General features: G+C 37.0%; 1 protein-coding gene and 1 long non-coding RNA gene across 4 annotated transcripts; one reads left to right on the forward strand and one right to left on the reverse strand.

Moving 5' to 3' along the window:
- Nucleotides 1-21,629: 21,629 nt before the first annotated feature.
- LPL (lipoprotein lipase) lies at nt 21,630-45,504 on the reverse strand. 3 transcript variants are annotated; one of them, XM_036106002.2, is made up of 10 exons: nt 45,189-45,504; nt 38,583-38,752; nt 34,009-34,188; nt 32,559-32,670; nt 31,200-31,433; nt 29,555-29,797; nt 27,322-27,442; nt 26,408-26,590; nt 25,271-25,375; nt 21,630-23,186 (listed from the first exon to the last, which is right to left on the reverse strand). In XM_036106002.2, coding segments are annotated over exons 1-10 (1,437 nt in total). In that variant the 5' UTR covers nt 45,277-45,504; the 3' UTR covers nt 21,630-23,185. The 3 variants fall into 3 exon arrangements, with proteins under 3 accessions (XP_035961895.2, XP_035961894.2, XP_077925661.1); XM_036106001.2 differs by lacking the exon at nt 21,630-23,186 and having other exon boundaries at nt 25,266-25,375; XM_078069535.1 differs by lacking the exons at nt 21,630-23,186; nt 38,583-38,752 and having other exon boundaries at nt 25,266-25,375.
- LOC144381407 (uncharacterized) lies at nt 44,108-50,411 on the forward strand. The gene is made up of 2 exons (XR_013446606.1): nt 44,108-45,081; nt 47,360-50,411. It is a non-coding gene; the product is annotated as an uncharacterized LOC144381407 (long non-coding RNA).
- The last annotated feature ends 21,678 nt before the right edge of the window (nt 50,412-72,089 follow it).

Below are 72,089 nucleotides of genomic sequence, written 5' to 3' on the forward strand. Positions count from 1 at the left end.
ATAAGGTCAATTCACAGTTAATTTTCAAGATTCATAAAAGCATAATTTATTAATTCTTTCTAATGGTATTTGATAGGCAGAGATTTTTAGCAAAATTTTTCTTGAAACAGAGACCAAAGGGAGACCAAGTCTGTTTTTTGTTAACTTGTTGTCCAATAATGGCCTATGTGCCAAGGAATATAAAATGTAAATCTAGAAAGTCAGTGTTCTCTGCAGACTTGGAAAAATAGAGTGGAGTCAGTGTCATCAGACACAAAGTCAAGTAAAAAGTTATTGATCTGCATTTTGTCTACCTTCATGATTATTTCCATTCCTGGCTTGGGTCCTAACTCTATCCCAGCTGTGCACTGATATCCCATAAGTTCTTCACCCCTAGCCAGGACTCGTCTGCCCTCATATCTTACTAAATATGGAGGAAACAGCCAGGCAGGCTGCACTTGCTCAAGAGGTTCAGAAATGGTCTTCTGTTGATCTATGTCAACAAGCCAAATTACCAAGAAGGTCAAGGACTTCCAGTGCCTTGGCCCCTGATTCTCTCAGTTACTCTCCTCTGCAAGGCCAACTAGCCTCTCTATCCTCTTTTAGCTGAGGTTCTCTGGAATGATTATAACTTTTTTCCTAAAGAGTCTATAGTCTAGGCAGCTGACAGGATCACCCTCATTTACTGGAGAGCCTAAAGCTATAACCTAAATCTGTAACCATGACATCAGGTAAAACTGGAGTTTCCATAAAATGAGAGCCACTGCTAACATTAATCTGGATGCTGAAATAATTTCTGAAAACTTCTACTTTCAGAATAGACCCAATGGTTAGGAACACACACCAGTAATCCAGATGGGTGCAGTCTACATTTTGGGAGTCCTGTCTAATGTGGATTGCTACCCTGCTCAGTGCTACCCAAATCATTTCTGCTCTTAATATACCATGTGGCCAATACCATCTAGTATATCCTAACCTGGTTAGGAGCCAACACTGATCTTGTGATTTAAATAAGTATCAACCTTGCATCTTTGTCACGAACAGCTGCATTATCATCATGTAGGTAGCAAGTTTCTTGAAGTAAGGCACTGCCATGGACTGAATGCTTGTGTCCTACCAAAATTCATATTTTGAAACTTAATCTCCAATGTGGTATTTGAAGATGGGATTTGGGAGATGATTAGGTTATGAAGGTGGAGCTCTCATGAATGGGATTAGTGCCTTATAAAAGAGACCCTAGAGAGTGCTCGTGCCTCTTTTGCCACGTGAGGATACAGTGTGAAGACTATTTATTGTCTGTGAACCAAGAAGCAGGCCCTCAACAGACACTGAATCTGCTGGCACCTTGATCTTAGACTTCCCTACCCCAGAAATATGAGAAATAAATGTTTGTCATTTAAGCCACCCAGCCTATGATAATTTGTTATAGCAGCCCAAATTAAGATAGAAACCATGGCTTAAGTTCTATGGTATGTCCCCCACAATTTAGCCCAGGAATGAATACACATGGTAGACCTTTAGAAAGTATCAAGGAGCTGCTTTGTGTTAGCAAAGAGGTCTTTTCAACTATGTGCAGGAATAAAGGCTTAACAGTACAGAGGCTCTATTGGGTTTGTTTTCCATAGCAGCCCTTCCCTGCAGAGTCCCTGGGCCTATCACCTGGATTCAGCCAAGCAACTGAGCCAATCCAGATCATGACAGGAAGAATATCAGTGACACATCCCACCGGCCTGGGAAACTTAGAATTCTAATTAGTGGTGTTGCCATGCAGACACTGTGGACATTAGACCCAGCAAGTCACTGCCTTCCCTGCTTCCCCATCATGTTGGCTAAGCTTCCAGGACAGGCCATCTACTTCAGTGTCCCTACTGAACTCACTTGTCTAGCACATCCTAGTCATCCTGCATAGATTTTTATAGTTTCTCCCTGATATAGATACATGATGGACTCCCTCTATTTAAGATGAATCCCCTGAAGCACAGCACCACTGCCCACCCCACCTGAATTGCAGGCCCATATGCCTTTTTCCACTAGACTGGCTCTTGTCTGCTGCTAACACCTGCCAGAATCTAACCTTAGCTTGTCATGCCCTTGGGACATTGAAAGGGTCAACCCTGTAAAACAGGCCTTGAGGCCAAGGTGTCCATGTCAGGACAGTCCTAGAACACAACTGTTCATCCTTATTACCACAATAATCACTACTTACTCTCATAAACAATCACCAAAACTTCCAGCACAAAGAATCATTCCCCATGACACTACAGTCTTTTAAGCCATTCATTTCAAAATAAAAATTTCTCTGTTGTTTGAAGATATGTGTGTGTGTGCATGTGTGCACGCATGCGCATGTGTATGTGTGATCTGAGATAATTCTGAAAGACACTTAATCCTCCCTTAGTCCCCAGCTTAGGTTCTGATTCTCAATAAATTCTGATTTTGTCATCCCTACTCTAAGACACTGCCAATGCTTTGCCAGGTTGCATTCTTCCTTACTGAAGTAAGCAAAAAATTCAATTTTGTTTTACTAGCAGATTGTGTTGTTTTGGGGGTTACCATCTTTTAAATCTCAAAGGGGGGCACTTAAAGCCAAACTGACCTTGCTGTACCTGCTTCCTGAGATTACTCTGATCCACGTCCCACACCTTTTAACTTTACTACCATCCTACTGAGGCTTCCTTTTTTTTAACTTTCCTTTCCTTCTTGAGAATGGAATAGATTTTAAAAATTGTTTTCTTACAGAAGAGGGCAACAACTAAGATATTGGTTTACCAGATTAGTTCAGCAAACAAATATTTAGTAGGTACTAAGTGTTATGAAATGTAGGGGCCAAGGGCAGGCCAACCCAAGATAGGCCACCTTGACATAAACATTGTTTTAGGTTAAAAGCAATCAAAACCCGCCAGATTCAGAAAAAACTCTTTACCTCCCCATCAACTGCCTACATATACCAGGAAGTGAGGTATTAACAGAGGTTCCTCTTTACATTCCTGTAATGCTCCTAAATATATTTTTTATGTATGTATGTATGTATGTATGTATGTATGTATTTATTTATTTGAGAGAGAGAGAGAGAGAGAGATGCATGCGTGGGGTTGGGGGTTGCATAGAGGCAGAGGAAGAATCTTAAGCAGACTCCAAGTTTGACGGGGCTTGAACTCACAAGCCTGAGATCATGACCAAGACAGCTGTTTAACCAACTGAGCCACCCAGGTGTCTCCTTAATTTATTTTGTAATCAGAGTACCTTTCATTACAATTCTACTGCTATACAGGGTAATACTGGCTTTAAATAGAAATGCCTGATTCTAACAAAAATTATACTAATATTGATACTGGTGATCAAATGTTTTGAAAGATAGAATTACAACCACCACAAGATGTAATATCTATGGATACTAATTGGCCAGGAAAATCATTACAAACAACAGAAAAATTAATTACCAGTTTATACCAATCAGCTCAAACATATCACAAAACACAAATAACTGTAGATAAAGGAGGTAAACAGATATTCAAATTCATTCAAGATTATAAATTCCTATAATGAATTCTTTGGATTCTTCTCTTGTCTTTTTAATTCCATACCTATTCCCCATTTGTTGCTTTGAATATTATTATTTGGATTTGTATTACTATTTTTGTATTTATGCTATAAATGTTACAAAAGTACAGAGCAAAAACTCACCTCAAAACACATGTATAACGTTTGCACAACAATTCAATTTTATTGAAAAAAATATATATGTTGTAATATTTTTAATAAAGCCTTCATTATTGGTTCCACACATAGACTCCTAGGGAATCTAAATAAGGATCAAGAGACATGATGGACCCAGGATAGTTAAGCAATCACCCTGGCATAAAAGTACAAAATAATGTCATCAATGCTTTCTGTTGAAAGATCTTTGACCAGAGAAAGAAACTTAATATGAAAAGAAAATAGAATTTTATTAGAGCTCAAATTAGGACAGTTGCCCATGAAACACAGTCTTCACAGAGAAGAAAGTGCTTCAGAAAATGAACAAGTTTTACAGGATTATATACATTTTTACATCTTGTAAAAGCTCAAAAGATTAAAGTTAAGAAGTAGTTAAGTAGGTAGCAAAACAGAACATGGAGCTAAGTTAATAATGTGACTTTACAACTATAGTTCTGCTTATTGCTTTCAAAACAGGTCCAGGAACCAAGCATCTGGCCTCAATATCAGGCCTGTAGAGTTTTTTTCTCATCACTCCCCAGGTCTACAAGGACCTAAGCTGTCAAAGCATCATAAAATGATTTTAAAAAAATTAAAAGATTAATACAAGTTAACACCCCAGTTCCAAATGTAAACCATGAGACACAGACTGGAAGCCAGTCAATATATCCCATCTATTTGTATAAAACAAATAAAATAAAATAAAATAATAAAATAATGTTATAGATAGTTGATAAAACATTATTTCTGGGTGTGTCTGTAAGAGTGTCTCCAGAAAAGATTTAGCATTTGAATCAGTAGACTGAGTAAAGAAGTTAACTTTTCCCATGCTGGTAAGCATCATCCAATCTGTTGAGTGTCTCAATAGAACCAAAAGGCAGACCTATCTGCTTGACCCAAGACATCCATCTTCTGCCCTCAGACATTGGCACCCCTTGTTCTTGGGCTTTCAGATTCAGACTGGGACTTACACCACTGGCCCCCAATTTTCAGGCCTTTGGACTTAGACTGACTTATATCACCTCTTTTCTGGGTTCTCCAGCTTGCAGACAGCAGATTGTGAGACTTCTAAGCCTCCATAACTATGTGAGCCAACTCTTATAAATAAATCTCTTTGTTGCTCTATCTCTATCATCTGTCTTTATAATGTCTCTATATATTCTATTGATTCTATTTCTCTTAGAGAAACCTGACTAATACAATGCTCTTCAAATTGAGATTATACCTTTCTATTCTTAAATTTTTGAGGGTTTTATCATGAATGGATACCAAACTTTGACAAATGCTTTTTCATCCTCAATTTTTTTATGATTGCAAATAATTATGATTGCAAATAATTATGATTGCAAATTAATGGACATATGTGTTGTTCACAAATTTTCTATTAACAAAACTGTGATGAGTGGCACCATACTAATATCTTTAGGCAGATGTGAATCTTCAAGATAAAATTCTTAGGACCAGGGATATTAGAAAAGGATATGCATTTATAATTTTGATAGGTATTACCAATTGCCCTCCATGGTAATTGTACCAATGCACATTCCTACCACCAATGTAAGAGAGTTCTTAGTTCCCTTTAGGGTTGCTAACAAAGTGTATCTTTAAACTTTAGAATTGCTCCAATCTAGGGGCGCGCGCCTGGGTGGCTCAGTCATTAAACGTCTGCCTTTGGCTCAGGTCATGATCCTAAGGTCCTGGGATCGAGCCCGGTATCAAGCCCCGCATCCGGCTCCCTGCTCAGTGGGAAGCCTGCTTCTTCCTCTCCCACTCCCCCTGCTTGTGTTCCCTCTCTCACTGTGTCTCTTTCTGTCAAATAAATAAAATCCTTAAAAAAAAAAAAAGAATTGCTCCAATCTAAATTGGTAAAAAGTGGTATTTTGTTTTTTTGTTCATCTCTTATTATGAGTGACAATGACTATCTTTTCATCTGTTTGAGGGTCTTTTTTACATTTTTTGCCCTTTTCTCCTCTTTGTGTGTGTGTGTGCACATGTGTACAATTTTATTGATTTTTAGAAACTTGTTTTTTTTTAAATATCAATCTTTTGTCAATTTGTTATCTTTTGACTTTGCTTTTGGTGTGTGTGAAAATCATATTTCAGCTTATCTTAAATGAGTCACAACCTTTCCACTATTTTTTCTAAGATTTTCGAAATGTAACTTATGAGAAAATGTGGAAAATATTGTAATTTATCAATTCCTTTGACAAATTATCCTGTGGAAAGATATCCACAAGTGGTTAACCTTATAATAATAGTGGGCTATTCCTGCTAATTTCTTTCACAGAAAATAGTCAATATAATTTCAGTGTTTCTTCTTTCACTGGTATGGATAAAAAGGTATCATCCTCATTCACTCCTTTAAGATTACAAAGGTCAAGGAACAAAGTGATACTATTTGATGCATATAGAGTTAAAATGTGCCCTTGAAGTCATTGTCACCTTGAAATAATAAGTGGCCTGGTTTCAAATAAAATGCTTCATACCTCTGAGAGTAGTATACTTGTTATTGACATCCTAGCCCAAATCACGTATAGAGGAATCCTAGGACCTCATTTTACAACCCAAACTCTCCAACTTGGGGACTTCTGAGATATTAATTTTCTAGCCCTTTCTTACATATCGAAGTGCTGAATTCACAAGGATGAATTCAACCAGCTCTTTATTTAACCTCTACTGTCATTGCTTTTGTGTATGACACCATCTCACATGATGTTGGCACACACGGTAGGAAACAGTTATTTTTTCTTTTAAAATTAACATTAACTATATAGTGTTAAAATATGAATATCTTCCTTCCTTCTTTTTAACTTCTGCTTTCTTTTTTTTTTTTTTTTTTTCAAACCCCAACTCAATTCACCCAATCTTTACTTAGCTTTTTTTAGGTCAGCATCTCAGTTCCTTTTTATATTCTTCTTCTTAGGACATACAGGAAAATCTCTTCCTGGAGCTAATTATGTTCATGTTTGTTGCATTCTCAAGCAATATATTTTAATAAATCAAAGAAGGTATTTTTAGAACATCCTAAGTGTCCTGTTCCCAGAGAGAATGAGTATACTGGTCAATTTCAATTATACCCATTGCTTATAGTAACCTGTAGTGGTAGAGATATGGAGAATGAAGTGAAGTTTCATTCATTTATGCTCTTTGTCAGAGTTTAAAAAGTACTATGCCTTTGCTCATTTGTTGTTTCTTAAATGAGAGACAAACCAAGAAACAGACTCTTAACTATAGAGAACAAACTGATAGCTACCAGAGGAGAGGTGGGTGGGAGATGGGTGTAGTAGGTGATGCGGATTAAGGAGTACACTTGTCATGATGAGCCTTCAGTGATGTACAGAATTGTTGAACCACTATATTGTACACCTGAAACTAATATAACTCTGTATGTTAACTATATTGGAATTAAAATTTTAAAAATAAAGAAAAAAGTACTTATTCATGATTGTCACCATCCATTTATTTTTACATCTAATTAACAAAGAGTTGTTAATATAAATATATTTATTTTTATACTCTTTGAGGTTTTTTTAAGTAGATAGATGATATAATCATTATTATTAAAGGAACCTGGTGTCCATCTGAGAAGGCAAGATAAACAATGATATAAATTTGTTTCTGGGCAAATAGAATGATGGAGGCAACATAGAGCCAAAGCACAATATAACACAGCATTATTTTCTAGCTCCTACTTCATATACAGACACATCCAGCATCTTTAAATCTTTCCTCCCTAATTAATTTTGGTGAAGGACAAGGCAGAGAGTAGAGTCAGTACTAACATGTACAGGGTCTTTGATTGAATTACAAAACAATGCCCACTCTGGTTAGCTGAATTACAAAAAGACATTCACTTATGAGCACATGAAGCATATGAAGATCTATGTCATTCATAGCTTTCCTATTTACTCCATATGCCTGCTCAAACTTACCATAGGTACTGCGACCCTAGCACCTTAAAAATTGTCTGCATGTAGTAGGTGCCTAATAAAATTTGTCAGCCTGAATTGGCTTTACACTTGCCTTCCTCTGTACCTCCAGCCGTTAATAATATCACTTGTCACAGTTCACCACCAATGAATCATTTAAGTGGAAGAGATGTCAAGGTTTTCTGATTGAGTCCCCACTGAAGCCAATGCAGTTTACAAAAAACACCAGAGATTCCTGTGCATTAAAACTTGCTGGGAAAATGTCTGGCCAAAGCTGCTACTAGACCCCACACCATGGATACTAAATCTAGCCATCCACAGATTAGTCCCTTCTCCCTAAAACTCAGACATACCTCCATATGGGCTGGGCTGCAAGACAGTAGGACAGACACATGGAAGAATTCAAAAATTGTATCTCTTTTCCATCCTGACCCTTTGTCTATGAGTTGCTCTTGTGTGTTCTTGTTTTCTTTTCCTTGCCAATAGACTTCTGGTGAACCATCCCCCAAGTGCACTGACATGCTCAAATAGGTTTAAAACTTAGAGGAAAACCAACAACTTAGAAGTCAGACTTGGGTTTGAATTCCAACTTATTCACTTACTAGTTATGAGTCTTTAATTTCTAAGTTACTTAATTTCTCTGCACCTCAATGTATTCATTAATAAGGAGGAGATAAAAATGTCTGTTTTAGGGGGATGTTGTGAGAATAAAACAAATGTAGGGGTGCCTGTGTGGCTCAATTGGTTAAGTGGCCAACTCTTGATTTCAGCTCAGGTCATGATCTCAGGGTCCTGGGATAGAACCCTGGGTTAGCCTCCATGCTCTGTGGGAGTCTGCTTCAGGATTCTCTCTCTGTCTGTCCCTCCCCCCTTCCACTCACTCTTTCTTTCTAAAATAAATAAATAAATCTTTAAAAAAATCAAATGTGAACAAAGTGACTTGCACAGTGTCTAGCACATAGTTGATGCAGAGAAAATGGTATCTGTTATTCTTATTAAAGCAATATCATGATGTGATGAGCACTGGGTGTTATACACAACTAATGAATCATTGAACACTACATCAAAAACTAATGATGTACTATATGTTGGCTAAGTGAACTTAATAATAAAAAAGTAATATCTGAATACATGCTACACTCATGCTGATAGATCCTAGTGGTCATGTAGCAATGGAAGAAAGGAGATTGAGGGAAGGAGTTCAGAACACTGAATACAGTCATTAAAGGTATAGAGAAGATACAGTTGTTATTCTTGGCAGAGAGGGCCATAGGAGCCAAAATGTATAAGTCAGAGTAAGAAATCTTGTTTGGGGAAAGAGTAAGAGGCATGCTGTCTGGGGCAGAGCTTCCATATTAGATTAATGAAGAATTGATTGAATTAGAAAAGTATAGGGAATACAATGATTTATTGTCTATTTATCCACTTCCCTTGACTTGCATTTGGGCCATTGTGTCACCATTAAGGCTTAGAGTACCTCTAATTTTGATTTAGCTCAGCCTAATTCAGGAGATGATCTTGGGATTATATCTCCTGGCAGCCATATGCTGGTAGTGTGAGTTTGGACTTTGCACATAACATTTCCTCAGCTATAATGGGGCAATGATGCCAACCTCATGGATTATTACAAGAATTAGAAAAGAAGATGCATGTGAGGACCTAGAACCATAGCCTCTGGATCTCAGGTGCAGATCATGTGCCAATCTTCAGCATCTCATCCATGACATGATTTCTGCTACCATACTAGCCCCTTATAGGAACACTAAGACTGGAAGGAAAATTTCACCATCCTTGGCTTACGCTCTCAATTTTGTTAATTATTGATCTTATCCCCTTAAGCAATTTCTTCTATTGTGTCCTAAGAATGAGTTTCATTTGGATTGTGAAATCTTTGTGTTTTACCTTTCGCTAAAGAAAAATTGTCTTAACTTAGAAATTAAGAGATATCTACATCCAAAAAAGACTCTAGAGATATTGGAACCATGTCAAAGGAATGGGAGAGGTCGGAGAAATAACTCAGGTCTAGACCTGAGGTACCTCCCTTCATCTCACATCTTAGGCAGGTTTCCATTTTAGGTCCAGAAGCCTGGGTAAACAAACAAACAAGCAAAAAACTTAAACCATGATAAAATAGGAAAATCCCCACACTAGAACTTTTGTGCCGGCTTTCTGAGTTAAATCTGTTCAGAGCCCAAATATGCCAAAAAAAATCAATCATTATGAGTAAATGATCTGTGAGGATCAGAGAACAGAGTTGCCAATGTGATTCAATGGAGAAAGGCCAGTCTTTTCAACAAATACTGCTGAAACAATTTGACTATATTAGATAAAAAAGCAAACGATTACTGCCACTTCCACCATAACAATAAAAACCCCTCTATCTTGCACCATATATAAAAATTAACTAGAAGTGGGCTAAATGTAAAATAAAGTTAACAGTGCACACACATATATACACTCACATATACACATGCATGCACATACCTGCACACACATTTGCTCATGTATGCAAATAATAATTTACAGTTTTGTTGTTAGCAGAGAAATTAAGTTTGGAGTAGAGGAATGGGATTGTTATGTGGCATTCTAGAAAGTTCATGTGTCTGTTATATTATTACAAGACTAATGGGTAGCCAAGGCAATTGCAGAGAGATTAAAGGAAGACTGCTGTAATAATCCAGGTAAGATTTGATAGTGATAGCATTAACAAAGTAAAAAGTGGTCAGATTCAGGGTATATTTTGAAGCAGAGTTGATAGGATTTCTTGACTGATTGACTATCCTTGTGGAAAGAAAACAAAAGGATTTAAGTATAAATTCTAAAGTTTTCTTCCTGAGCAACAGGCAGGCAGAAGGAACTTGCCATTAACTGGGTGGGAAAAAATGGGGAATTAGAAGGTTTATAATCAATAGTTATGTTTTTTACATGTTAGATTTGAGATATATATCAGAAAGCCAAGTGGGGATATTTATTTATTAACTTTATTGAGGAATCATTGAGAAATACAATTGTATATATTTAAAATCTACAATGTAATAACTTGATATACATATACATTATAGAATAATTACAAAGATCAAAATAATTAACATAGCATCACCTCAAATAGTTAACACAGTTAACTCCTGTGTATGTGTGTGTATGATGAGAATGCTTAAGATTTGCTTTCAGCGACTTTCAAGTACACAATACCATATTCTTTTTTTTTTTTAAGAGGGAGCAGGGGAGGGGCAGAGAGAGGGAAGAGGAAGAGGGAGAATCTTAAGCAGTTTCCATGCCCAGCACGGAGCCCCACTGAGATCATGACCTGAGCTGAAATTAAGAGATGGATGCTTAACTGACTGAGCCACCTAGGTGCCCCCACAATACTATATTCTTTTTTTTTTTGGTGCGAAATGGTGGTTTTATTAAAGCACAGGGACAGGACCTGTGGGCAGAAAGAGCTGCTACCCTGGGGTTGTGAGTGGTGGCTGCTTATATACTTGAGGGAGGTATGGAAAAGGGAGGTTTTCCAAAGAACTTTCATATGCTAAAGAGGACCTACAAGATACCAGAGGCCTTGCCACTGTCAAGTTAAAGTTGTTTTTCCCTCTAGCAAAGCATTAACATTAAGACAGTTGGGAGCTTCCTGGAAGAATATCACACATATCCCACCCCCCAGGGGTTTAGCATCATGGTAATCTTAACAAGAGTAAGTTTGGTAGAATAAAAGTGACAGCTTGATTAGACTTTGAAAATGGAGAAGGGGAGTAGAAAAAGTGAGTGGAGAAAAATCAGGCAGTTTGCCTTAAAAGGAAAACATAGTAATAGAATGGTAGTTGGAGTTGGATTGGGATCAAAGAAATGTTTTGTTTTTAAGTAGAAACTGTTACAGCTCACTTAAATGTTGACAGAATGATTTAGTAGGGAAGCAAAAACTGAGGGGCAGAAAAGAACAGGGACAACTTTAGAGCAATGTCTGAGTAGGAGAGAAGAAATTCCTTCTCCTGCACAATTGATATATAAAGGAATTGGCTTTAGATAGGAATAGGGAACATGTCATATCAAGAAGGAAAGCAGAGTATATGGACATAGTAGCAGGGAGATTGGTAGATTGAGGAGCAGAAGACATAGAAGTTCTCCTTATGATTGCATCTGTATCTTCAGTAAAATAAGAAGCTAAGTCATCAGCTGTGAGTGAAGAGAGGTAAGAAGTTATTGCAGGTTTGAGATGAAATAATCACCTGGGAGAGTAAAAGAATATTTGGAAATGTAGTAGAATTACTGAGCAGCTATAAGGGACAATTTGAATGAGGTGGTGACAAAGTTAAAGTGAGATAGTCACCAGAGTTGTGTGTGTGTGCATGTGCTTATGTGTGTATGCGCACATGCACTTATGTGCATGAATTTGTGTGTTTCCAGTCACATTCTGCAGTTCAGATGCAGTCATTGAGAAAGTGATGATTTGGATTTATTCAGGGTTTGCATTTTGCCCTGGGAAATTCAATTCAGGGAGAGAGGGGCAAGAACTTTGAAAGTCTGGGCAGTAGAATAATAATGACCTTGGGCCTTAAAATCTAAGCTGAGTAAGGATCAAAGTGAGGATATGTAAGGAAGCAAGAAATAGATAAATCAATGAATTGGAGGTTCCAAGGCATTTGAAGAATTGTTGCAGTGGGAACATTAGATTGATTAAATAGAAAGACAGAAATTAGTGGCCAAACTTGAAATGGAATTTATGAGTGATGTAATAATGGAATAATGGCATGCTGTGGTATACGACTCAGCAAGTCTGTGTAAAAGTAGATTGGAAGACAAGACCATGGAAGGAGAGGAGATAAAGTAATTGTGAGGCCACAATATTGGAAGCATCATCTGTATACATTCCAGCTATCTATTGTTGCATAGTGAATCTCCCCAAAACGTAGTTAAAGGAAGAATTAATTATTATCTCTCATAGTACTGTAGGTTGACTAGGCTTAGCTGGATAGTTCTTTATGGGGATCTCTCATGTGGTTGCATCCAAGTGCCAGCTGGAATTATAGTTTTCTGAACACTCAATGGCTGGAAATCCAAGATGCCTCACTCACATGGCTGACAGTTAATGCTAGCTGCTGGCTGGACGCGCAGCTAGTTGCTTTTTGCTTTTTGTTTTTTGTTTTTTGTTCTGTTCTGTTTTGTTTGTTTTTACCAGAGTGCCAACATATGGTCTCTCCATGTAGCTTGGACTTCTAATATAACAAGTGCTGGGTCCCAAAGAGAAGTGTCCCAAGAGTGAGCACTCCAAAAGGTAGAAATCAGAAGCTACAAAGCCAGTAAAGGGTTATACACAAACTGGTGCCATGTCATATCTACCATATTCCATTAGTAGAAGCAATCTCAGCGCCCACACAGATTCAAAAGGGTGGGGAGAACAGATACCAACTCTTGATGGGAACATAAAACATTGTAGAAGAACATGTGGAATGGGAAATATTGTTGTGGCCATTTTTGGAAAATAAAATCTGCTACAATGTGGATATCCAATCAATAGGAATAATGACAAGACTAGTATTAGAGAATGTGAGCCAGGTGCTAAAATAATGGTTAGAAAAAATAACTCAGAGGTCTATATATATTTATCTGCAAGGAGAGATAGAAGATAATGAGTTTGTTGACATGAGCTTTAGCAAACTTGGAGTTTGAGGGAAGAGAAAGGGGCAATGGTCTAAAAGTGGAAAGGACAAGCAGGGATATCTACACCCTCAGGCCAAGTGACAAAAGAGGAAAGAAAATATCTACCATTACAGAAGGCTGCAGGAAAGAGGTATTCTCAAGGGACAACCAAGTCTCAGAGAAAGAAGGTAAAGATTATGTTCAGAAGAGAGGTTGAGCATACAATGGATTTTTTTATTACGTTCAATTAGCCAACATATAGTACATCATTAGTTTTTGATGTAGTGTTCAGTGATTCATTAGTTGCATATAACACCCAATGCTCATCACAACATGATGAGGACTCCTCCTTAATACCAATCATCCAGTTACCCCAGCACCCCAGCCCCTCCCTTCTGTAACCCTCAGTTTGTTTCCCAGAGTCCAGAGTCTCTCATGGTTTATCTCCCTCTCTGATTTCTTCCCATTCAGTTTTCCCTCCCTTCCCCTATGATCCTCTGTGCTATTCCTTATATTCCACATATGAGTGAAACCATATGATAATTGTCTTTCTCGGCTTGACTTATTTCACTTAGCATAATACCCTCCAGTTCATCCAAGTCAATGTAAATGGTAGGGATTCATCCTTTCTGATGGCTGAGTAATATTCCATAGTATATATGAACCACATCTTTGTTATCCATTCATCTATTGAAGGACATCTTGGCTCCTTCCACAGTTTGGCTATTGCAGACATTGCTGCTATGAACATTGGGGTGCATGTGCCCCTTCTTTTCACTACATCTGTATCTTTGGGGTAAATACCTAGTAGCATACAATGGATTTTACTGATGACAAATCAAGAATCCCAGAGGAAAATGTGGAAGGATGTGTGGGGTTGGGGGAGGTGGGAGACAGAGTCAAATTAGGGAATATACAGAGTCATAAAGGGAGGAGAGTTAGATGATGAATGACATAGGAATCTTGAGCTTCTTTGGTCAACAATAAGAACAATTTACTGAGCATGATGGAATTAAGACATGATTTTCTCTAAGACAGGTTGTTACATTAAAGCTGTACATATTGGGGAAGGTATTCCCAAGGTTTTGCTGGAGCAGATAGAGCTTTGTGAGACTCCTCTTCAATTATTTGGCCCCAGGAATGGTTTCTGTAAAAGAAAAATTGATTTTTAATATATCCATGGGTAAATATTGTATATGTATTTGTCTATCTTGTTTTGTTTTGATCAGCTTATTGAAGTATAATTCACATACAATAAGCTACATTTCTAGTATACAATTTAATGTGTTGTGACAGTGTAACCATCACCACAGTCAAGATAATGAACATATCCACAACCCCAAATACTTACTCATGTTGCCTTACAACCCTTCTCTTCTGTGTTCCCTCCCTTCAGTCTTCAGGCAATCACTAATCAGCATTCTGTCATTATAGATTAATTTGAAATTAGTAGAATTTTAGATAAATGAAATAATACAGTCTGTACTCTTCTTTTGTCTGGCTTCTTCACACAGCCATAATTATTTTGAGATTAATTCACATTGTTGAGTGTACCAATAGTCCACAATTTGTTCACACATTCACATGTTGATAGTTATGTGGGTTGTTTCCAGTTTATAACTATTACAAACGTATCTGCTATAAACATTCCTATACAAGTCTGTATAGGACTTTCTCTTCTCTTTGGTAAGTTTCTAAGAGTAGATAGTCTGAATTATACAGTAGGTGTTTGTTTAGCTTTTTAAGAATTTGCCAAACTGTTCTCCAAAATGAATATATGTTAATACTCCCACTAGTCATGTATGAGAGTTTTAGTTTCTCATTATTATTCTCTGATGATCTCTTCAGATATATATATATATATGAGATATATAAAATCTCTTTTTCTTTAAGTAGGCTTAAAGAAGGGACTACTTAAGTAGCCCCAACATGGGGCTTAAACTCACAACCCTGAGATCAAGACCTGAGCTGAAATCAAGAGTCAGATGCCTAATCAACTGAGCTACTCAGGTCCCCTAAAATCCCCTTTTATTTGGGAGTATGTATAACATTTATAATTAATGTTATTATTGATATGATTAGAATTAAGGATATTATTTTCTAATTGTTTTCTATTTCTCCATCCTGTTCTTTGTTTCTTTTTCTTTTTCTCTTTTTCTGTATTATTTTGGATTAAATAATTTTATTACATCATTGTATCTCTCTTTCCTTGGTTTATTAGCTCAAACTGTTTTGTTATTTTATTCACACAGCCTGGTGTGTGAATTTATGATGTAAACTTTTAATTTATCACAGTTTTTATTCTAATGCTATTATATAATACAACTTCACTTACAGCATAAGAACCTTACAATAGTATACTTTCATTTATTCCTTCCCAGCCTCTGGTTCATTTTTATCTTTTTCCTTCTACATAAGTTATAAGCCTCACAATTCTTTGTCATTACTTTTGCTTTGAACAGGTGATTGTTTAAACATATTTAAATAATAAGAAAAAATTTATATATAGATTTAATTATAATTTCCTGTGATTTTCATTACGTTTTGTGGATTCATATTTTCACCTGGAACTATTTTCTTTCCACTTTAAGGAACAGTTAACATTTCTTCTAACATTGTCTTCCTCAATTTCTTTCATAAGTATTCTGTAGTTTCTAGAGCACAGATCCTTTACCTATTTGGTTAGGTTCATTCCTAATATCTTATGCTTTTTGGTGCAATTGTAAATGGGATCAATTCCTTAATTTCTCTTTCTTCAGTCACATTGTTCGTGTATAGAAATACCACTGATTTATGTGCATTGATTTTGTATCCTGTCATGTTGCTGAATTGCAATATGAGTTCTAGCAATTTTGGAGTCTAGTCTTTTGGGTCTTCCACATTAAGTATCATGTCATCTGCAAAAAGTGAGAGTTTGACTACTTCTTTGCCAATTTGAATGCCTTTTATTTCTTTTTGTTGTCCGATTGCTGAGGCTAGGACTTCTATTATTATGTTGAACAATAATGGTAAGATTAGGCATCCTTGTCGTGTTCCTGACCTTAAGGGAAAAGCTCTAGGTTTCTCCCCATTGAGAATGATATTTGCCATTGGCTTTTCATGGATGGCTTTTATGATATGGAGGTATGTTCCCTCTATCCCTATATTTGAAGAGTTTTAATCAAGAGAGAATGCTGTATTTTGTCAAATGCTTTTCTGCATCTATTGAGAGGATCATATGGTTCTTGTCTTTTCTTTTATTAATGTGATCTCTCATGTTGATTGATTTGCAAATGTTGAACCACCCTTGCATCCCAGGAATAAATCCCACTTGGTGTTGGTGAATAATGCTTTTAATGTACTTTTGGATCCTATTGGCTAGAATCTTGGTAAGTATTTTGGCATCCTTATTCATCAGGGATGTTGGTCTGTAATTTTTCATTTAGATGGGAGTTTTTGTCTGGTTTGGGGGTAATGCTGGCCTCATAGAATGAGATTGGGAGTTTTCCTTCCATTTCTATTTTTTGAAACAGCTTCAGTAGAATAGGTAATATTTCTTTAAATGTTTGATAGAATTCCCCTGGGAGGCCATCTCGCCCTGGACTCTTGTTTTTTGGGAGGATTTTGATTACGGCTTCAATTCCCTGCTGGTTATGGTTCTGTTCAGGTTGTCTATTTCTTCCTGTCTCAGTTTTGGTAGTTTATAAGTTTCCACGAATGCATCCATTTCTTCCAGATCGCCTAATTTGTTGGCATATAGTTGCTCATAATATGTTCTTGAAATTGTTTGTATTTCCCTGGTGTTGATCGTGATCTCTCCCCTTTCATTCATCATTTTATTAATTTGGGTCCTTTCTCTTTTCTTTTGGATAAGTCTGGCTAGAGGTTTATCGATCTTATTAATTCTTTCAAAGAACCGGTTTCTAGTTTCATTGATCTGTTCTACTGTTTTTCTGGTTTCTATTTCATTGATTTCTACTCTAATCTTTATTGTTTCTCTTCTGCTTGGTTTAGGCTTTATTTGCTGTTCTTTCTCCAGCTCCTTTAGGTGTAAGGTTAGTTTTTATATTTCAGATTTTTCTAATTTTTTGAGAGAGGCTTGTATTGCAATGTACTTCCCTCTAAGGACTGCCTTTGCTATATCCCAAAGGTTTTGAACTGATGTGTTTTCATTTTCATTAGTTTCCATGAATTTGGAAATTCCAGGCTACATGTAAACATGGAACACAGAAGACATTCATTCAACAAGCATGGTCAACAACTCTGAGGCAAATGCTGACTGAGTTTTTTGTCCCTCAGTTGATTAACTTGTAGAAACCTCAAGAAGGACTTGGCATGTCTCATCAGGAAGCTCCCAGCCCCTGAATTGAAGGGTATAGTGACACAACTGTCTATAAACCCATAATAATAAAAGGGAGACAAGCTACTAACTTGTAATAGTGCTAGTGGGTAAAGACTGATGTGGCCAGGGTAAGATAGCTAACTCAAGTATAAAGAATTTCTAAATGACAGAAATCTTATGAGATATTTCTGTGTGAAATTAGTTTTCTGGATGGCAGTGCTATGGGAAGGAGGAATTTAGTTTGAAAGTTATCTGATCATTCTTAACTGCAAATTTCACTAGATATAAGTATGACTCTATACATAATCTTTTTATATAGAAGAAGTATATTATTTTATAAAAACAAAAATGAAACACTAAGAATAGAAACCAAATAGCTGATTATCTATTATCCTTTGCCTTACTAAAGTTAAGAAGGGGAGAAAGAAAGTTCCTTCAAAATGTAACCTTCCCTGGTTCTTTTGAAATATGGTTTTATAAATGTTTAATTTATAAATAAAACAAAACAAACAAAACTATTAAAGTCTTGTCTGTAGGTAAAGTATATTTCTTAGTTATCTATTACTGCATAACAAATTATCTCAAAATTTAGTGGCTTAGATCAATAAACATTATTTCACAGTTTCCATGGGTCAAGGATTTGGAATATATTGCTGAATCTCTCATGAAATTGCATTCACGATATTGGCCAGGGCTGCTGTCTCAGAGGCTTGACTGAGTTTGATGGATCCACTTCCAAGCTCGTCCTTGTGGCTGTTGAGAGATGTTAGTCCTTCACTACCTAGGCCTCTCCATATGGACATTCACAACATGGTTTCCTCCAGAGTGAATAACCCAAGAGGAGAGACAGATGAGAGAACAACCAAAATAGAAGCTGGTACTTTTAAAATCGAATTTTGGAAATGATGTATCATCACCTTTTCCATATCTACTAGTCACAAAAGCCAATGTGGGAGGTGGTTATCCAAGGATGTGAATAACAAGAGGTGAGAATCTTTGGGGCCAACTTAATGGCTGATTGCTACACTATTCCAATTGTTCTACATATATATTTGAGCTGCAGATACATAGTTCTCTGTGTACAATACTATGATAACAAAATGAAGAATTGAGATGTAATAAACCAGTCAGGAGCCATGGGAGGAGTGTACTTAGTGGGAAACTTCATCACTACATGCATGCTGTGTCAATAGTCACAAAGAGTGTGATGGGATTAATGCAAATCCCTTTTCCACTATTAGAAGCCCCAGCATGTATCTTCTAATGGTAAATGCATTGTGCTGTTTGTATATGAAATTAATTTATACTTAAGCACATATTTTTAATATATTTGGGAGGCAGAATGATGTAAATGTGGGAGGATATACTGTTATTAATCAGTAAGAATCAGTCCTAGTTTCATGTGTTACTAACTAGTAGTATATTAGGCAAGTTATTTAACCTCTCTGAGCTTATCATATCAACTAAAAAATGACAGTGCTGTATTAAGTGATTTCTAAAAATCTGCTACTTCTAAAAATGGTTGATATTTTAAATATTTAAAATCCCCAATAAGACTCATTTAGAGGATAATTATCTCTATAATAACATTTTTTTCTTTTTTTTAAATTATTATGTTATGTTAATCACCATACATTACATCATTAGTTTTTGATGTAGTGTTCCATGATTCATTATTTGCATATCAACACCCAGTGCTCCATGCAGAACGTGCCCTCTTTAATACCCATCCCCAGGCTAACCCATCCTCCCACCGCCCCCCCTCTAGAACGATCAGTTTGTTTTTCAGAGTCCATTGTCTCTCATGGTTCATCTCTATAATAACATTTCTACAGTATGATAAGTGCATCAAAAATGGGCCTGCAGTCTAACTGAATCAGGCTAAAATAAGACATTCTTTAAAATTTTTTATTAGTTTCAGAGGTAGAATTTAGTGATTTATCAGCTGCATATATAAAATAAAACATTTTTAATAGAACAAGGTTATGGCAGCATTCACTTATGACAAACTGCCATGTGTTGGGCCCTGGGATAGACAAGGCTGGTGTTAGAGGATAGTAGATAAACACTGCAGATTTCTCCTATGGGGCAAGATGGGAGTGTCTCCAAATTATAGTTTTCATAGGTTATAAATGTAACGTGATTGTGTCTATCCCCACAGGTCTATGCATATACATTTTTAAGACCTTTATTGAGTCATGCCATAAAAGTCACCCATATTATTAAGTGTACAATATAATTTTTTAAGTAAAGTACAGAGTTGTACAATCATCACCACAATCCCCCAAAATATCCCTTATATTCATTTGTAGTTAATTTTTCTTCCAGCTCTCATCCCCTAGCAACAACTAAATCTACTTTTTTCTCTATAAATTTGCCTTTTCTGAAAATTTCATACAAATGGAATCATACAATATGTAGTCTTTTGCATCTGGTCCTTTCATATAACAGGAGTTTGAGGTACATCCATGTTGTAGCAGATACCAGCAGTTCATTCTTTTAATTTTCAATAATATTCCTTTGTATGAACATACCACATTTTCTTTTTTTTTTTTTTTTTTTGGTGTATGTTGAACATTTATTACAACTAATTGGTGATGTTATAAAGACAGTGCTAACATGGCCTGAATATGTATTGGTCATAATCACAACAAAGCTTAATCCAGCCCAGCAGATACAAATGAAAGTGTAAACCATGAAGACATGTTTACATATACAGAACTATGTATAAAAGTGACACTGAAACAACTGTATAGCTTTAAAATTTGGGTTGCTTCCACTTTGGTGCTCTTAGGAATAATGCTGTTATGAACATTTTGTCAAATCTTTGTGGACATATGTTTCAGGCTTCTTGGGTATATACCTAGTAGTGGAATCACGGGGTCAAATGGGTTAAACTCTGTAACTAATTTTTAAAAACACTGCCAAACTGTTTTCCAGAGTGGCCACACCATTTTACATTCCCATTAGCAATATATACAGGTTCACATTTCTCTACAGCTTTGCCAACTCCTGTTATTATTTGTCTTTTTGATTATATCAACAGGCAATGATGGACAGTGAGCAAAGTTTAAATTGGGGAGTCTCTTCCTGTCAGGGGGACCCCAGTCCAGAAGACCCTATACCTAACTAACAATGAAGTGGCCACTGAAACAATTGTTTTCTGTATGAAATTCTTTCTGACTGTACTAAGAAGCAATCTCTACTTAGTTGCATATATGGCTATGTTGTTCTTTTCGCAAAGAGAAGTTCTAAAAAATGCACCTTCCCACACCAAATAGTTAATTTTATTGCACAAACTCACTTCGTAGGTAACAATTAGACCTCAGATAAGGTATTCTAGAAAGTGGTCAGAATTTTTCCTATTAATTTAACATTTTACTAGTGAAAAAGTAGGTGCAGGCAAGGAAAATTCTGTGCATTTTATTTAGGAAAAAAATCTGTATTATTTTCCTTTATAGTTTAAAGGATTTCTAAGGCTTTGTACAAATGTAAATATAAAAATAAAATATAATGAGTATTATAATTTTTAGAAGCTAATTTTTTTTACCAAGTATACTAATTTTACTCAGTAAAAATGTGCTGAATGAATCTGCCCTAAGAATAAATATCTTTTTAGGGAACTAAAACAATGCAAAATAATGACTTAGTGTCGTAATAAAATTTTGTCAATTTTATTAAAAGCAGATTCCATTTCTTAACATAGTTAATTAAGTTTCCTTTTAAAAAAAGTCTACTTTATGGTATTATTTCATCAGAGTAAGTTGGCTCAGTGAGACCGTCACTGACAAAGACATGTACAAAGTTAGCACCACATGTCTATAAATGCAGTTAGCCACAACCCTTTCTGATATACAATTTCCCTTTACTCATATACACATATATTTACAGTTAATAAATAACATTTAAAGCCAAAGCATTGTTTATATATATATAGTGAAATCTGTAGAAGCCAGAGTTCCTAGGGCCATACACTGATTGGATCCATATTTTCTCAAGTTTACGCACCCTTTTTCAAAACCCAAATCCAGAAAATTAATGAATTAGCAATGAAGGGGGATGACAACAACAAATCTCACAATATTTTATTTTTAGAGAAAATTCATTCCAAGTTGGCTGATATCAATCACAGCATTCATCCTACTTTGTATAGGTATAACCATATTTCTCAAATGAAGGGCTTAAGTTCTGGCACCTCTGGAATAATTTCTACTTCAATACATCCTAATACTGTATCTCTTGATTGTTTACTTTCCAAGCTATGCTGAATAATAAATGTACATGAGGGGCTTCGTATGTGAGTCATATGTTCAGATACCCACACATGTTCATAGTTTGGATTCCCAGCAATAGTCTTTGAGACATTTTACTTCTTTATCAATTTATATTAATATATAGAAGATCATTCTGAAAATATGATATCTAGTTTATAAATTACTGTTCACTCACTCTTGACTAGTTGTTAAAAATAACACCTCTCATGGCATTCATGTGGCTATGGCAATTGAGGATTCTTTTAATTGCCCACAGTGGTTTTAAGCACTGTTTATGGATATATAATTTTTCACCTCCTAACTTAGTAACAATGGCCCTTGTCTAAAATTTATAGAAGTTTGCGTGATGTAAAATTTGACCTTGAGTACATATTTTCTTACTAAAACCAGGAAAGAGACATGCTCAAAGTATGATTGAAGCATGACTGAGATAAACCTAAAATTGAACAGTGCCTATCAGATATTAAATGACCTCAAATTGATGAATATAACTTCAGAAATCTGATTAATGAAATTGTGGTATCATTTTCTTTCCCCATAGTTAAAATTATGCGTCAGTTGACAATAACAGGCTCATTTAAAACACCAACCTAGAAAGCACTGTTAAAATATAATCTTGAGACAAACGGCAGGTAGAGATTAAGCGATAAACTGTAAGCCTATTAAGATAGAATTGGTCTAAATTTTATATCTCTTTTAATTTGTAACTTAGCAATGATGCAACCAGCTGCAGGGAGGGTTTAAAGTTTCAGTGATTTATCAATTTCATTTTCTATTCCTCTCTCCAAGTCACTAGTCCCTGGTTAATTCCTGGGCAACACAGAACCCAATGGCAAGAGAAAAACCATTCCAAAAAAGTCAGGTGTTTTGACTAGTAAGTAAATGGGTCCAACTCATGCCACCAAAAAAAAAAAAATCATTTTCTATATTCAGACTTGGAGAAAACATTGAGAAGGTATCAGTCCAGAAAATGCAGACTTCCGATTAAAAAATGAGATTCTACTTAATTTTAGGCTATGGTTTAACTCACTAGATAAAGAAGGTGTATTATGTTACCATGAGCCAAAATGGTTCTTACTTCTTTCTCAAAGGACAAAACAGTGATTTTCAAATCTGCGATCTTTTAATGTTGGAAGATGTGCTATTTGGCCACTATATTCCTCAAATTGAATTAGCCACTTTTTTGGGTATTTAAGACTGTATCCTAAAATAACTAATTAATTATTAATTAGGGATTAATACTCAGGAAATTTCTCTTTGAAACACCCAAAGCACTGGGCATCTTTTGTAAAAGTTATTTCATTCTTCATAGAATTCACGTGCTGTTCTTCCTTCTGTAGATTTGCCCAGGTTCTGAGAAAAAGCAGAGGAAGGGCAATTTATTATTTGCTTAGTGTTTTACAACCCACCGCCTCCCACCTTCATGATGAAAAGGTTATCCAACTGGAAATTCAGAACAAAGGTTGTGAGTATATACCCAGGGGACATGAGGATAATGGATCAGATGTAGATAACGGCAGGCTTGTGGGAATGAAAGACACTCTAAGATCTACTTAGCCATGTCCCAATAAGGACTATCATTTTCAGAGGACTGAATCAAATGATTTCAAAGATGATATGATTTAAGAAGATTTCTTAATTCTAAAACTTGTCAAATGAAATGCCTGATTCTTTCTTTTCTTGTGATAGGAGTCTTCTAAAGAGTTATATCAGAAGATAAGAGACAGAGAACTTTTGATTAATTTAGTGACAGAAGAGAGAAACTGCAGAAGTAGTTATTAGTCTGAATCATAATTCCTAGATAAAGTTCAGATGTATAAAGAAAAACCACCTAAATATCTGTGGTCTCAGTAATCCTGTAATCAGACAAGGAATATATCAATAGACTTTCTCAGATAAATGATTGTGACTTATATAAATAATATGACCAGAAATACTTTTTAAAACAGCTGGAGATATTTCCTAATTTTTCAGGTTTTGTTTCTACATTCACATATAGTCAAAGTTATGGATGATTTGGGGAGAATGTATATGTACAAGTGTTTGTGTGTGTTTGTATGTGACATAAATGCATGTATAAAACTTCACAGAGGAGTTGCTTCTAAAAGTTAAAGCAAATGTGAAATTGTCTCAGATTTGTGATGAGGGAAAACAAAGCAATGAACCTCTAAGTAGAATAGTCCACTTAGATAAAAATTCAGTTATTCTGCCCGGCTCAGTACCATCAACTATTTTCCATTTTAAGTTTCTCTTGAGTACTCTTACATTAATGTTTTTAACCAAGTGGCTTCATCTTATTGTTCAAAGTGTATGTCATAATTCAATTTTTGTAAAAAATGAAAAAATATAAAAATGATATATGCATTGAAAAGGTCTGAAAGAATATAATGTTAATTCGGAGTTATTCCAGGGGGATAGAGTCACAGTGATTTTGTTTTGCCTATTTTTCCTGATTTATCCATAATCCATAATTATCCATGGATAAATTATAACATAAAATAGAAATTTAAAATAATAATAGAAATTCCACATAGGGTCTTTAATATGCTTTTCTGATTAGGCAATTCTTATTCTGTACTTTTGTCTATCAATGTAACTGAGAGAAGACAAACCAGAAGTAATTGTTTTTTCTATTTCTGGATGATGTTGTGACCAACCTTTCCCATGTTTCTTGTTTCCCTGGCTTGTATGACGTGATCTAAGCTTTTCCCTCTTATACTTGTAACCCATTAGTACTTGGTATCTGGCAGGGGAATGAGTAGACAAATGAAAGTGAGATAATGTGAGAATCCAGGAGGGCATGGAGAAGGTCACATGCTTAATCTCCACTTAGTATTGACACTCTGGAAAGATTTAGCTGACAGCTGCCATATGGATTAGACTTAAAGGTCAGTAGGAAAGAGCCAGGGGATTGTTTTCAGATGGAAAAGAAAACCATCTCCTAAATTCTAACTCCATTAGCTCCCCATCGTTGGGGATTTTGAGATGGATGCTTGGTGGCTGCCCCTTTCTGGCTCTCTGTCCTGGAGTCTGCTGCCACTTGGAGCACCAAGAAGTCCTATGTGCTGCAGCTGATGTTTTGCTCCCCTGGAGGGGCTAGGCCCACAGTCACAATGATGACTATTGTGTTGTATGCTCTGCACACAGGCTCTGTAAAGGTAGCAGGGATGCAGTACAGAAAAAAGCAGCAGTAAAGATTTTGTGGTAGTGCAAAAGGAAAATAAAAGAACAGAAAGAGAAAGAAAAAAGAGGAAGTACTGCCAAAAACAAATGGGCCAGGCCAATGCGTACATGGAAGGGCTAAGAAAGACCACCTGAAGATTCTAGCCACAAGAACCAGTGCAAGTCTTTAGTTATGGGACGAAAAGCAATGTATGAAGCAGCGTCCCTGAGTGCAAGCTCAGGATACCCGAGGATCTTTAGCCCATGATGCTCACCAGCCAGACTTTTTATTCAGAGACTTGTCATGGCATTTCACAAATACCACAGATGACTTTCCTTTCTGCAGATGAGACACTTTCTCCCTGGAACAGAAGATTACCCTGTAGAAGAAAATGGATGTGAACATGTCATATGGGAAAAGAGAAACAACCGAAAATATATGGTTTGGTCAGGGCTGTTTAAATCCTACCTGATCATTATGATTAATTATTTTGATATTTCCAATAACTGTTTAAAGTCAGGCCATTCTGGTCAGCAACACATCTGAACCAGAGAGTTATTTGAGGGCCTAACCCACTGTTCAACAATAGAGTTCACCAGTCTAGACAGGATATTGACAGCTTGGAGCAGCCTCAAAATCACAAAGCTTTCACCACGAGGTGATACAAGATCAACTTTACCACTTCCTTGTATCTGCATTAGGGAATTCACAAACCATTCTTCAACTGTCCTGTTAGAGAAACAAATACTCTGCATAGCCTCTCCATCCACAACCTGTTTTTTGTTTGTTTTTTGTTGTTGTTGTTTGTTTGTTTGTTTTGTTTGTTATCAAAGAAAATGACCAGAGAGAAAAAATTTATCAGTCCTAATTTAAAGAGTCATTTTTATTAACAATAATGGCACACTATAGTTTGCAAAATACCTATACATTTAGTAAAAAAGTTTTAAATCCTATGGGGCTCTCTATGCAATTAATTTATAGATATACGTGAGGTGGGGGTGGGGAGACAGGATGAGATTACCTTGGAATCTCATTCTTCTTGAAGAGGTTGATTTTAATCTTTGAGTGTCAAAGTAACATCTCTGAGATTCTTTCCATAACTGTTTTGTGCTTGCAAGAAACAGTGCTAAATGAGAAGCTGAGATCCTCAACTTAAAGTCTCAGCTCTCACTCAATAATTGTGATCAATTCAGGGCTTATATTTTCTTTCCATGAAATTCAGAAATACTATTACTTCCCTGGTACGATAATAAAAGAATACTCCTCCCCAAAATTATAGGTGTAATTATCTAGTTGATATAGTTTTAAAGAAAAAGCTTACTAAAGTTCCACCTGAATGTTGAAGGCTCCACTATCCCTAGGTAAGGACACAGTGAGTCTAACGTAAATGGAGAAAAATACATTTAATTACTTTTTTTGGGTCTCTCCTGCTTTTACTCTGATCTTCTCAAGAGCAAAGCCAGAGCTGCTCCACCAGTCTGACCAGCTGAAGTATGAATCACTCTTCCATTTGAGTTTCAACATTAGCAGCTCCCCAATATCCACCTCCGTGTAAATCAGAAAGGAGTAGGTCTTATTTGCAGAAACTTCAGGCCTGAAGAAAAAAATCAGCGTATTTGGTTAGTTGTGGAAACAAGTTTTTTGTTTTTTGGTCTTTTTTTTTTTCATTCTTCTTCCTCCCAAGACATAAATAGCTTTATTGTTTGGGAGATATTTTTAAAAATGCAAAAAATGTCCAGCAAAATACTCAAGATGAAGATCAATGGCATTTAGGGTATTTTAAAAGATATCTACACCCTTTTAATCTATTTTAACTTTTACACAAACAGTATGAACTATTTAATACAATTCTTAAGAAAAAAATCCATAAATCAATCATTCAGAGGCATTTATATTCATCTTCATATATCCCCTTTCAATCTATATTGCTATGTGAACATGTTTACTTTGTTAAAGTCATAGGATACCTAAAATTCTCTATTCTTTCTTTGTTTACTTCATATTTTACTTTCCATTTTTTGCCATGTTTTACCTGGTTTTCTATAATTATAGTTTTTAGAAACTAGATTGATTTTATTGACTTTAAACCACAATTCATTTAACCATTGCCTCAATGTTGGGTACTTATTTTGTTTCTAATCCATGCTATTATATGTACTAATGTAATGAGTATCTTTTGCCATAAAGCTTTTTTTAAAAAAATATGATGACTATTTCTTTTCCAAGTGTCCTACTCTTCTTCTGCTCTAAGGACCAATGGTTAGAGCAGGTAGCAGTGCCGGTGATAAGCCCACATGCTGGAGGAAATGTCATGTGGCTACTCACAGGGTAAAAGGGATGTTCTCACTCTCGGCCACAGTGCCATACAGAGAGATCTCGAAGGCCTGGTTGGTCTGTGTATCACTCTCAGTCCCAGAAAAATGTATCTTTACTTGGTAATGGAAGACTGTAGAGAGAAAATTGGAACAAATGTTGATCAGTTTTTATGGAAACACCACCGCCCCCAAATAAACAGGTAATTCAGAACCACAGAATTCTGAACCATTAAATAGGAAGTGTTCACACATGACTATCAGTGTGAAGGATTTCTTCATATCTGCACAGTGTTTGTTACTAGAAAATTCAGACCTTGAATTCCACTCCCTTTCAGGAAAGTGTGGTTGTAGTGGATAGGAGGAATCCAGGTGTGTATGAATCGTTAAGCAGTCCTGGAAAGTAGTCATCTTTGATGGGGCACAAGGGAGATCAAATCAAGAAGCCAAAATACCCATGATTCTTTCTCCAAGAACCCTACCCTTTCTTGGCCATCTTGTCCCCGAATATCTATATGGAACATATTTGGCATTTGTTAATGGGACACTGTATGTAACTGTTTCTTCATGTTTTATGGGTACGTCTGACTCCCTACCTATGTGTAAATTCCCTCATGTCAGAAGATCACGTTTATCCTCTTTATCCCCCCACCATCTAGCACAGAGCAGGTATTATAGCAAGCTCACAATCAAACTTATTCATTGAATCATCAGTGAGGCCATAAAGACTGCTAGTTCCTAATGTGTTCTGTATTAGGGAGAACCTCTGGAAGCAGATACTTGAACTTCTACATTTCCTCCCTGCTCTCCCCATCTCTACTAAAAACGCTGAGTAGGTGGGATGGGGGAGGTTAAGGAGATAGGAAAGGCAGCAGGCTTAACACACAGCTACTAGAGGTGAAGAGAAACAGAGTTTGGGGTTGAATGGAGCCCTTGCAGGCATCACCACAGACCAGAGCAGGGGAAGTTGAGACTGCCGAGGTACCCCCAAGAATAGTGATGGAACACTGCATAGCACTGAGCAGGACGCCTGGGGATGAGTCTTCAGAAGATTCCAGTCTCCTCTATACCTCGCACCCACTTTCTCATTCTGAAGAGTCAGGGAAACTAAGGGTTTCCTCATTGCTTAAAAGGTTTCCTTGAATTATTGTTGCTCCAAACCTTTGGGCCACCAAACACACCACTATAGAGGTTCTAACAAACCACCTTACAGATAGTTGCCTCCATCAGATACATTTTACCTTGGAAAACTATACTTCAATATCATCCCTTCCCTCGGACTTCCATCTGGACTCCACATAAGTTAGCTTTTCTGGTCTTAGTTCCTCTTGCCAGATTTCCTTGGTATCTCCTCTCTTGTTTCCCTTCAGTCCTTATAAATTTTGCTCTAAACAAGTTTGAAATTCAACTGGGTACAAATTCATGACAAAATGGAAATATCTTGAGGTTTGGTATATTCTTCCCTCCCAGGAATAGTTGAATTTTATTATTATTTTTTTTAATTTTATTTATTTATTTGACAGAGACAGAGATAGCGAGAGCAGGAACACAAGCAGCGGGAGTGGGAGAGGGAGAAGCAGGCTTCCCCTCGAGGAGGGAGCCCGATGTGGGACTCGATCCCAGGACCCTGGGATCATGACCTGAGCCGAAGGCAGATGCCCAACGACTGCGCCACCCAGGCACCCTAGTTGAATTTTAAAATACAGGTAATTTTTGCCTTCACTTAAAGCAAACTTTAGGAGTTGGCTAACTTTTTTCTATGAAGGGCGAGATAGCAAATAATTTAGGCTTTGTGGGCCATACAGTCTCTGTCCCAATTACTTAACTCTGCTGCAGTAGCACAAAAGCACTCTTAGTCAACAAAAAAATGAACGTGTGTGGCTGTATTCTAATAACACTTTCTTTACAAAAGCAGGTGGTGGGCTGGATTTGGCCCATGAGCCATAGTTTGCTTGCTGACCCTGGATAGATGGATGGATTCAAATTAGCTGGTACTAATGAGCCTGGTACTAATGGGCTGGCCCATGCTAGGGGTCACAGTTACAGAGGAGGGTGGCAAACAAGGCTGCTGCATAGGGTAGTGCAGGTTGTCACTGGGCCTTACTGGCAATGGGAAGTGAGGGTTCAGGGTGTAGTAACATCATTTCGCTACCTCTGTTGGTGATGGACAGACTCAGTACATGTGATGCAATGAACATGATAAAAATCAAATTGATTTTCCTTATTCACAACATTCTCCAGCCTACCTTTGTACGGCATCTGAGAGCGCGTCTTCAGGTACATTTTGCTGCTTCTTTTGGCTCTGACCTTATTGATCTCATAGCCCAAGTTGTTGCAACGGTTCTTTCTGCAACTCAGGCAGAGCCCTTTTTCAAAGGCTTCCTTTGAGTTGCACCGGTAGGCCTTACTTGGATTTTCTTCATTCAGCAGAGAGTCAATAAAGAGATGAATGGAACGCTCATGGGAACACTTTACTAGCTGGTCCACATCTGGGGAAAAAGAGGCACAAAGAAAATTCAACTCCATGAGTGTTCACAATGAGTGTTTCATTGTGTATGTCTAAACTAGTTTAGGTGTGGTGTCAGAACAAAATTACCTAAGGATCTAGTCCTATGACTGACTGAGTGTAAGCCCTATTTAAGGAAGTATTTTTGGTGGCAGTTTTTCATCTCTTTCTGAGTGTCAAAACTGCAAATTTTCAGAGAACTTTTGCCTTTTCTGCTATCTTATATTTGTATGTTTATGAAGATACAGTAAGAGACATTCAAGGTAGAAGTTGATTTCCCCCAGTTTATCATATCCTTCTCTTATATTGAAAACATAAAATATTTCTACGTGTTACTAGAAACAACATCATAAAAGGCAGAATTGTTAAGTGAATAGTATTTTATCATAGATACTATGTATAATTGGAGGTTGTCTCACCACTAATAATTTTTACATCAAATTAATCACAGAAATAATTAGCAATGTAATAAAAGTGTATCTCTTACCATAAGATTTTATAACTATTGAAAATAGTAACATTAAGCTATAATTTCTATAACATGTGTACAAAAGACCTGAGCATATTGACTACAGGTAGGTCCCATTGCTCACAAAGGATGAAAAGATCACTTAAAACAAATTATAAATTTAACACAAACAAGATTACTGAAGTAAACATTAAGATAATATTAAATTATATTTTTTTTCTTTAAATTTTGGAATATTCATTATTAGAGAACGGTGATTTATTTTTTCTTTTAAGATTTATTTATTTATTTTAGAGAGAGAAGAAGAGAGAGAATGCATGTGCATGAGTGAGGGGAGGGGCAGAGTGAAAGAATCTTCTAGCAGACTCCCCACTGAGGGCAGAGTACCACTCGGGGCTGGATCTCATGACCCATGAGATCACGACCTGAGCCGAAACCAAGAGTCAGACGCTTAACAGACTGAGCTCCCCAGGTGCTCCTGATTTGTTTCTAATTTGTACATCTCTTTAAAAGGCTGACAAAAGAAATTTGGACTAATTAACAATAACTCTTATGGTTTCACAACCATATTCAAAGTATAACAACATGTGGCCCAATATCACTTTATGCTGTTATTATCCAATGCAGTGGAGTTTTCTTGTGTAGGTCTCGCCTTTCTCTTCTTTTATTTCTGGAAGCTCAGTACGCGGTGTAGTCTACAATATAATACATAAAAGAAAAAAATGTCTGTCTGTCTGACCAAAGGAAGTACTAAGGCTGTAATGGTGATTGTGCTGAATATGATAGCTTCTTCAGAAACATTTCGTGGCTAAATGTGTATATTAAAACTACATACTTGTGGGGAATAGGTAGGAGACTGGATCAATAAGAATTAAGTGTGAAAATTACATTTAATTAACTTCTAAATCATATTTACCTCCAAGGCCTCTCTCTGCAATCACACGGATAGCTTCCCCAATGTTACATCCTGGTTGAAAAGTGCCTCCATTAGGATAAATGTCAACATGTCCTACTGGTTTCTGGATTCCAATACTTCGGCCAGGCGACCCTCTGGTGAATGTGTGTAAGACGTCTACAAAATCTGCATCATCGGGAGAAAGGCGACTTGGAGCTTCTGCATATTCAAAGTTAGGTCCAGCTGGATCTAGGCCTTAATACAAAAAAAATAAAGGCCTCACAGATTTTAAATTCCCATTCATTTTGGCCTCCATTAGTGTCACCTTAGCATTCAATTGTTCATCATTTGAATGTAACTGGCAGCCACATAGGTTCTTATTAGCTCCTTATTCTGTAGTGATTGGATTCTTTTTTTTTTTTTTAACATCTAATGTATTATTTGTTTCATGGGTACAGGTCTGTGATTCATCAGTCTTACACAATTCACAGTGCTCACCATAGCACATATCCTCCCCAATGTCTATCACCCAGCCACCCCTTCCCTCCCACCCCCCTCCACTCCAGCAAACTCCAGTTTGTTTCCTGAGATTAAGAGTCTCTTATGTTTTGTCTCCCTATCTGGTTTCGTCTTGTTTCATTTTTCCCTCCCTTCCCCTATGACCCTCTGCCTTGTTTATCAAATTCCACGTATCAGTGAGATCATATGATAATTGTCTTTCTCCGATGGACTTATTTTGCTTAGCATAATACCCTCTAGTTCCAGTAGTGATTGAATTCTGAAATTACTGAGAGTATTAAAAGTAGGCCTAGCTCCTCTGAAAGGAATCTGAGTCTCTTGAACTAGCCATTAAATAGCAATTTTCATTCAGGACAAGTAGATCTCCTTTTGTAAATTATTTTTGAACCTGGTGAGAAGGCCTTTAAACAATGGTGGGTTCTTTCTTTTTCTCTAGGCGTGCCAAATCATCCATTGCCTTTGCCCTGGTTGACTGTCTTCCTTTTTACAACTAGCCTCTGGTGTTGGTCCTTTTTCATTTTTCCCAGCACTGATGTGAGAGGTGACATACATGCAATATACCACCAAAGCACAGAGCAGAGGGAGGAGGGGAATGAGCTTCCCAGAGACTCCATTTGGCTCTCTGTGCTTAACTCTGCTCTATTTCTCTTCTGACAGTAGGTGGTAAGCCCTGGAGAGCAAGGGCCCGTATTCTATCCTACTCCAGGAAAAAAAAAGCCCTCCCATGACATAATCAAATGGCTGGGCGAACACAGAGGAACACCACACAAATATGGGTATTTGACAAACATTCTGATTCTCTTTCAGAATGACAGGCATCTCAACTCTTCTGTGATAAGACTCCTGGCACTGCTTTCTTACCAGTAATTCTGTTGACCTTCTTATTGGTCAGACTTCCTGCAATGCCAGCAGCATGGGCTCCAAGACTATATCCCAAGAGATGGACATTGTCCAGAGGATAGTGAAATTCCTCCTTTGGAAGAGAAAAAGAAAAAGGGCTTCTTACAGTTCTGTACAAAAGATCAAAGCTAAAAGGAAAAAAAGTGAATATAAGTATTGTTTTTGAAATACAGGCAATGCTGAAAATTAACTCTACTTATTTTAATTTTGTGCTCTAGATCAAACACTCTAGTGTTGAGATTTTTCTCTTTCTTTAAAAACATATTTAATTAGAAAGTTTTCCCATCCATCTGAAACTGAAGTGTATGGAAATCTGAATTTCCATATATCTGAAAACATATGTATGCATGTACATGTACATGTGTAGCTATATATTTATATGTAGATATATGTATATATGTGTGCATCTATATGTGGATAAACTATATGTAAATACACACACATATATTAAATATATATTTAACCTTAACCCATTATTGCCTACTCTAAATACCCTACATCACTTTATTCTTTAAGGTTAGCCAGAAAACTGACTTAAAACCAGAAAATATTACAGGGAGAATGAACCACATACACATATGGTCCAGTCTTTTTATTCAACAGATGAGAAGCCTGAGGCCCAGGCAGGCGATCTGATTTGCCCAGGTTCACTTTCCTGATGAGCAAAAGAGTCAAGAAAAGAACTTTTATCTTTTAATGGTCAGTCCAATAAACAGATTATTTTTCTACCTCCAAGTATCTGGCTTAAATAATTTGGCCCTGTCAGAGTATTAACTTTCTTTCAGCCAACCCCAAGATACTTTTCAAAGGTAATTTTCAGAGGATGACATCAGAGAATAAAGTAGATAAAAGTGGAAGCTAAATCAGAACTCCTGACCCGTAGCCACCTCATAGTCTACAGACCTTGCCTGCCATTTTCTTCCTAGCTCAAATCTATCAGTCCCCTAACTCTCAATAAAAATCTGGATCTTTAATCTACACTAAGGAATGGGTATTATTAATCTTTTCCTGAAAAAGATTGGTATTCTAATGGGTCAAAGACAGGATAATATTTCCATGTGCCAGCCAAGTGGTAGAGAAGGATTTGGCTGAACATGACATCTTCCCTCTGCCTTGAAATAACAAGCTTTTGTCTGCTCGGCCTACTTAGTTCTTGGTCTCACCAGATCTATTCACTATGAGAATATCAAAGGATAGGGCAGGGCAGGATTATGCCTTGACTTTACAGTTTTATCATTCTTATCATAATGCTGCTTTCTGGCTAAAAAAAAATGCCTGTGCTTATTCTGAAGATTTGAATTGCCCCAGAAAATATTTATATTTATGTGAAAAGGAATAAAGACCAGCCTTTTGTTCAGCACTAGCGAAGGGATCAGTTTTGGACATATAAGCCTTCTTCCCCCAGTCTTACCGCCATCCAGTTGATGAACTTGGCCACATCTTTTCCCACCAGCTTGGTGTACCCGGCAGACACTGGATAATGCTGCTGGGCCCGTGACAGCCAGTCCACCACAATGACATTGGAGTCCGGTTCCCTCTTGTACAGGGCAGCCACAAGTTTTGGCACCCAACTCTCATACATTCCTGTCACCTGAAGAGGATGATACAAGCTTTCCTAAAATACCCACCTGCAACTTGTTATAGATATGTCAGCCTAATACACCTACATTAAATGGAAAGAAAACAAACAAACCTGAAAGGAAGCCCATTGGCTCAGAAAAAATCAAACCATGCAAAAGAATATTCAGAGACTTGTGCCTGCTTCTCCTGAGGAAAATTTGAGTATGCCAAAGAAGGAATGTGTTGAGCTGAGGAATGGCAGATTAAGTTTACACCACCAATTTTTAAAAACTTGTTTTATAAATTTTGTAAAACCAATAATTTATATAAAAGATCAATCTGAATAAGTTAAAATTCTGCAGGAGATTTATATACTATTTCAAAATAAATTTAATTACTTCCAATTAGGCTAATAAATTTTTCCCAACCGCATTATTTTTTTTTTTTTAAGATTTTATTTATTTATTTGAGAGAGAGAGAGAGAGAAAGCACATGAGAGGGGGGAGGGTCAGAGGGAGAAGCAGACTCCCTGCCGAGCAGGGAGCCCGATGCGGGACTCGATCCCGGGACTCCGGGATCATGACCTGAGCCGAAGGCAGTCGCTTAACCAACTGAGCCACCCAGGTGCCCCAACCGTATTATTTTGGAGGATGTGAATGCACTTTTTTCTTCTTATAGAGAGTCATTTATATAAAACATTTGAAGTGCTAATGAAAAAAATAGTTTCAAACATACTAATCCTAACAGAAGGTAAATTCATTTAGCAATCTCTTTGTTAATACATAAGCAAGTGATCAGCTTCAGCTTAGATTTTTTTATAATTCTCTCAAATTCTTAATTATCAGAGTGGAAATTAATGAGGCTTACTAGCCACAATTACCAATTATTAGATTGGCCCTGTTTGGAGATAAGGAGACTTCCGAATGTAAGTCTTTGCTTCTTATTTTAAAAAGGCTCCCAAATTCAAAGTCAAAAGAACTATAAGAGTTCTCGGGTTAACTCTATTTATGTAAAATTTTAATTTAAGTTTTCAGAGAGGACATTGGACACCTTTGCAAAGATGCAGACTTTAAAATAATGGAAACACACTTGAAAACTGCAGACTGTAAAATTGTGCACCATCTTGCCATGAACTTGAACAGAGCAGTAACCTGATTCAAATTCCCAAATCTCCCCACCCCTATCATGACCTGAGAGAAAATCATGTTGTAGCCACAGTAAAGGTTACTTAAATATGTACTCAACAAACAAGGTTCTGAAATATATGTTTAAAGTAGCTTTTCAGGGGAGACCTATAAAACCTATATTCTTCTTAGATTAATTCCGGTAACAAAAATAGGAGTCATGAATTCTTAAACCAAGGGACTTCATTTGGAACTTTGATCTTATATAGTGGATTCTTTCAGATTTATGCTTCCATTTTATTTAGTTTATTTTCTGGACTAAAACTATCAAAACATGAGATCTCACTTCACTCCTGACACTAAGAACTGTACAATTTTTCACCTCATTGCTGTACTCTGTGGTAGGAAAAAGCAAGCCTGAAACTCGGGAGATTTTGGTTTCAGTCCCAGCTCTTCCAATAATTACTTCTATGAATGTAGGCACTGTTTTAACCTTTTAGGCCACCTATAAAACAAAGGGGTTGGGTTCAGATGATCTTGAAGTTACCTGCCACCTCATAAATGTCTTCTTGTAACCATTCTGACTCCCAATCTGCTTGCAGTAATTTAATACCAGCTCTAAAGCTATTGCCATTTCAAGTATGAAGAGAAAAAAAGAAAAGGTATAAAGGTGATGTTAGTCCATCAGAAACTCATTTAAATCTTCTTTGAACCTGTCTCAGCAAGAGGCTGCTTTAAAAAGTCTAAGTGCAGCCTGGGTCATTGAGGGAACAAGTCAGAACACCTACCTAGCCCAAAACCCCGATGAATTGGTCCTGTCTCCCCTTCTCCTCTCTTAGATGTTGGGGTTTGCCACACTTTGCAACGGCCTTTCAAGAGAGGATGATGTCAATTCTTCAGAATGCAATGTTACCCACTCCTTTTAGCCAGGCATGAGGACCTCCTACTACAAAGAGAACTCTGTACTTAACACTTTGGTCTATGAAACCTAAGCAGGTGGCAAAGCTCCAGGACAGCTGTGTCTCAACTGCCTTCTGGAATGTGCTCTATGCATACTACACGCTAAGCATTCTTTTGAATTTTCCATGGCAAAGCTGCAAAACTTCTACATTTCTCTTTGTCCTATGACCTTGAGTTGCTAAAGAGTTTACCTCAGATAAGGGAAAAAATCTCGTTTGCTCTAAACCCCTATTACAAGTTTTTCTGCACTATCAATGTTTCCAAGTTAGGCAATCTGTCAAAGAGTAAGTAACCCAACTTACTCCTACAGTGACTGATACTTTTATTAACTGCCTAAAAACTATTCCAATCCTTCCTTTTTTAATTCAACTTAAAATACTGCTATAAGTAGCCCTAAACAATAAAGGAGTGGAAAATCCAAGTACTCACCTTCTTTAACTCTAAAAGGGTATTATTTACTAGGGTTTTTTTCTGAGGTTCCTAAAATCAGCACAAATTTTTAAAATCTTTGATTCCCAGACACACAGCTGAACTGAAGCCCTTCTGGCCACTCATTCCAGGTGGTCCAACTGAACCAGCCAGGCATTCCCCTGAGATAAGCTGAGATCAGTTACCCAGTATGGCTGGATTCGTTACTGCATAGACCAACCAGCTCTTTATGTTGAAATTCAGTTCCACAGCCAGTGGCCTAGCCTCTGAGCTCGGGCTCTCAAAATGTCAGGACACACAATGTGAAGAATATGGTGGGCTTAGTGGGCAGGAGGACCAATGATAGAAATTGGCACTATCTGCTGGTACTGGATTTGTCATGTCATCTTTGCATGAGAAGGAACTATGCTTTTGCAAAATTCCTAAAGCATCAAGTTCTCTTAGGGATAAGATTGAGATGTCTGAGATATTCAATTTATTCTGTCATAAAAAATGTTTATTAAGCTTACTATACTTTTTTGAAAAGTATTTGAAGTTCTATATACAACCAAAATGTCTCTAAAACTACCAATGATTGCTTCTTCTTATTTAAATCTCTTAAAATGTAAAAACATCTGTTAAGAATTTGAATATGTATTTTTATCATAAGATATGTAATTTATTATGTTAATTCTAGTAAATAGATTTTTAAAAAATAAACATCCACGTAAATTCTGTTAGTAGTTGCCTTCACCTCTGTAAAAGTTACAGCAATTGTCCAGGACTGTTAATAAGAAAGGCACTTAAGTTACACAGGAAAAGAAATCTAGACTAGAAGTCTATCAATCATTCTCTAATTCATCTCGTTAGAATTTATTTAGTATCTATTACTTTATTCACAAGCTCTGACATAATGGCAGGACTATTTCTCTCTAACCTCCCACTTTATAGAAGTCCTTTTTACATAACAAAATGAAATCTGCTCACTAGGGTTTGAAAATATTAACAACCAACTGAAGTAGCTAAGAACTGCACCATGGAAAGTGACTGGCATATTTAGAAGCAACTACTTTAATCATATTCTTTATTTTTGTATTTTTTTTCTTTTTTAAACGTTTTTATTTAACTTTCAGTTAGTTAACACACAGTTTCACATGTAAAATTTAGTGATTCAACACTTCCATACAACATCTGGTGCTTATCACAACAAGTGCACTCCTTACTCCTCCTCACCTATTTGTATTCTTTAAAAGTAAAAGTAAATGTAACCACAGTTTTCACCTTTTCTAATCATTTTGCATGACACTTCCCTGGCTACCCCTCTTTCATCTCTAGAAAAGTTCCCTAAAGTTTACAACTGGAGAATTTGGGAAGTAGAGTCTAACCTCTTTGTCTTACACATCAGTCAATTGAGGCCTGGACATGAGAAGTAGCATCAATCACATCACAGAGCTGGAGAATGGCAAAGCCAGAACCAGAATCAATATCTCCTCACTCCACTCCAACCCTCTCCTCTCTCTGACAGCTTCTCCCTTAGGAAAGGACATTTGGTGATGTGCTGCATGAATCAGGATCATGCCAGGTTTCCACTGGTTTCCTAAAATGATAACCTACATTCTGCTCTGTAGTTGAGCAAAGCCTTATTTTCCCACCTCACAAGAATGGCTGGTTTGAGGGTATCAACTAGGTACCATGGTAAAATGAAAGATGGCACTACCTGGGGGAAGTACTCATCAACACGTGATTTTAGATTCCACAATCCCCACCCCAAGCCAGAATTGCCTGTACTCAAGTTTAAAGTAAAGCCATTGGAAAACAAGCAGACGTACAGGATAGGGAGACTCATCACGGGCTTCCCAACAATGGGAGCAAGCCAGTCAGGCAGGATGCCTGGTCTATCCCAATTTGTTCCTTCCCAAAGAGACTATCTTACCGTCCAGCCATGGATCACCACAAAGGTTTTGCTGCTGTGGTTGAAGTGGCAGTTAGCCACAGATTCTGTTACTCCAGGAATGAGGTGGCAAGTATCCTCAGCTGTGTCTTCAGGGGTCCTTAGAGCAAATTTACTTTCAATATCTATAAAATCTCTTCCTCCCGTAATTCCTGAAAAGGAAAAATTGGATAGGTGGCTAATTGGAGGGTTGTTTTATTTGCTGGAATGGTATGTTTTAGGTTTATAAGCAGCTACCACCAGTGCTATTTTTGTTTCTATTTTTTTAAATATTTGTAGATTGCAAGAGAATGACTAATCCTCCATTGGTGATCAAAGTTGACAGAGACCAGAATCCAGGTCTCTTGGTTATAATTCAAAACTCAGTCTCCCAAAGAACACTGGCTCATGGCTCTTGCATTGTAGAGTTCCACTTATTTCATATATTATTTCACCCTCTTTCAATCCCTGATTACATCAAAGGAATGTTTTCCCAAAATATTATATAATAGGCTTGAGGAAAGGTTGTTTCCTTTTCACTAACATAATTTTTTAAAACGTTAGCAATAAGGAAGTTGGAAGTCTAAGTAAATTTTTGTATAAAATTGTTCCCACCCCCATAGCAAGGTACATCAGTTAAAAATGTTTTAAAAACTCATTCAGAAATGCCTGTGCTATGTGTGAACTGGTTAATTCTTTTTTTTTTCAAGATTTTTATTTATTTATTTGACAGAGAGAGTGAGAGAGCACAAGCAGGGGGAGCAGGAGAGAGAGAGGGAGAAGCAGGCTCCCTGCTGAGCAGGCAGCCAGACATGGGGCTTGATCCCAGGACCCTGGGATCATGACCTGAGCCAAAGGCAGACGCTTAATCAACTGAGCCATCCAGGTGCCCTTGAACTGGTTGTTCTTTCCCCAAATATTTCTTTTCCAATATTACTTGTCTTTGCAGTCTTTCACACAAAGTCAAAGCTTAAAAAACTATAGCAAAGCAGGTTTGGGAAAAAATCCACTTTGACTTCATAGTCAATCCCAAAGTGAATAAGGAGAGAAATAAAACTTCAGCCAATCTTTTGACTCTCTTGATAATAAATCTAAATTTTGATAAGTCTTCATTTAATACTACAGTGAATGCTTGAAGTAAATTGTATTTCAAATAAAGTCAAATTCTTAAAGTGAGCAAGTCAAAGGGAAGTTATATTAGGGGAAATTAATTTCTTAACACAAGTAAAAAAATTAAAAATTATTTACTATAAGGTAATAATTTGTAGCTTTTAGGTTTCTCTATTTAAAACTCAGAAGATAAATAATTGGTCCTTCTAATTTCTTAATTTAAACTAACTCTTTTCACAATTCAAATGCTAAAAATCTGTAATTTCAAGTAACATTGCAAAAGCCAGGCCAAAAAGTGAAAATAAGAATGATACAGTATAGTGAATGTACAGGGATTCAAATCAGGCTTATCATGTAATTAGCTGAGTACTGGTCAACATTTTCCTTTTTAATTATTTTCTAAAACTCCTTAAGCAATATTGTGGCTACTTGCTAAGTAATTCATTATAGGTGAAAAGTTGATCACACACACACACACACACACACACACACAAACAATTTCTAGCACCTGAACATTCTAAAATAATTTACTCAAATGATAGCCTGTGATAAACTATTGATATTTAAGTTTTTTTTCATTTTCATATAGTAAAAGTGCACTTGAAAGCCACTGACTTATTAAAAATACACTCTGCCTTCCATCTTATTTAGGATGTAGGTCTTCCTTTTCCTTTCTAACCAGGAAGTACTCTGGTGGCCTTATTATTTACCTGATAGTAGAAAAAAATATTGTAAATTTTTAATCTGATTCTGCTCTCAATGCCCAAGAAGTTTTTTTATTGTTACAAAGTACTTTAGAAAATTTAAAACTAAATTAGTTTCACCTATCCCATATCTCTCCACATCAAATAACTCATCCCTCCTCAATAATCATATTTTACCATGTTTGATTACCAATTTTTTTGAAGTAGAAATCATCCAAATGACCTGGCAGACAGATCTCACCCACCACCTATTTGTTAAACTAATATTTAAGACTATTGCCTTGCATGACTCCAGAGGATGGCACTCACTTTGGTCTATTTTTCCCTAGAATTATGCAATACGGTAGCCCTGGTGTTGCTGGTGGTTCTGAAGTGACTAAGAATATTCTCTGACATTATTAAGGCTAGCTTTGTATATTTCCATAAAAAAAAAAAGTCTATTAAGTTCATAGATTCTGGAGTGCCTAGATAGCTCAGTCAGTTGAGCATCCAACTCTTGATTTTGGCTCAGGTAATGATCTCAGGGTGGTGAGATCGAGCTCCGAGATGGCTCCGCACTGGGGGTGGAACCTGCTTAAGATTCTCTCCCTCTCTCTACCCCTCCCCTCTCAGGCCTTGCAGGCTCCCTCTCTAAAAAAAAAAAAAAATCATAGCTCCTGTACAGATTATCTGCATAGCCCATTGAGAGGTCCAATTTTCCACAACTAACATTTCCTATTGGGTATAGCTTCTAAATAAAATAATAGGAAATTCATACATTCTCAAACAAATTTGTATTTGGAGATTTTTATTTCACTTCTCAGGGAAATTCTTTTTCATTTTAAGTTACAGAAAGCATGATGAAGCATTTTACAGGAAGACAGCACCACTCTATATGCTACTAGATGTTTTCAATTCTATGTCAATTCTATATATGAAATCATAAATGTTATTAGTGATTACAGTCAGCCTTTCCTTCTCTTTGGTATTCTGATAGAAATTTTCACACTACTGGTATAAGAGTGTCTCAGCATCCTAAAGATGAATGTACTTCCCAAGCCTCACTTTCTCACACAACTGATGTGTGTCAGTCAATATGTTTAGCTGTCCCCATATACACTGGGATTGCTCTTGGCTGGCAGATGAACTGATTTGATTCCATTGTTACTAAGAGAATTATTGTTTTCCATACATGAAAATGGTATTAAAGACTCTACACTTATCTTTTTTAAGGGGATAAGGATCTTTTTTATCAGGTCCCCTTAGAAATTAAAGCTACTTTAAATTAGTGGAAGGGAGGCTGCCTAAGGTGTATTCCTTCATAAGAGCTTCCATCCTGAATTCAACTTATCATATCAGCATCACCACACCAACTGGTTCCCATCAGATATGTCCTTATTCAGCACTAAGGTAAGATTTGGGGTAAGATACAAGTTAATGCATTTCTTGCCTATGTAATCTAAGTTATTAAATAGCTAAAATTCTAAGCATATAAAAAAAGACAAGGAATTTACTTAATGTGGATAATAACTCACAGAGATGAAATTAGGTTGAGAGATCAAAGCACTTCAAAGGTAAATTTATAGGGGATACATTACTGTTCCTAGAAAAGAAGGAACATTGAGCATCCCAGGAAAGATATTCTAAAGTCAGCTCACAATTATCAGATGAATAGGATTAGTGTGCATATGAAGACATGAGGTACAAGAGCTCAATTATAATGCAATTCTCTTAAAAGTTTCTACCCCACCACACACATACTTAAAGGACTTCATCAATAATTTCCCTTCTCTCTGAAACTGATGGTCATCCTTACTGACTCAGGCAGCTTCTACAGAATACCAAAAACCAAACTGACTGGGTGAGAACAAAAAAAAGTTTGATCAGGGGAAAAAAATCAATATCCTATCTGACTAAAGTGATTGGTATTTTCAGATATTCCGACAATGCTCTTGACTTATTTAACAAACAGATTTGCTTTTCATTTTTATAGAAAAAAAAATGTTCATAAAATAGAAGCAGTAAACTATATAGCTCAATTTCTCCTCCTGAACAAAGCAAAGAAGAAAGGTTAAGCTAAAAATACACTACACTACCTGAAAGAAAGTGAAAATTTTCCATTGTAACTCTACCCCTGTGCCTGACACGCAATTTTCAATATTACTATTAATCAATCACTCCAGTGCTGAGCTCTGCTCCATTTGCAAATGGTATCAGCTATTTTGCTGTTATCACCCATCACATTTAACTTTGATGTTAGCCTGGAAATTCACTATGGCAGGTCAAATAGAATTGCAGCTCCTGAGTACTGATCCATATGCTCCTTGTCTAGCTCTTCAAGTTTCCTAATGAGGCCCTGCAGGGACTGAGGTGGCTTCAACAAAGAGCCTGAGGGCAGTGAGTGCCTCATATCCTCACATTCTTCTTAGAAAAAAAAAAAAAAAAAATTCCAGAATAAGTCCGAGCCCAGAGAGGTGCTCTTTACCATTCTCTCACACTCATATCTTTTGCCTCTGAAATTGTTACATTCCTAGATGAATTCATCTGGAGGAGAAAAGGGGTGAAAATTTGCTGTGATGGGAGAAGCATAATAGAAAGGGAGGGAGTGGTGGAGTGAGAGTAGGAGGGAAGGATAGTAGGGATTAATTTCATGTCTACTTAAAAATGATTCCTCCCTTGGGGCACCTGGGTGCCTAAGTCCCTTATGCATCTGACTTTTGATTTCAGCTCAGGTCAAGGTCTCAGGCTTTGGAGATGGAGCCCAGCATCTACTAGGCGCTGGGTATGGAGCCTGCTTAGGATTCTCTCTCCGCCCCCCCCCCCCCCCCCCGCCCCGCGCCTCCCCACTCGTGCTCAGGCGCGCTCTCTCTCTCTTAAAAAACAAAAACCAAAATTTCAAAATTATTAAAAAAAAAAAGATTCCTCCATTGATAGATTTACAGCTAGCTAAAGCACACGTTGCTTAAAATCCAACTTAATTCATCAATCACAAAGCGTCCATTTAAACCAAAGAGTATGAATTAAAGGAGACTAAGATAATTTTGAGTGTGGCCTGAACTCCTCATTTTTTAGTTGAGGAATCTAAACCCAGAGAGGTGACACCAACTAGACCAGGAATTTAGGGTCGTGAACTTCTAAGAAGCCAGCAAAAACAGGGGCTCCTGAGTGGCTCCATCGGTTAAGCCTCTGCCTTCACTCAGGTCATGATCCCAGGGTCCTGGGATCCAGTCCCATGTAGGGCTTCCCCGCTCAGCGGGGAGTCTGCTTCTCCCTCTCCCTCTGCCTCTCCCCCTCCCCACCTTGTGTGCTCTCGCGCTCTCCCCATCTCTCAAAATAAATAAAAAGCCAGCAAAAACAAACTGTGGAAAACAAATATTTGTGTGTTTTTTATGGTAAAAGCAACTTCACACCATGGTGTATTGTCTGCAATAATATGGAATTTGTTCCTACCATCTTCTTGGACGGGGTTAAACACTATGGAGGAGAACATGCCACTATATAAGATACTTAAGACTTTTTAATTGCACCTCCAGATACTGTTTTTTTTTAATCCAATCAGATTTGGTGAAATTTACATTTTTTAAATAAATCTACCAAAAATGTTCTTTTACAACCCACTGCTGAAATAAACTTTCAGCTGCAATCAAAGTCATGGACAAACTCGACTATAACTTGAACCATGCTGCCTGTAAGCACATCCAAGCCACACTGCCCTAACTGCAATTTCACCACGAAGGGAGAAGAAAATGTTGCCTGCGCTTAGGACTTGCTTCAGTTGCCTTTTGGTTGCTGTTGTATGTTCGGTGAACCAAGCAGGGTTAGAGGTACTAGGACTGCCTCTATAGTGGGCAGGTCTCAGGCTGGTCTTTTGCCCTCCCTGCAATAAAGAAATTCGCATCTCTCCTGTAATGCCTTAACCCTGAGGAGCCGGTGGCGCCGGGGCGGTGGCTGGGGTTCACGCTGCGGCTCCCGGAAGCCCCACGTGCTTGTGGACGCTTCTCGAAGCTGGGCGTCAGAGCGGGACTCGGCTCCGAGGACTTTAAGGGTAGCCAAATGCAAACCTCGTAACACCCAAGCCAGCGGCCACAGACTGCAGGTCGCTGCGCCATGTTTTCAGGAGGGCAGCCCTTCGCTAGGTTTTCTGGGTGCTAAGAAAAGCGGCGCGTGCAAGAATGGAAGCTGAAGAGCTTCCCGGGCTCCCGAACGCGTGCAGGACGCTGCGTCCGCGGGACTCGGCGCCACGCGTCCAGTCCCCCACCACCGTGTCGACGCCGAGAGCGAGTGTCCAGTGCTTCTGAGATACGGACAACGCCTCCTCCCCCCGTCCCCACCCCCTCGGGTCGGCTTCTCTAAGGGAAGGGGCCACTCTCTCCCGGCGCTCCCGTAGGCGGGGGCCGAGCCGCGCTGGCGGCCGCGCCAGGGTCACCTTGACCTGCGTGCCTTTCATTCCAGGGTCCTCGTGCGAGGCGGTTACTGCCGATCACCGCCATTTAAGCCCTTCCTCCGACCTCTCTCGTCCCGCCCCTCGAGCTACCCCCTACTCTTCCTTTCTGAGTCTACGGACCCGGAAACACTGCCTCAGCCAGATTGGAAGGGACAACGCGGGAACGACTCCATGAAAATCTGAGGGAGAATTCCCTCCCTACCCCTCCCGGATCCCAGCCTGTTGACTCTTCTCGGGACCGGCGCTCAGCCTAGGAGGGTCTCCGGTACGCATCTGCAACCCCTTTCGACTCCCTCTTTCCCATCCTCATAACGTGTGGAAGTGGCCAAAGTGGAGTCTGCAGGTGGAGGGGAGTCTACGGGCAAAACTTACTATCGGCGGCGGCCACCCCTCCGCGGGTGGCGGTCAGACTCTGGAGCCACATGCCAAGGGCCACCAGGAACAGTGCTTTGCTCTCCATCTCGGGGCGCGTCTCTCTGTAGGAGCTACAGGGCACTGGCAGAAGCGCGGACAGGGTGATGGACCAGCCGAGCTCGAGGTGGGAGCAGGCTGGAGCTGAGGTCCGGCGTGGGGCAAGTTGCCCTTTAAAAGGGAGGGCAGGCAGCTACAAGTGGCAGGTTCCCTCCGAGGAGGAGGAGGAGGAAGAATCGAGTCTGACACTGTTTCCACTCCACAGCTGCTTATGTGACTGGAAATATGCAAATAAACCTCATCACCTATTGGCTATAAAATCATAAGTTGGGGGGAGGGCCCTAAATTCACTTCCAAGTATTTGAGCAAACTGTAAAGAGGATAAACCTTGCCCGCGAGAAGAGGGGAAAAGGGCAGAAGGGAAAATTTGCTTTCTCTGTAAGGTTCCTCTTTGCTTTTCCTAAGGACTCTGTCTTGCAAGGGCCCTCTGTACAAGCACCAAACACAAATTTATATGCATTTATGTTAAATACTCTCAATCACCAGTTTTCCAAGGAGGGGAAGTTAAGCTGTTAAACTACATTTGATCAATACTTAAACTATACTTCTCTTTTGATGGCTTCTGTTTGTAACTTGCAATGTTTGTGGTTGTTGTTTATCTTTTTGTTTTTCCCAAAATTCTGTACAATGTCAATTTAGGGATCCATGGACACACATTGTTCTGCATCTTACGCTTGCACAATCTGGTATATTAACATTGGCAAAATGGATTAGCCTATGTGGTGGAGAAAAGCCCTCCTGCTCTAACTAGTTTCTAAGTTTTCTCTCACGAAAATTATACCCACTCTTCAAACTCATAAAGGAATCCAAGGATAACATTTTATCATCAGAGACAGATTATTGAGGTCAAATAATATAAAACTAGATTTGTTATGCTAAGTGAAAGAAGCCAGTCACAAAAAATACATATTGTATGATTCTATTTATATAAAAATCCACAAATAGGCACATTTTGAGACAGAAAGTAGATTAGTGGTTGCCTGGAGCTGGGGAATAGGGGCTGGGGAACAATGGAGAAGTTTTAGGGGAATGGTGATAAAAAATGTTTTAAAATTACATTGTGGTAAAACATTGACTTGTACACTTTAAATGGGTGAAATTTATGGTATGTAAATTATATCTTAATAAACCTATTAAAAATGTTGTCTTGAGGTATGCAACTAAAATAATAATGAAGTCTCGTTGGATATTGTATTTTTTGCCAAAATGTTCTGAATACTTTCAAATATCTTTCTAAATGTAAATAATTTGTATTAGCCTAGAAAAACAATTATCTTTATACTCCACACTTTACATCTGAGAAACAGACTCATAAATCAAAACCTCCAATTCACTGTCTATAATGAATTATTTCTCTGAATATCCTGAATGCTTCCTTCCATTCATTCTACCCCCATCCACATTTGTGTGTGAGAAAGATGAAAGGCCACAGAATTTAAACTGGGCTCACATGTTAAGTTTTTCATATAAATGAAATACATCTGATAATACCCCAGTAATTCTAAATTTGTTATTCTGTAAAATAGAATTCTATTGTTAATTTGATGCATTAAATGCCACAACACAATATATTGTCTTGCAATTATTCAACAATATATTGTGCACATTCATTCTATATGACAAAGCATGTAGAGGAATTCTGAAACCTGCAAAGAATTAAACCCCTCAGAGGAACTTCAGAATAGACTGCAGAAGATGAATAACTATGATGTGGTAGCCCTCCAAAAACTATATAGTAAATTCTAATTTAAAAAAAAATGACACAAAATGAATACAGTTGCATGGTATGTGCTCAAGATATAAATGACATAAACAAAAGTGCAAAAATGCTTACTATCTTATATAGAATACTCATGAGGTCTATTTTCCCACATAAATATTGTTTGCTAAGATAAACAACCCAATCTGCACTTCTGTGTCTTTCAGAGAACTACAAGATTTTATGTAATTGCTAAAGGGAAGTCTGAGTCTTATAATGTATGTTTAAAATGATTTCCCAGGTTAACAGATAACAAAACCAAAGAAATAAAGGGTTAGAATAATTTTTTTTTTTTTTTTTAACACGAAACCAGCTTTGGAATGGCCTGTGCTGTTATGCTGCATGTCCATCGGAGTGGCAGAGATTTCCAGGAAGAATTAACTCCTAGCAACTCAGCCTGGTAAAAAAAGGAGACAATTTGGCTCGGATCGCCAGGACAAGCAATGAACAGGTGGGTGTGGCGGCAATGCGCTCTCCTGATTGGCTGTTCTCGGAGATGCCTGCGTTGTACTGCGGAGGCTGTTGATCTCCAGGTCTGGACTGCCTGTGCGTTAGCGAAGTGCCTCGGTGAAGTGCCTCGTCCAAACTTCAGCAAAGTTATTTGATTACCGATGACATGATGCTTGACTTTTTTCATAATCGGCATTTCCTTTGTAACAGGCTTAAAAATCTTCAGATTAGAAGAAGCTAAATTGTTTTATAAAAGTTTAACAACCCAGCACTCTTACAGCAGGACACTTGCTCCTGGTATAAGTTTAAAATGATGTAAATAAAAAGTTAAATGGGTTTACCTACAGAAAGGACCAGAAACTACAGAACTGTAGTGAAGTTCTATCTACCTATCATCTATTATTTAGATTGAGGGACTGCTATTTGCATACACTGAGCACTTCTCATCTGTTTCTGCATTTAATCATTACAAAAACAAAAACAAAAAACGCCATGGACTTAATAATATTCCCATTGTACAGTTGAGGGAAGATGAAACTCAAGAATAAATAACAGTAACCACAAATCACAAAGTTTTTTCCTTTGGCGATCCCAAGGGGGAAAAATATTTGATGGTTATATTTTAATCTTGCTGTAATTACAAATTGGAAAAGGCTGAGAAGCAGATGTTTGTTGCGCATGCATAATTTAGGGCATATATTTTTTTGTGGCTTTTGTTTTTCTAAATTAAAATATGATGTAATGTCTAAGTGGGCTCTAAAAGAACATCAGTACTGAAGTAGATCTGGTCTTTACCACAAAAATTATATTTAATGTAGAAAAAAGCATGGCTAATGAAAATAAAAGTTACAAATATAAACTCTTAAATATAATAAGTACTTAAAAATCTATTAACTTTTAATAAGAAAAAACAAAATCAAAATGCTAACCAAAAATTGCTGTGAAAAACTTTTCCAGTGCCACTTACCATATGCACATATGCACAAGCTGCATCTGTCAGAGATGGTGATGTGACAGTGAGGGTGAGGATGAGGTTGAGATCATAGCTCTGGGATCTGGTGCCTGAGGCTAGAGCTGTCCTACTGGACAGTTGATAAGTGGAGATGCTGACCTTGCAGACTTCTTTTATTCATTACCTAGCAAAGCTATGTTGAAGAAATTCCAAGTGGCAGTTCAAAAGAAGGTTAAATTCAGAGTATAATTCTCCATTGGTAAAGTTGGGTGTTATATTTTGAAAAAGATAAAGTATAAATATATATTATACTTAGCCAATTTGCTACTATCTCCTTCCTCCACCAGGTTTGAATAAAGGAACCAGTGATACTTTCTTTGCTCTGGGGGTGAAGGAACTGTGGAGTATGGGAAGAATTGCTTCAATGATAAAAGTATGGTGTTAAATAATCCAGACACATTTTAAGGATTTTAGTTTTTTGCATTGGGGATATCCATCCCCTCCCCTCTTCCAAGAAAAAAAGAAAGGAAACAACAAAAGAAAGAAAGAAAGAAAAAAGAGAGAATGAAAGAAAGAGAAAGAAAGAAAGAGAAATAAATCATATTTTAATATCAGCATTAAAAGATTTGCCTAAATAAAGTTTAGAAGAGAAATAAAAGATAATTTTTAAAAAGAGAGTGAATAATAATTTAAAAAGCCAATGCATTGCAATGGCATGTCCTGGAACAAGGCCTTATGGTGAGGGAGACACATCAGAACATACCAGAGAGACAAATACTGTGACTGCTGAGGGGGAGAAAGGTGTAGGCCTTTTCTAAAAGACAGCTCATAAAAACCAAAATGAATGTCCCACAGATAGCCTACTGGATTTATAATCCATGTTAATTTTTAAGTAGTTTTATTTAAAAAAAAAAAAAATTAAAAACTGAAATCCATGTAGGAAATAAAAGGAGAGTTTCTTTGAGACCTGACTTGACTTGAATATGTAAGACCACCAGTGTTTTTTGCTGAGGACTTCACATTCCGAGGTAACTGCAGACAAAACATCAAAGATCTAGGCTGAAAATGAGCTAACCTGAGTTCAGCACAGATATGTTTGAAGTGCCCCCTGCTGACTTCTGGTGACACTGTAACATCTCAAAAAAGCTATTTTTTAGAGGCTTCAGACAGAATTAATTTGAATAATCATTAACCTCTTTTATTACTTGAAATTTTCTTGTTTATCTTGTTAAATCATATGTAACGTGAAGGAAGGTATTGTTCTTATCACCTCTGGGTACTTCCCATAGCATCAAACTGTGCTGGGAAGTTAAGAGGTTCTTGGTCAATAGTTCTTGGGGGTATTAATAACACTGAGTAAAAGATGATCCAGTGTTAAATGGGGGGGAAAGCAAGATATATTTTATTTTTAATTTTTGCTGAATTTTGAAATTATGAAACTTGTCATAATCTAGGCCAAATCTATCTGGGTTATGGAAATGGAGGACTCTTTATCTGACTGGAGCTTTCTGCTGGCCTCATATTTCTCTTCTTCCTCTTAATTAACTCTCTAGTTAAAAAATTAATATATTCTTGACCAAAATAAAGCCACAAAAGGCAAAAAATTTCAAGCAGCACACATGTGTGTGCAACCAAACAAAAGTCTTTTTCTGACCTCATACTTTCAATCCTCTAGTCTTTCTCCAGAAGCAACTAGTTCCCTTTCTTGTGTACCTTTGTAGAAAGTCTATGCATTTACAAGCATAACTGTGTTTGTAAATGTGTGCTTATGTATGTTCATATTCATCTACAAATTCACAACTTACTTTTTACAGTAATGTTAGCATACTATAAGAACTGTTCTGCAGTTTATTTTTCCACTTAATATGTGACTTAGACATGAGCTTATGAAGAAGACCTCCCTTTTTAAAATTTTAATGGCCATGTGAGTATCCCTTATATGGATGTACCATCATTTATTAAACCAGACAACATTAATAGTTATTTAGATCTTTTGATAATATAAACTAGGCTATAATGAAAAAGACAAATTCTTTAAAATTATTGAGTCAAAAAGTATGAATATTTATCATCTTAATATGTAAAGCCCCCGTGTCCTCTAATGAAACTGCACAAATTTACATTCCTACCTACAGTGTAGGAGAGTTGAGTGATTGTGGATATTCTGGCCATTACTGTATATTATTGAACTATTTAATCTTTACCAACCTGGAGAGTGAAAAATGATTTCTTGTTTTAATTTTTATTTTAAATAATAACAGCTAGCTCTCATACAGCACTTGCTATATGTGCCAGGAGTCTTTCTAAGAGCTTTACATATATGATACAAAATACCCTTATTAAGATAAAAGTAATATATCATATAATATATAATATTATATATGTATAATATATAATATTAAGATATAAGTAATATATCATACAATACATCCATTTAAGATGATTAAATTGTTTTTAATATGTTCACAGAGCTGTGTGAACATGACCAATTTTAGAAAATTTGATCATGCCCAAAGTAGGTCTGTACCCATTAGCTGTCACATCCCCTCCCCACCCCTAGCCCCAACCCTAGGCTATTTTAGTCTCCATAGTTTTATCTATTCTAGATATTTTAAAAATATTTTATAAAAATGAAATCGTATAATATGTGGTTTTCATGACTGGCTTTTTTCATTTAGTATAGTATTTTCAAGGTTCATTCATCTTGAAACATGAGTGAGTACTTCATTCCTTTTCATTGCCAAATAATATTTCATTGTATGCATATAACATATTTTATTTATCCATTTATCAGTTAATGAATATGGGTGTTCCCACTTTTTGGCCACCATGAATAATGCTGCTAATAAATATTTATGTACAAGTTTTCGTGTGAACGGTATGTTTTTAATTCTCTTGGGTATATATGAAGGAGTAGAATTGCTGGGTCATATGACAAGTAACTCTATTTCTAAGTCTTTGAAGGACTGTCATATTAAGTACCTCTTCATAGAGTTTCCCAGATTTCCTTCCAAGAGTTTGTTATGACCTCCTGAGTCATAGCATCTGTTTCCCTAGCACCAAACATAGATTTGGGCACCACTATAGGTACTCAAACATTTATATGAACAAATGATTGAATAGGGGAAGAAAGAAAGGAAAAGTTTAAAAGGTGAAAATCAGTATATAATACAAGGTATTTACATTTATCTTAAAATTTATTTCTAGTTTCCTTGGCAAAATAGTTAAGTAAAAAGCCAGAATTAAAAGAATAAATTGAAACCTTTGAAGTCTTAAAGAAGCTTACATATGACTGAAAATGGCAATGTAATGCTGTTCACAAATGAAGAAAGGTAAATGCAAATCAGAACCAAATCAAAAGGATCCAGATCTGAGCTTGCATTGTTATAAACATTTGTGATTATATGGTGATGCTTTTTAATTTTATTGCATGACTTAGAAATGTTATTGCAACCAGTATAATTTTATAAGTGATATTTTTCTCCTACTTATATTGCTATTTTAGTATAAAACTAACCTTGCCATTTTATTGATTTTTTGTCATTAATAGAGTTAGAGTACTATTTTATCAAAAAATATGTATATGTTGTCCAGTACCCATTCCAATACCTTTCATTCAAAACATGTAATTTTATCATCTAATAATAGTACATTGTGCCACATGTGAACAGTCCTCACCATTATAAAGGCTAAGGCATCATACTCAGAATTGAGAATTTGTCTGGACTTGGACAATCACCTGGGAGAATCAGCACACAAATTGATCTTTAGAATTATTTCTAAAAAGTTTATTCTCTGACTTCATACATCAATTACCATATGTCTTCTCACTACACAGAGATTTGGTTGACCCTTGTTCAAAATTCTACACAGCCATCCCAAGCCTACTACACATATCCTACCCTAGATGCACTCTTTGGACTATTTCAAGCTACAGGTCAACCCAGTTGACTTATTACCTAAGAGAAATGAAAGAAGGGCATAAATCTGCCAGGACCTTGAGCCCACATTATTAAGGGCTTTCTCTAGAGACCTTGAACCCAATTTGTCTATTTGACTGGCCATGAGAAAATAAGAAGTCCTGTCGCCTCAGTACTGCCTGAATGCCAAAGACTTTTCCATCTTGGACTTCGGCTGCAGCAGCTTCACTGAAAAGTTCCAAGGAAAGCAAATCATTAGATCTTGATAGTGAACATTGAAAATAGGTGTCAAACCTCACTGATATGAGGAATTCTTAATCTCAGGAAACAAACTGAGGGTTGCTGGAGTGGGGGTGGGGTGGGAGGGATGATGTGGCTGGGTGATAGACATTGGGAAGGGTATGTGCTATGGTGAGTGCTGTGAATTGTGCAAGACTGTTGAATCACAGATCTGTACCTCTGAAACAAATAATGCAATATATGTTAAGAAAAAAAAAAGAAGATAGCAGGAGGGGAAGAATGAAGGGGGGGAAATCGGAGGGGTAGATGAACCATGAGAGACGATGGACTCTGAAAAACAAACTGAGGGTTCTAGAGGGGAGGGGGTGGGAGGATGGGTTAGCCTGGTGATGGGTATTAAAGAGGGCACGTTCTGCATGGAGCCCTGGGTGTTATGCACAAACAATGAATCATGGAACACTACATCAAAAACTAATGATGTAATGTATGGGGATTAACATAACAATAAAAAAATTTAAAAAAAAAGAAAATAGGTGTCAAAGCCCACAGTGAAAGGAGAGGAGACCACAAAAGTTGGAGCTCTGGACCTATTCCTGGTTGCTAGCACCCTGGTCCAGGAATCACTTTAACATCAAGTCTCAGCTGGAATGCTCTATTCACTCAAACACTGTTAATCCTTATCTGTAATTTGCTGAAGCAGGCTTTAAAAAGCTTGCTAAAGATGACTGCTAAACTTTTAGGAATTATGCAAGCAGGTTGATGGCATTTGAGCTAGAAACAAGTCATTAAGGGAGTATGGAAATTAGCAAATAGTACAAACTGAGTCATGTGTGTGTGTGTGTGTGTGTGTGTGTGTGTGTGTGTGTTTTCCACAAGAGAGTGAGTAGGCTAAATATTTACCAGTATAGCACTTATTCCTACCCAATAAAGTGTACATATAAAACACAGGTTCTCAACCAGGGGTGATTTGGGCCCACAGGTGACATTTGGCAATGTATGGAGACATTTTTGGTTGTCATGAAAGGTAAGCGTGAGGAGGTGTTACTGCCATCTAGTGGGTAGAAGCCAGAAATCCTGCTAAACTTTTTTTTTTTTTTTTTTTTTTTTAATTCTAGTGGAGGGGTGTCTGGGTGGCTCAGTCGGTTAAGCATCTGCCTTTGGCTCAGGTCATGATCCCGGGGTCTTGGGATTGAGCCCAGTGTCCTGATCCCTGCTCAGCAGGGAGTCAGCTTCCCCTCTCCCTCTGCCCTTCCCCACCCCCCCAACTCATTTGTGCACTCTTTGTCTCTCAAATAAATAAATTAAAAAGAAATATTGGTTTCAGGAGTAGAATTCAGTCATTCATCACTTAGATACAACATCTAGTGCTCATCACAAGTGCCCTCATAAATACCCATCACCCATCTAGCCCATCCCTCACCCACCTCCTTCAATCAACCCTCAGTTTGTTTTCTATCCTTAAGAGTCTCTTATGGTTTGTTTTTCTCTCTCTCTTTTTCATCTGTTTTGTTTCTTAAATTCCACATATGAGTGAAATCATATGTATTTGTCTTATACTAACTGACTTATTTCACTTAGCATAATACACTCAAGCTCCATCCACATTGTTGAAAATGGCAAGAATTCATTATTTTTGATGGCTGAGTAATATTCCATTTTATATATATATACCACATCTTCTTTATTCAATCATCAGTTGATGGACAATGGGGCTCTTTCCATAGTTTGGCTATTGTTGATAATGCTGCTATAAACATCAGGATGCATGTATTCTTTCAAATCTGTATTTTTGTATCTTTTGGATAAATTTCTAGTACTGCAATTGCTACATCATAGGGTAGTTCTATTTTTAACTTTTTGAGGAACCTCCAAAGTGTTCTCCAGAGTAGCAGCAACAGTTTGCATTCCACCAACAGTGTAAGAGGGTTGGTTCACCTTTCTCCACATCCTCACCAATGCCTGTTGTTTCTTGTTTTGTTAATTTTGGCCATTCTGACAGGTGTGATGTTGTATCTCATCGTGGGTTTGATTTGTATTTCCTTGATGATGAGTGATGTTCAGTGTTTTTTCATGTGTCTATTAGCCACCTGGATGTCTTCTTTGTAAAAGTGTATATTCATGTCTTCTGTCCATTTCTGGACTGGATTATTTGTTTTTTGGGTGTTGAGTTTGTTAAGTTCTTTGTAGATTTTAGATACTAACACTTTATTCAATATGTTGTTTACAAATATCTTATCCCATTCTGTAGGCTGCCTTTTAATTTTGTGGATTGTGTCCATCACTGTGCAGAAGTTTTTATCTTGATGAAGTCCCAATAGTTCATTTTTGCTTATGTTTCCCTTGTCACCAGTGACGTGTCTAGTAAGAAGTTTCTATTGCCAAAGTGAAAAAGGTTGCTGCCTGTGTACTACTCTAAGATTTTGCATCCATGTTCATCCTGTCTCATACTTAGATTTTTCATCCATTTTTAATGTTTTGTGTATGGTATAAGAGGGTGGGGTCCAGTTTCATTCTTCTGCATGTTGCTGTCCAGTTTCCCCAAACCATTTATTGAAGAGACTTGTCTTTTTTCCACTGGATATTCTTTCCTACTTTGTCGAAGATTAGTTGACTATATAGTTGTGGTACCATTTCTGGGTTTTCTTTCCTTTAAAAAATACATATTTTTTATTAAATGTTAAATATATAAATATTTATTTATTTATTTATTTATTTATTTATTTATTTATTTGAGAGAGAGGAGAAGAGGGGCAGGGGGAGAGAAACTCAAGCAGAATCCCACTGAGCACAGACCCCAACGTGGGGCTCCATCCCACAACCCATGAGATCATAACCTGAGCCAAAATCACGAGTTGGACACTTAACTGGCTGAGCCACCCAGGAATCACCTTTTCTGGGTTTTGTATTCTGTTCCATTGATCTGTGTGTCTGTTTTCGTGCCAGTACCATACTGCCTTGATCACTATAGCTTTGTAATATAGTTTGAAGTCCAGAATTGTAATGCCTCCAGCTTTGCTTTTGTTTTTCAGGATTGCTTTGGCTATTTGGGGTCTTCTGTGGGGTCTACAAATTTTAGGATTATTTGTTCTAGCTCTGGGGAAAATGCTGGTGGTATTTTGATAGGGATTATATTAAATGTGTGGATTGCTTTCGGTAGTATAAACATTTTAACAATGTTTGTTCTTCAAATCCATGAGAATGGAATGTTTTTCCATTTCTTTGTGTCCTCTTCAATTTCTTTCCTAAGTATTCTGTAGTTTTCAGAGTACAGATACTGTACATCTTTGATTAGGTTTATTCCTAGGTATCTTATTGTTTTTGGTACAATTGCAAATGGGATCGATTCCTTGATTTCTTTTTCTGTAACTTCATTATTGGTGTATAGAAATGCAACAGATTTCTGTAAGTTGATTTTATATCCTGCAACTTTGCTAAATTCATGTATGAATTCTAGCAATTTTGGGGTGGTGTTTTGGGTTTTCTACACATAGAGAATCATGTCATCTGCAAATAGTGAAAGTTTAACTTCTTCTTTGCTGATTTGGATGCATTTTATTTCTTTTTGTTATCTGATTGCTGAGGCTAAGAATTCCAGTACTATGTTAAATAGTAATGGTGAGAGTGGACATCCCTGTCTTATTCCTGACCATAGGTGAAAAACTCTCAGTTTTTTACCATTGAGGATGATATTAGCTGTGGGTCTTTATGCTCTTTATGATGTTGAGGTATGTTCCATCTATCCCTACTTTGTTGAGGGTTTTTATCAATAATGGATGCTGTATTTTGTCAAGTGCTTTTTCTACATATTTTGGGAAGATCATATGGTTCTTATCCTTTCTTTTATTAATGTGGTGTATCACATTCATTGATTTGCAAATATTGAACTACCTCTGCAGACCAGGAATAAATCCCACTTGATCATGGTGAACAATTCTTTTAATGTACTGTTGAATTCAATTTGCTAGTATTTTACTGAGAATTTTTGCATCCATGTTCATCAGGTTTTGGAATCAAGGTAATGCTGGTCTTATAGAAAGAGTTTGGAAGTTTTCCTTCCATTGTATTTTTTGGAACAGTTTGAGAAAAATAGGTACTAACTCTTCTTTAAATGTCTGGTAGACATTGGGTGGCTCAGTCAGTTAGGCATCTGCCTTCGGCTCAGGTCATGATCCCAGGGTCCTAGGATCAAGCCCCACATCAGACTCCCCACTCAGTGGAAAGCCTGCTTCTCCCTCTCCCTCTGCCTGCCGCTCCCCCTTCTGTGGACTCTCTCTCTCTCTCTCTGTGTCAAATGAATAAATAAAATCTTTAAATAAATAAATAAATAAATAAATAAATAAATAAATAAATAAATAAAATAAAAAGTCTGGTAGAATTCCTCAGGGAAGCCATCTGGCTCTGAACTTTTTTTGTTGGGAGATTTTTTTATTACTGATTCAATTTCTTTACTGGTTATGGGTCTGTTCAAATTTTCTATTTCTTCCTAGTTCAGTTTTGGTAGTATGTACATTTCTAGGAATTTGTCATTGCTTCCAGATTGCCCAGTTTGTTGTCATATTATTCTTCATAATATTCTCTTATAATTGTTTGTATTTCTGTAGTATTGTTTGTGATCTCTCCTCTTTCATTCATGATTTTACTTATTTGGGTCCTTTCTCTTGTTTTTTGATAAGTCTGGTAAGGGGTTTTTCAATTATATGAATTCTTTCAAAGAACCAACTCTTTCTTAGTTTTATTGATCTATTCTATCATTTTTGTTTGTTTGTTTCTATATCATTTATTTCTGCTCTAATCTTTATTATTTCCTCCTTATGCTGGATATAGGCTTAATTTTCTCTTCCTTTTCTAGCTCCTTTAGGTGTAAGGTTAAGTTGTGTATTTGAGACTTTTTTTGCTTCTTGAGGTAGGCCTGTATTACAATATACTTCCTTCTTAGAATTGCTTTTGCTGCATCCCAGAGGTTTTGGACTGTCATGTTTTCATTTTCATTTGCTTCCATGTACTTTTTAAAATTTTCCTCTTTAATTTCCTGGCTAACCCATTAATTCTTTTGTAGGATGTTCTTTAACCTCCATGGATTTGAGATCTTTCCAAATTTTTTCTTGTGATTGATTTCAAGTTTCATAGCATTTTGACTTTTAAATATATATGGTTTGATCTCAATCCCTTTTTGTACTTGAAGAGAGGCCTGATTTGTGACACAGTGTGTGATCTATTCTGAAGAATGTTCCATGTGCACTCAAAAAGAATGTGTATTCTGCTGCTTCAGGATGAAGTGTTCTGAATATATCTGTTAAGTCCATCAGGTCTGGTCTGTCATTCAAAGCCATTGTTTCCTTAGATGATTTGTTCATTGCTGTTAGTGGGTTATTAATGTCCCCTGCTATTATTGTATTATTATCAATGAGTTTCTTTATGTTTGTTATTAATTGATTTATATATTTGGCTCTCCCAAGTCAGGGGTATAAATATTTGTAATTGTTAGATCTTCTTGATGGATAGACCCCTTAATTATGGTATAATGCCCTTCTTCATCTCTTGTTGCAGTCTTTGGTTTAAAATCTAGGTTGTATGACATAAGTATGGCTACTCCAGCTTTCTTTTCATGTTCATTAGCAAGATAGACAGTTCTCCAACCCCTCACTTTCAGTCTGCCAGTATCTTTAGGTTTAAAATTACTCTCTTGTAGGCAGCATATAGATGGGTCTTGTTTTTTTATACATTCTGATACCCTATGTCTTTTGATTGGAGTATTTAATCCATTTACATTCAGAGTGATTATTGAAAGATATGAATTTAGTGTCATTGTGTGTCCTATAAAGTTGGTGTTTCTGGTGATGTTCTCTATTCCTTTCTTGTCTTTGTTGCTTTTGGTCTCCCCCTCACCCCCATGGAAAGAGCCCCTTTAATATCTCTTGCAGGGCTTGTTTAGTGGTCATGAACTCCTTTAGTTTTTGCTTGTCCTGGAAACTCTATCTCTCCTTCTATGCTGAATGACAGCTTTGCTGGATAAAGTATTCTTGGCTGCATAATTTTCCCATTCAGCATGGTGAATATATCATGCCACTCTCTTCTAGCCTGCCTAATTTCTGTGGACAGATCTGCTGTGACCTGATCTGTCTCCTCTCATAGGTTAAGGACTTTTTTTTCCCTCGCTGCTTTCAGGATTTTTTCCTTGTGGATTTGTGATTTTGACTACCATATGTCTTGTTGATGGCTGGCTTTTGTTTAATTTAGTGGGAGTTCTCTGGGCTTCTTGGATTTTGATGTCTGTGTTCTTCCCCAGATTAGGGAAGTTTTCAGGTATAATTTGTGCAAATAAATGTTCTGCCCCATTTCTCTTTCTTTGTCTTCTGGGACTCCTATAGTACGAATGTTACTGCATTTTAAGGAATCACTGAGCTTCCTAATTCTACATTCATGATCCAATACCATTCTTTCCCTCTTCTTTCAGCTTCATTATTTCCCATAATTTTATCTTCTATATCACTGATTCATTCCTGTATTTCGTCCATCTTCATTGTCATGGCATCAATTTGGGTTTGCATATCGGTTATAGCATTTTTAATTTTGGCCTGACTAGATTTTAGTTCTTTTATCTCTGCAGTAAGGGATTCTCTGGTGTCTTTTATGCTTTTTTCAAGCCCAGCTAGTATCCTTATAATTGTTTTTTTTTTTAATTCTAGTTCAGACATCTTACTTATGTCTGTATTGATTAAATTCCTGGCTGTAACTTCTTCCTGTTCTTTCTTTTGGGGTAAATTCCTCCCTCTTGACATTTTGGAGGTCTAAAAAAAATACAAATAAAAGATTCTAGGTGTGTCTTGGTCTGCTTGTTAAGAGAAGCTTGATCCAAAAAATAAAATAAAATAAAAAAAATAAAAATAAAGAATAAAAAATAAAATAATAATAAATAATATTTAAAAAAAAAATGCTTTCTGTAACCAAAAAAAAAAAAAAAAAAGAAAGAAAGAAAGAAAGAAAAAAAAAAAGGAAGCTAGCTCTGTTTCCCCAGTGCTGAAGTTTTGCAGTACTGTTAGTAGACTTGGTGCATGCAGGAGGTTTGTGCTGGTCGATGGGTTGGGAGTGAAAATGGCTTCACCCTGCTCTCTCATCTCTAAAGCAGGAAGCTTCATGCACCACTGTTTAGGAAGCCCTCAAAGATGAGCAAACAATCACCCCTCCTGTGTCCCTGGCTTCTGTCTGATCCCTGCCTTCACCTTGTCTGTGTCTGAGCTGTCTGCCTGCAAGGCTGCACAGCACTGTGGTGTTTTAACTCAGGCATGGTTGGACTTCAAATCTCCAAACTTCAGAGACCCCTGGGGCATGGACCCATGCTGATCCTTTGGGAAAGGGTCTTCCTGCACTGTGACTGGTGTTAGCTTGTCTCAGAAAATGGTGGCATGACTGTGCAGCAGTTCAACGTTTATGGAGAGCACAGCACAAAGCCAGAGCCAAGGTTTGCTGTCCTCAGGCAACATCTTAGTTCCTATGCTGGTGAATAAGGCAGCTCAATGGGGCCTGCAGGGTCTTTTGCCCCTGAGAGACTGTATCACCTCTACCAAATGCACTCCAAACAGGGGAATTGTTTCTCTGCATATGATCAAGGGAATCCTCAGACCACACTGCCCGCTCCTGGGTCTCCACCTCCTACCCCACTGGAGCACCACCAAGAATTCCAGGTGCAACACTGGTGATGCTACAGACCTCTGAAACTTCAGACTCTGTGCTCCACTATTTATTTAAAGACATGGAATATTTAAACCCTCTCCTTTTTCCAGTCAGTGGTTAGGGGGAAGAGTTTGTCTTGTGCAATTCCCTGCATGTGTTTTCACTCTTTCTCTCTAGCTTCTCTCTCTACAGTCAGAGCTTCCTCCCCTCCACAGTGCTCAAAGCTCTTTTCTCCCCCAAATCAACTCTCTGCAGCAACTACCTTCCATGAGGTGGTCATTTTTTCTGCTTATAGATGTGCAGCTTTGTTCTCTCAGTCCTCAGATTGATTTCTTCAGTGCTCAGAATGATTTAATATTTACCTAGCTGTGGGTTTGAGGGAGAAGGCAAGCTTAGGGTCACCCTACTCTTCTGCCATCTAAACCCTCCTCTCACTGCTAAACATCTTAATACAACTCCACATAATAAAGAATTATCCAGCCCCAAATGTCAATAATGTTGACACTGAGAAACCTTGGTGTAAAAGAAGAAATATAGAAAAATAGAGCTTCCTAATATGTCGTGTTCATTAAGACCCACATAGATTCCCAGTGGTAGAACTGACTAGGATATCGATATCCCTATAATTATTCTCTCCTTCCTCATTTAAAGGCTCATGGAGCCACCTTACAATCATGGCTAGTGCCTGTGTATTAAAACTTAAACTTACAGGTGCTTCAAACCTGAAATTTTGTTGCCTCTTCTGTATTATTCATATCTACTTGTGTTGCAGCCCTGCCCACCTCCCAGTTACTTGTATCTCATTGCTTTTTTATACCTATCCCAGTGACATTCTGCTACCTATAACTACCCCTACCACTGTTAAAAAGAGAGAGATAGCTTTATCAAGATAAAATTCACATACCATAAAATTTATCTATTTAAAGTATACAATTAAATGTCTTTTAGTATATTCACAGAGTTCCACAACCATTACCACAATCAATTTTAGAACATTTTCATCACCTCAAAAACAAACCTCAAACCTATAACCAGTCAATCCCAATTTTCCTCAAGCTCCTCAGCCCTAGGCAACCACTATTATACTTTCTATAGATTTGACTATTCTCAATATTTCATATGAATGGAATTATATAACATGTGGTTTTGTCAGCATGTTGAATCATGTGTCAGTACTTCATTTCTTTATATGACAGAATATTCCATTGTATGGATACACCACATTTTATTTATCCATTTTTCAGTTAATGGGCCTTTGAATTATTCCAACTTTTTGGCTATTTTGAATAATGCTGCTATAAACATTCACAGATACAAGTTTTTATGTGGACATGTGTTTTCACCAAGGAGCAGAATTGCCAAGTCAAATGGTAACCCCGTGTTTAATCATTGAGGAATTGCCATATTGCTTTCCAAAGTCACTGCACCATTTTGCACTCCTACCAGCAGTGTATAAGGGTTCTAATTTCTCTAAATCCTCATGAACACTTGTTATTATCTGTCTTCTTGATTATAGACATCTTAGTTAGTGTGAAGGGTTATCTTATTGTGGTTTTGATTTACATTTACCTAATAGCTAATGATATTGAGGATCTTTTTATGTGTGTACTAGCCATCTGTATATCTTCTCTGAAGAAATGTGAATTCAGATCTATTGCCCATTTTTTCAGTTGGATTATTTGTCTTTTATTATTGAGGTGTAGAGTTTTCCATGTATTCTATATACAAATCGCTTATCAGATATATAATTTGTGATTTTTTTTTTCAGTTCTGTGGATTGTCTCCTCACATTCTTGATGGTGTCCCTTGAAGCACATATGCTTTGCTGTTGTTGTTGTTGTTTTTTTTAATTTTGATGAAGTCCAATTTATGTATTTTTTTTCTTCTATAGTGTGTTTTAGTTATCATATCTAAGAAACCATTGCCTACTCCAAGGTCACAGAGATTTATCCCTGTTTTCTTCGAAAAGCTTTATGGTTTTAGCTGTTATATTTAGATCTTTAATCCATTTTGAGTTAATTTTTATGAATGCTGTGATATAGGGATCCGAGTTTATTCTTCTGACCACGGATATCCAGTTCTCCAGCAACATTTTTGAAAAGACTATTCTTTCCCCAAACTTATCAAAAAAAATCATTGACCACAAAGGTGAAGATTGATTTATTTCTGGACTCTCGATTCTATTTCTTTGATTATATCTCTATGTTTTAGTCTGTATCATACTATCTTGATTGTTATGATTTTGTAGTAAGTTTGAAAGCAGGAAATGTGAAACCTCTAACTTTATTCTGTCTTTTAACATTGGTTTGGTTATTCTGATTTTTTTTTTAATTTCTATGTGTTATTGATTTCTAATTTCATCCCATTGTGGTCATAGAACACTCTTTGTATAATTTAAGTTCTTTAAATTTACTGAGGCTTGTTTTATGACATAGCATATGTTCTATTCTGTAGAATATTCCATGTGCACTTAAGGACAATGAATATTCTACTACTGTTGGGTGAAATGTTCAGTTGATGTTTGTGTCATATGTGTTTTTAATTTTCTGTATATTACGATGTTTGGACATCTTAAGTTCTGGCTGGGGAGAGACTGCCTCTCACTGGGATGGTCAAGTCTAAAAACTAGTGAAAGACCTAGCTGGGCACATGCCTTTGATAAAGCAAACTAACCAATCTAGAGCTGTATTTCCTCTAGCCTGTCATCTCAGGAGGCAATATTCCTCTGTCTTAATCATTCCCAGGCCACTTACTAGGCAAGAGAGACCACCCTTATAGCTCAAAGCCCACCAAGATTACTCAATGAGGTTTTTTTTTTTTAAATTGTGGTGAAATACATATAACATGAAATTTATAGTTGTAAGCATTTTAAAGAGTACAATCCAAGTGGTGTTAAGTACATTCACATTGTTGTGCAATTCTCACCACTATAAATCCCCAGAGCTTTTTCATCAGCCCAAATCAAAACTCTATATTCATTAAACTATAACTCTCCATTTATTCTCCTTCCCCTGGTAACCACTACTATAATTTATTTCTCTATGATTTTGACTATTCTAGGTCCTTCATATAGGTGAAGTCATATAATATTTATCTTTTTTATGGCTTATTTCATTTAGCACAATGTCTTCAAGATTCATCCATTCTATAGAATGTGTCAGAATTTCTGTCCTTTTTAAGACTGGATAATATTCCATTGTATGCATATACTACATTTTGTTCATGCATATTTTCATCAATGAACGTTTGGGTTATTTCCACATGTTGGCTATTGTGAGTAATAATATTGGTATATAAGTATCTTGAGTCCCTGCTTTCAATTCTTTTGAATAGTAATTCTTAAATAGAATTGCTAAATACAGTTGTTCTATATTTTTTGAAGAACTGTCATGCTGTTTTCCACAGAAGCTGGATCATTTTACAGTTCCAATAGCAATGCACAGGGTACCAATTTCTCCACATCTTCACCAAATCTTGTTATTTTCTGTTTTGGGGTTAGTTTAGTTTATCATAGCCGTTGTAATATATGTCAAGCCTTAACTCCAGATTCTCTTCCTGGATGTTCTATTGTTGTGTATTCACCCATAATCTCTTCCCCCAGGTGTCTGGAGTCTCCTTAAAACATTGCTAAGCACCATCTGATCCTTGTCTCTACCTGAGATCTGAATTAGGAGAAACTGAAACCAGACCTTCATGAAACACTCAGATAGGTTAGAATATAACAAATAAGATCTTTTCTGCTTCATTTGGTTCAAAAGAGAGATTGGGAACTGGGCTGCTGCATTCAATGGTCTACCATATATCTTCACCTGTAATTTCTTGCCCTAAGCATCTGTGGGTTTTAGTCTCCCTCTAGCTTTTTGAGCCCTCTGCCTGGATAGGAATGAAGAAAAAGAGACCATTTCTTCAGGCTGCCCCCAAATAGTTTAGAATCTTGCAAATAAGGTCTGCTTTACTCCTTTTGGTTCAAGGGAGGAAATTGGGAATTGGGCTGCTTCCTCCTCTAGACCAAGCCTGTCCACATGGGACATGTGGAAGAGGGAATAGGGGATAGGCAAGTAAAAACATCACAAAATTTCCTACTGATTTAAATATGTCTTTTTCTTGATTGGGTGTTCACTTAGTTGCTATAGACTTGATACTATTTTTCAGAGCTTCCTATTAGTTTGTTTTAGCAAGGTTTTGATTATATCTTGATGTCTCCATGGAAGAACAGGGACTCAAAGCTTCCTAATGTGCCATTTTGCTGATGTCACTCCTCTCCAATAAGTTTTGAACACCATAATCAAGATATAAAATATTTTCATCATGCCAGAAAGTTCTCATTCTACTTGTTGTAGAAATTTCATATAAAGGGAAACAAGTGTGTACTGTTGTACACACTCTATCATGTCTGTCTCTTTCAGCCAACCTAATATTTTTGAGATTCATGCATATTGTTTTGTATATCAGTAGTTTGTTCCTTGATATTGCTGGGTAATATTTCACTGTATAAACATGAATCTATGTTTATCTAATCACCTGTTGGTAGACATTTGGATTATTTCCTTTTTTTTTTTTTTTTTTTTTTTTTTTTGCTATTACACATAAAGCTTTTATGAATATTCATATATTAAGTCATATATAGATAATTTCTTTGGGGTATATATCTAGTAAAATACCTAGATCATAGGGAAGTTTTATGTTTATAAGAAACTGTCAAACTATTTTCCAATATAGTTGTACCATTTTGCACTCCCAACATCTAGTTATGACAATTCCAATTCTTCCATATCCTTATCTACACTTTATATATTCAGTCTTTTAAGTTTTAGACATTCAAGGGTACATAGTGCTATCACATAGTTGTATTTTACATTCTCTGGCAATTACTGATTTTGAACATGTTTTTCTTGTGCTTATTGACAATTGGTGATGTTTTGTTCCTGTATTTTGCCTAATTTAAAATTGTGTTGTGAAAGGGGGGGAGTTAAGATGATGGAGTAGTAAGGGGACCCCGAACTTGCCTCGTCCTTCAAATACAGCTAGATCAACATTCAATTATTTTTAACAATTAAGAAGATGATCTGAGGATTAAAGAAACAATCTGCACAGTTGGAGCAAGACAACATGGCAGATGTGAGGTTTGGGGCCATAAATTGGGGAAGGGAAAAGCTATATGGCTGCAAAGGGGAGGGAAACCTTTTCCAGAGCAAAGTCAGGAAGAGGGAGAAAGTGGGAAAGAGCTCGGTGATTAGGGACCACACAATAAACCAAGATGAGGAGATTCCCTGGGTAGCACAGGAAGAGATCACCCCCCTTCCCAGAGGGCATTTGGAAGAGTGCATTTTGCCTCTCCAAGGACAAAAGGCCAGCCAGAGAGCTATTGAGCAGTGCTCAACAGCAGGGTCAGAGATTCATGCAGAGAGCAGAAAACCACTTAACAACTTTCACTGTGGGAGTGTCTAACGGCTCAGTTGGTTAAGCGTTTGCCTATGACTTAGGTCATGATCCCAGGGTCCTGGGATCAAGCCCCACATCAGGCTCCCTGCTCAGTGGAGAGCCTGCTTCTCCCTCTCCCTGCTTGTTCTTTCTCTGTCTATCAGATAAATAAAATCTTAGGGGAAAAAAAATAACTTTTCACTGTGAGCCACAACAGGCTTAAATCTCTGTGCATGCTAAGTGGCTGCTTTTCAGCAGCTGAACTGAGCAGAGAGCAGAGAGACTGGAGCAGATTGCAGGTAACCTGGCCACCATTTTTCACTGTCTGCCACAATAAATTCGAGCCTCTGTGTGACTGCTTTTCTGGGACAGAAGGGAGTAGGGGACTGAGTAGAGTGCAGATGGCTGATAACATGATTCCAGCTTTTCACAGAACATTGCAATAAACTCTAGTCCCTGGGCACACACTGTGTGATGGCTTTTCTGGGGAGGATGGTGCTGAGCATGCCCTGAGCCTCTCCTCCAGGGGATAGGAGTGGGCCCACACCTTACCAGGGCCTTTAAAACTTGGAGTTTTGAATCCCAGCCACTGGGCAGAGATAAAATACAGGAGATCTGTGGCTCTGGGCATTCCAGCAGCCCAGGTGCAGATAGGTTAAGGGCAGAGAGCTGATGAAAACCTGGGACACAGCAGATTGCTTTTCTAAGAGGGCCTCCTGAACAGTGGTGGCTGGGAGTTCCACTTCCCAGGGACAAGAGGGCAGGGTGACACCATATTCTACATCTTCCACCACCCCGCCCTCTTCCCACCCACCAGCATAGTCTTACTTCAGAGAGAAACACAGCACCTCCACTGGAAGTCGGAGTCCCCTCCACTAAATTCTGTCTGGCAGATGCATCTTTACAAGGGCAAGTCAGCTTGTGAGTCAGCCCAGCAGGCCTCTCCCACAGAAGACCAACACAGGCTTCCATATCTACCAAGTCTACTGATTAAAAAAAGCTCCAAAACATCAGCGTACAGTGGAAATAGGACCAGGCTTGCTTCTTTTTTTTTTTTTTTTTTTTCTTATTTTTCTTTTCTTTTCTTCATTAAAAAAAATAAAAATAAAATATTTTATTTTTCTATTTCTTATTTTTTATTCTTTAGCCTTTATTTTATATATTTTTTTCTTTTTGTTTCTTTAATCTTTCTCTCACACACTTTTTTTTTTTATCAGACTCATAATCTTTTGTTCATTTGTTGGTTCATTTGTTTCCTTCTCCTATTTTTTTGGATCAGCTTCATCTTCTTTTTTTTTTTTCACTTTTCTTCTTTCCCTACTTTGTTTTTCCTTCTTCTTTCTTATTTTTTTTTTAGAATAAGGCTTATAGTTTGTCTTTTCCATCTTTGTTCCATTTCCTCTTCTCTTATCTTGGATGAGGCTTTTGTTTTCGATTATTGTTTTTCATTTTATTTTGTCTTCTTTTCTTTTCTTTTTTCCTTTAAAGGCTTATCTTGACAAACAAATCAAAGGACACCTACTTAAAGGTCCAAACACTCCTCAATACAAGCAAGGAGAAACTCTGTAGAAGAAGGACCAGTGGGAAAGAGGAGCCAAAACACAGCAAAAGAGTGTACACACCATGCACTAGAAACACTTTCTGAAGCTTTTGTTGTTGTTGCTACTATTGTTGTTTTTGATGTTTTTCTTTCTTGTATTTTTTCTTTCCTCCTTTCTTTTCTGAACACAATGACTAGATGGAAAAAAATCACCCCAAAAGAAAGAATAGGAGGTAATACTCACCACCGGGTATTTAATCAATAAGATATAAGTAAAATGTCTGAACTAGATTTTTATAAAACAATTATAAAGATACTAGGCCTGAAGCATAGAAGGCACCAGAGAATCCCTTACTGTAGAAATAAAAGAATAAAATCTAATCAAGCTGAAATTAAAAATGTTATTACTGATATGCGGTCACAAATGGAGGCTTTAACAGCAAGGATAAATGAGACAGAAGAGTGAGTCAGTGTGATATAGAAGACAAAATGATGGAGAACAAGGAAACAAAAGAAAAGAGGAAGACAACTACTGGATCACAAAGGGAGACTTTGAGAAATCAGTGACTACATAAAGCAAAATAATATCCAGATAGCAGGAGTCCCAGAAAATGAAGAGGGGGGGCAGATTATTTATCTGAACAAATTATAGCTGAGAACTTTCCTAATCTGGGGAAGAAAACAGTTATTCAAGTTCAGGAGACACAGAAAGCCCCTCTCAAAATCAATAAAAATAGGTCAAGATCTAAACATATAATAGGGAAAATTGCAAATTTCAAAGATAAAGAGAAAATACTGAAAGCAGCTCAGGACAAGAAGTCTTTAACCTACAAGTGTAGAAACATTGGACTGACAGGAGCCTGTACACAGAGACATGGCAGACCGCAAAGGACTGGCATGATACATTCAACATGTTAAATGGGAAAAATATACAGCCAAGAATATTTTATCCAGCAAGGCTGTCAGAAGGTGAGATAGAGTTTCCAGGAGAAACAAAAACTAAAGGAAGCCCTGCAAGAAATATTAAAGGAAATCTTTTGAGCAAAGAGAGAGCCCAAAAGTAACAAAGACCAGAAAGGACAATCAAAGGAATAATGACTTTACAGGTAATACAATGGCACCAACTTCATATCTTTCAGTAATTACTCTGAATGTAAATGGACTCCAATCAAAGACATAGACTATCAGAATGAAAAAAAAAAAAAAAAAAAACCAAGACCCATGAATATGCTGTGTAGAGGAGACCCATTTTAGACACAAAGACACCACCAGATTAAAAGTGAGGGCATGGAGAACCATTTATAATGCCAATGGACATCAAAAGAAAGATAAAGTGACTGTCTTTATATCAGAAAAACTAGATTTTAAGCCAAAGACTCTAATAGGAGATGAAGATCTACACTATATCATAATAAAAGGGTCTATCCAATAAGGATATATAGAACAATTGTAAATATTTATGCCCCCAACATGGGAGCAGCTAAATATATAAGCCAATTAATAACAAAATTAAAGACACACATTGATGATAATACAGTAATAGTAGGGGACGTTAACACTCCATTCACAGCAATAGAGAGATGATGTAAGCAGAAGATCAACAAAAAAGCAAGGTCTTTGAATGACACACTGGACCAGATGGACTTAATGGATATATTAACAACATTTCATCCTAAAGCAATAGAATACACATTCTTCTCAAGTACACATGGAACATTCTCCAGAATAGATCACATACTGGATCACAAAACAGGTCACAACTGGGACAAAAATATTGAGATTAATACATGCATGTTTTCAGACCACAAGGCTTTAAAACTTGAGAGTCAAACAAATAAACAAACAAAAAAAAAGGAAGAACCATGAATACCCAGAAGCTAAAGAACATACTACTAAGGAATGAATAGGTCAATAAGGAAATTAAAGAAGAATTTTAAAAATACATTGAAGCAAATGAAAATGAACACAACAGTTCAGTTCTTTTGAGATGCAGCAAAGGTGGTCCTAAGAGGGTAGTATATGGCAATAAGGACTTTCTCAAAAAACAAGAAAAGTCTCAAATACACAACCTTACCTTACACCTAAAGAAACTGAAAAAGAACAGCAAATAAAACATAAATACAGCAGGAGAAAAGAAATAATAAACATTAGAGCAGAAATCAATGATATAGAAATAAAAAATAAAAAACAGTAAAATAGAACAATGAAACAAGAAATTGGTTCTTTGAATTATTAAGATCAATAAACCCCTAGTCAGAATTACCAAAAAGACAAGAGAAAGGACCCAAATAAATAAAATCATGAATGAAAGAAGAGAGATCATGACCAACACCAAGGAAATACAGACAATTTTAAGAACATATTATGAGCATCTATATGCTGACAAATCGGGCAATCTGGAAGAAATGGATGCTTTCCTAGAAACATATAAACTACTAAAACTGAAACAGGAAGAAATAGAAAACTGGAACAGACCCATAACCAGGAAGGAAATTGAAGCGGTAATCGAAAATCTCCCAACAAACAAGAGTCCATGGCCAGATGGATTCCCAGGGGAATTCTACCAAAGAAGAAATAATACCTATTCTACTGAAGCTGTTTCAAAAAATAGAAATGGAATGAAAACTTCCAAATTCGTGCTATGAGGCCAGTATTATCTTGATCCCAAAACCAAAAAACCCACCAAAAGGAGAATTACAGACCAATTTCCCCGAGGAACATGGATGCAAAAATTCTCACCAAGATACTAGTCAATAGGATCCAACAGGACATTAAAAGGATTATTCACCACAACCAAGTGGGATTTATTCCTGGGCTAGAAGGGTGACTCAACATGCTCAAATTAATCAATGTGATAGATCACATTAATAAAAGAAAGGACAAGAACCATATGATCCTCTCAATTGATGCAGAAAAAGGATTTGACAAAATACAGAATCCTTTCTTGATTAAAACTCTTCAAAATGTAGGGATAGAAAGAACACATCTCAATATCATAAAAGTCATCTATGAAAAGCATACAGCAAATAACATTCATAATGGGGAAAAACAGAGCTTTTCCCCTAAGGTCAGGAACACAACAGGGAAGCCCAAGCTCACCACTGTTGTTCAACATAGTACTAGAAGTCCTAGCCTCAGGAATAAGACATCAAAAAGAAATAAAATTATTTCAAACTGGCAAAGAAGTCAAACTCTCTCTCTTTGCAGATGACATGATACTTAATGTGGAAAACCCAAAAAACTCCACCACAAAATTAGTAGAACTCATACAGCAATTCAGCAATGTGGCAGGATATAGAGTCAATGCAGAGAAATCAGTTGCATTTCTACACGTGAACAATGTGACTGAAGAAAGAGAAATTAAGTAATCAGTCCAAATTATAATTGCACCTAAAACAATGAGATACCTAGGAATAAACCTAACCAAAAAGGTAAAGGACTGGGTGTTATGCAACTAACGAATCATTGAACACTACATCAAAAACTAATGACGTACTACATGATTGCTAATTGAACTTAAAAAAAAAAAAGAGTTAAAAGATATGTACTCTAAAAACCACAGAACATTTATGAAAGAAGTTGAGGAAGACACAAAGAGATGCAAAAACATTCCATGCTCATGGATTGGAAAAACAAATATTATTTAAAGGTCTATGTTACTCCGAGCAATCTACACATTCAAAGCAATCCCTACCAAAATACCATGGACATTTATTCAGAGTGCTGAAACAAACAATACTAAAATTTGTATGGGACCAGAAAAAACCCTAAATAGAGGAATGTTGAAGAACAAATTCAAAGTTGGTGGCATCACAATGGCGGACTACAAGCTATACTACAAAGCTGTAATCTATAAGACAGTATGGTAATGGCACAAAAACAGACAGACTGATCAATGAAACGGAACAGCGAACCCAGAAATGGACCCTCATCTCTATGGCCAACTAATCTTCAACAAAGCAGGAAAGATTTTCCAATGGAAAAAAGACAGTCTCTTCAATAAATGGTGTTGGAAAAACTGGACAGCCACATGTAGAAGAATGAAACTAGACCATTTTCTTACACCATACACAAAGGTAAACTCAAAACTGATGAAGACCTAAATGTGAGACAGGAATCCATCAAAATCCTAGAGAAGAACACAGGCAACAACCTCTTTGACCTCAGCCACAGCAAATTCTTGCTAGACAAATCAAAGGTGAGCAAAACAAAAGCAAAAATGAACTATTGGGACTTTATCAAGATAAAATACTTTTGCACAGCAAAGGAAACAGTCAGCAGACCCAAAGGACAACCTAGGGAATGGGAGAAGATATTTCCAAATGTCTTACCAGATAAAGACCTAGTATCCAAGATCAAACTCAGTACCCAAAAAACAAAAAATCCAGTCAAGAAATGGGCAGAAGACATGAACAGATATTTCTCCAAAGAAAACATACAAATGGCCAACAGACACATGAAAAAATGCTCAAAATCATTCATCATCAGGGAAATACAAGTCAAAACCATGATGAGAAACCACCTAACACTGGTCAGAATGGCTAAAAGTAACAACTCAGGAAACAACAGATGTTGCTGAGGATGATCAAAAATGGGAACACTCTTACACTGTTGGTGGGAATGCAAACTGGTGCCATCACTCTGAAAGACAGTATGGAGGTTCCTCAAAGCTACTCTATGACCCAGCAATTGCACTACTAGATATTTATCCAAAGGATAGAAACAGTGATTCAAAGTGGCACATGTACCCCAATTTTATAGCAGCAATATCCACAATAGCCAAACTATGTACAGAGCCTAGATGTCCTTCAGAGATGAATACATAAAGAAAAAGAGGTATATATGTAGA

The sequence above is a fragment of the Halichoerus grypus genome, chromosome 3, assembly GCF_964656455.1.
Source record: "Halichoerus grypus chromosome 3, mHalGry1.hap1.1, whole genome shotgun sequence".
Classification (NCBI taxonomy): Eukaryota; Metazoa; Chordata; class Mammalia; order Carnivora; family Phocidae; genus Halichoerus; species Halichoerus grypus.

Bases quoted from the DNA above. Each gene is read 5' to 3' on its own strand.
- LPL (XM_036106001.2), bottom strand. From the start codon at position 45,276: ATGGAGAGCAAAGCACTGTTCCTGGTGGCCCTTGGCATGTGGCTCCAG. The intron at 29,798-31,199 runs GTAAATATGATT...CTTTTTCCCCAG, and splicing joins TGCAGAGAGAGGCCTTGGAG to ATGTGGACCAGCTAGTAAAG. The intron at 27,443-29,554 runs GTAGGCTGGAGA...TTCTCTCTACAG, and splicing joins CTCTCAGATGCCGTACAAAG to TCTTCCATTACCAAGTAAAG.